We start from the raw sequence: 59,899 nt of genomic DNA on the forward strand, positions 1-59,899 counted from the left end.
TAAATTATCCTCAGCCCTAACCGCACTTCTCAAGCCAGTCCCCTCTGATATTCCTCAGTCCCAAATGCAGATCACAACCCCTATCAGAGAGTCTTCGGTACACTACTCCCTAAAATCCTTTGTCCACACTATAGCCAGCAGTCTATTCCATACTATTATCATCTTTCCACTACAGTCTTAAAAACTGTCTCCCCAATATTGCCCAGTCCCCGGTTTAGACCATAGCCCAGTACTCATAGTCTCCAAACAATAACCCACAATGTCAAGAATTTTTGTTCTTTATTAAAGACCCCTGCAGCCAGCCTAGGGCATACATGCATGCACAAATCTATACCAGGACAAAACATAAGTTACCACATTACAATATGTCCTTTACTTGTAAAGTGTCATGTTACATTATGTTGTGTTCCATTATACCCCAAATAAATTGCTTTGATTGTCACGAACATTGTTTTCCCATCACTCAAGTTTTCCATCACTCATTAAAGCTTCGTAATTATTGATCCTTCGCTACCACATAAGGACTGATTTTCTGCTATGTAGTTTTTAGGAGTGCCATGGTTCTGCTTGTTTTTCTTTTATGTCCCGAACCAATTATATGTCCAGATCCTTCCTTTTCTTAATGTGTTTAAAGAGAGTAGGAGTCTTTTAAAATGTTCACACCCTTTTCATTAATTCCATACGAGAGACCTTTGTCAGCTTTTTCCCTACAATAAAACAAACTTATTACAATACCCAAATACTGCCCCACTTAAGCTCCCTGGGAAAGCTACCAACAGTATAACAATCAATTAGAGAAACAAAGATCGTTCATTTAAAGGAATGAGAGACATAATATATGTCTTAATACCTGAATCATTCTTATCTATAAAATTATCATAACACCTATCACTATATAGTGAGGCACACAGACGGTGGTGCAGCGTAATGCCTATCAATATACATTGAGCCAGACAATAATGCAACATAACCCCTATCACTATATACTAAGCCAAACATTGATGTGGTATAGGCCTACTACTTCAATGTCTTGCTTAGTATATAGTAGGGATGGACTGAGATGAAAATCCTGGCCCGAAACTGAAAATTCAGGATTCACCTGGCCAAAACCAAAAATGACCCCCCCACCTTTGAGAAAAAATCCCACACTTTTATTAACACACCAAAATTGGACAAAAACTTAAATTATATATATATATATATATATATATATATATATATATATATATATACATACATACCATTGTTAACAGCAATCACAATCCTATCATGCCCAGGCAACCAGTACATGCTAGAACCTGGGCATGATAGGAGTGTGATTGCTGTTAACAATCATATATATATATTTAATTTTATATTGATATTGTTATTTAATTGTTATTTAATTTTTCTGTCCAGTTTTGGTGTTTTACTTTTAATAAAAGTGTGGTTAACACACCAAAATTGGACAAAAAAATCTATATTATATATATATATATATATATATATATATATATATATATATATATATATATATAATTGCTAACAGCAATCACACTCCTATCATGCCCAGGCTGCCAGTACATGCTGGAACCTGGGCATGATAGAAGTGAGATTACAGCCTCCCTATGCCATGCTATGCCACCTCACTTACTCATCCATGCTATCACACACACACACTCATTCACAAACATTTGTTCACAAATATTCATTCGCTCATTCATATACTCACTCATACTCATATTCATGTAATGTCTGGCATAGTATATGGTGATGGGAGTTATATTGTACTTTAGAGCATAACTCCCATAATTATATAATGAACAAGACATTGACAATGGTACAGGCTACAGCACAACACCCATCACTCTCACACACTTACTAGTCTGCATTTACTAATCCACTCTCACTGTATGTTTTCCTACCTTTCCTCTGTCACTGTCACTTTTCTCACTACAGCTCCTTTTCCTCCTCCTCTTCATTCTTCCTCTTGGCTCTTCTTCTTCTGTCTCCTTCTGGTGCAGTGAGAGCGGAAGGCGCCGGGATATGACATCAAATCCAGATGCGCAGCATCCGTTGCCGCACCCATCGCATGGGAGCAGGATCGGAGGTCTGCATTAACAGACCTCCCGCTCCCTTGATTGACTTTAAGCCGGTTAGAGGGAGACCCTTGATCTCCCCAACCAAGTCTGCTCCTCTAGCGGTGGACATCACTGCCCGTCTCTGGAAGGGTGGTGGCACCCCCCTGATGAGCGGCACCTGGGGGGGGGGAACGGCCCTCCTCCCTCTAGGTACGATACTGTAGCAAATCCCTATTTGTCAACATAAAAACATTTTTCCACTGTTGTCTGGCTAATGATATATTTAAACCCTTCTCCCTTAATCTACTGTATTCAGGCAGATAACCTGAAGGCTTGATACGAATTTATAGATAATGGAAATTAAGTGTACACGGTTGCTATCTACCACCAATTTTTCAAATGATCTGAGAGGGCTAGCCTTTTTCTGAAGTTGTCAGTGGAAGTGATTTAATTGACGATACACAAACCTATCTGAAGAGGAAAGCCTGGAGTATCTCACCCTAATAGCATCCACCATCTGTCCAGAGCACACTCCTGCATGTAACATAGGATTAACCAAATTTGCAAGGAGAAGGGAACAGGGCAAGACCCATCTATAGTAACATAGTTCAAAAGGTTAAAAAAAGACCAAAGTCCGTCAAGTTCAACCTATATACCTATTGTGTCCCTACTGTGTTGATCCAGAGGAAGGCAAAAAACCCTTATGAAGCAGATGCCATGTAATAAACATGTATATCCCACATTTATTTTTGTGGTCCATCACTCCTACGAGTCCATTTCAGGGTAGACAATGGATAATCTGAATACTCATTCCAATATGCAGGACAGGTGATGTGCCACATGTATGGGTCTGCTATTTTGTGTAGCACAAATACCGTAATCTAGCCGTAATCAATACCGTAATCTAGATTTCTTATAATAAACATGAATCACAATTTTTGGAAAAAAAATATATCTTCTTAAGGAAAAAATATGGATATGTCCTATCCAAATCCAAACAAAGCTGAACGCCTAATTATTTTCTATTTGAAGTGCACCATTTGAAGGTGAAAACTAGACTTCAACACCAATGTCATAACCTGCGAGCAGGAGATGCTCAGAATCTCAGATTTTGTGAGGTTAACTTTAAAATGGGATAATTCTCCAAGTACCTCATGTATACCTCCGGTTAACCCCATGTTTCGAAAGACTTGAAATAAATATGGCCAAGAAACCCTATCAAACAAGAAGCAAGACCTTACCTGACCTCATGGTTACCTCTACTAGAATATGTAAGGTATTTATAGTATTGTATTTGGCTTCTCTACCCCCACAAAGCCCACCTGATCCCCATGAATGAGATGGAACAGGTAAACTTAAAGATGCATGGACAGTATTTTAGAAAACAACATCAAGTCTACATTTAGGAGCAAAATTGGTCTGTAATTACAGTGACTGTGGCTTTCAAAACGACCTAGCCAATTTATCACCCTCCCTAAATGCATTAACAGACTTATAAAACCATGGCAACAGACGGTATTGAAACATTCTGTAATACTTAATGGAGAAACCGCCAGCCTTACCACTTAAGCCGATTGCTTAATAGCCAGAGACTTCCTATATATTAATAGGCATCTTGAGTCCCTCTGCCTCCACCTCATAGAGAGTGCGTGGGATAAGATCTCTAAGGTGCCATACATTTTTTTCCTGCTGGGAAATTTTGGCTTGTCAGCTGAGGTAAATTATATAGCTCCGCATAATAATGATGAAAAACATCAGCGATCTTAGGTGTATATAGGAGTATTTGGGAGATATTTGCCCCTTTGACCATTTAAGCTTGTTTTTATAGGTGCTTGTTTTAGCCTGCCATAATGCTCGCACTAGGGATTGGCTTGTTTCTGTATTCATACTGCAAGAGATAAGGGGAGCATTTTGGACCTGTGAGTGGAGTATCATTATACTTTACTCCACTCATTGTATCATTGTATTTGTTAATCACTTAAATACCTCCTCCGACTGAGAGGTTTCTAGTCTCATTCACAAGAACTAGAAGCCAGCCAGGCCCGGACTGGGACAAAAAATAGGCCCGGGCATTTAAGCCTGAGCAGCCCATATTTATTTATTTATTTATTTATTGTTAAAGCCCACCCGTACCATCTTTGCATTTAATCATTCACACAAATCATTAACACATTCATTAATGCAGTCTCACAAATCATTCAAGCAATTCATCCTCACATGAATTCATTGTCATACGCATTCACACAATTCATCCACACATTTATTCATTCATTCTCATACGCATTCACACTACCCCCTCTCTTCATCTTATATGCCCCTTCTCACTATGTTCCCCCTTTTCACTATGTAACCCCCTTCCCCACTTCTCAATATGTACCGCCTCTATCTATCTCCTATCCCCCTTTCTCACTATCTAACCCCCCTCTGCCCCTTCTCACTGCACCCCCCTCCCTCACCCTACTTACCTTGTTGCCGGAGCAAGCAGCAACTGCGACCGCGCCTGTGCCAGGGCAGGATTGACTTAGGGGCTGATGGAGCTGCAGCTCCAGGCCCCCACCTTAAAATAGGTCCAGTCAGGACTGGACTGACTGGTCCTATATGGCCGCATTAACGCAGAGCCCCTTAAGCCTGCCGCAACTACCCCCTCCTAACTATCTACCCTCTCCCTCTTTAAAGTTCACTTACCTTTCAGGAGTCCTGTGGTGGGGGTGCAAGGCCTCTGTCTCCCAGCTCTGCCACTGTATGGAACAGTATAGAGTGATGGGAGTTATGATGTACTTTTAGAGCATAATTAGATCATGAAAAAGACATTGGAAATGGTACAGCATAACACCCATCACTCTCACACACTTACCAATCCACACGTATACTAATCCACACATATACCAATCCACACGTATACCAATCCACACATATATACCAATCCACACATATATACCAATCAACACATATATACACTAATCCACACATATACACCAATCCACACATATATACCAATCCACACATATATACCAATCCACACATATATACCAATCCACACATATACCAATCCACACATATATACTAATCCACACATATATACTAATCCACACATATATACCAAACCACACATATATACCAAACCACACATATATACCAAACCACACATATATACACCAATCCACTCTCACTGAATGTTTTCCTACCTTTCCTCTTTTCTCCTTACAGCCCCTTTTCCTCCTCTTCGCTCCTCTTCTTTCCTCTTCTTCAGTTCTTCTGTCTTCTCTGTCTTCTTCCGGGTCACTGGGTCGGTGGGCGCGGCTTCAGTGTTGTGCGCCGGGATCTGACAGCAAACCCCGGCGCACAACAGCTGTTGCCGCGCAGATCACAAGGGACTGGTATCGGAGGTCTTTAACAGACCTCCGGCTCCCTTGAGTGATTTTAAGCCGGGTTGAACCCGGCTTAAAATCACTCAAGGGAACCGGAGGTCTGTTAAAGACCTCCGATACAGCTCCCTTGCGAGCCTGCTCCTCCAGCGGCGGACACTACTGTCCGTCTCTGGAGGAGTGCCGGGTGCCGCAAGTTGGCAGCCCCTGATGAGCGGCACCCGGTGCGGACCGCCCCCCGTCGCGCTCCCCGGAGTGTGGCGCCCTGCTCTAAGAGGCCGGGAAGCCCCCACCAGGGCCGGCCTTAGGGGTCTGCGGCCGCACAGGGTTTAAATTAAAACATCGGGGTTTTTTTTTCAACTTTATTTAACATCCTCCATGTTAAATAAAGTTAAAAAAAACCCAGATGTTTAAATTTAAACCCTGTGCGGCCGCAGACCCGCAAGGCCGGCTTTGGTGGGGACTTCCCGGCCCCTTAGAGTGGCGGACCCGGTCGCAGTTGCGGCGGGCTTAAGGGGCAGGTGCCCCTTATGCCCGGCGTTACTGCGGCCGTAGGTAGGTTAGGGGCCTGGAGCTGCAGCTCCATCAGCCCCTAAAGTCAATGCGGCCCTGCCGTGGCCCGGCCCACCGGGCAAATGCCCGGTGTGCCCGATGGCCAGTCCAGGCCTGAAGCCAGCTCTTCTAACTCGATTCACCTCAATTGTTTCCTTCTTGCACCTTGTTTAATTAAGATGGTTCTAAGAATGCACTTACTTACATCCCATAAAGTAATAACTGCCACATTAATATTGTCATTAAAATAGTCCCATATTGCCTTATATGCTTCATCCAGGGGCACTGTGTCTGCCAGCAACGAGTCAGCTTCCAAGTAAAAGCTCTCGGGTATCTGAGGGAAGTGTTAAATAAACAATAACTGGGGAATTATCTGATTAAAGAATTGGCCCCATCTTTACTCTTCCTAGAACATGTTAATTAGAAATAATCCTGGAAAATCTACCATGAGGGTGGGAATAGCAAGTGTAATCTTTATGATGAACCCTCTAGGAGTCCACCTAGGAGGAATGAAAGATTTTTTTATCTCCATGGTACTTATGGACCTGGGGATTACCCTCTGGGTTCATGGCCCTTGTGGGATGTTAGAGACAAGAACCAGACAGAGACAGGAATATAAAGTATGAAAATACTTTATTTAAAAACCCCCAATAATAATAGCAGATTCCTGATCCAAAATTGTGAGCCAGTAAATAAGCCAAGGGCAGGAACCAAAGCGGGTAGTCAGGAATATGGAGATCAGCAAAGTTAGGGTACAAATGCCAGGAATCAGGAGCCAGGAGAGTAGTCACACAAAGCCATGTCATACAAAGGAACTCAGATAAAATAATGCACTTGGTAGCAGGAAGCAAAACACAAGGGCAAACAGGAAGTGCACCTTGCATTTTAACCCCTTGCCGACAATTAAAGTGCCAGACATGCCACGGAAAAAGAGTCACTTAATGACAATTGATGTGCCTGGCACGTCATGAATTTAGACTGGTGTAATGTAATACCCAGATATCAAGGCATTCAGTAACACTGAGATCAGCAGCTGGGGCCCTGTGCACCCCCTCCCCAGATGTCAGCATCAACAAGCCTAAGCCTAAACAGTGTTGTTGAAATGCGACACCAAAACCCACCCTACTCCAGAGAGCCATCACAAGTGCCACTGCAAGATGGCGGCGTCCTTTTAAACAATAAACAAGTTTCCAAGAGGAAAAGTGTAAACAGAATAGGTAGCTTGACAATATAGAGGGTAGGACCAAATGAGAACTGGTATTGAGATAAGGTTGTGTACCCTGTACAACCTAAAGCAAATGAGTATAAAGACTATTACTGTTCTCTAATAAGGTCCCTGAATGGTATGTTAGAATACAGCTTGTGTTGTTGTGTGTGTGGTGATATAGAATGTTTAAAAGTATCCAATCAGTAAAACTGTGTGCAGTGGTTTAGAAACATAAATACATTTATTAAAACAAATACAAAAAATAAATACAAAAAATAGGGTCAGCTGCAGGGCCCTTGCAGCTAGACTCTAAAATAAATTGCATAAAATAACTTTCCTATAAGATAGGGTATCTCGTTATGATAAAAATTGAAAAATAGGTATAAAATGAAAAAAAAACACAAAAAAAAACCTGGTTATTAAAATGACACAATATGCTCAACATATGAAAATGTTTTTAGATACCGTGTGTCTTTATTGTGATTTTTCGGGAGAATTAAATTTGGTGCTGTGCACCTCTCACCGATCTTCTTATGCTGTGTCCCGCGGAGCTCTCACACTTACCCTGTAGGCTTTATCGACCGTACCTATAGCCGCTGGTGAGTTAGCGGATTGCTGGCAGTTGTGAACGCAGGGAGGGAGAGGTCTGCTGAGTAGGTTAATGGAGGTCCTTCATGTCAGCATTGTTATCCTTGTGCATGATGGGTACGATAAAGATTTAAAAAAAAAATGAAAAAAAAATGGGGTAAACTGAACAGGCCAGGTACACAATGTCCCAAATAACACATGAGGCAGAATGACCACATGTCAAATTTCCAATTTGAAAAATGAATACATCCCAAATGTGGCCTTTTAGCCCACAACCCATGCATGGGGCGGTATCACTGGAGATGTTGCTGAACACATATTGGTGTGTTGTTTACAGTGACATATTCATGAAGCTGTAAATTCATACCGGATGTAGAATGTGTGTGGAAAAAAAATACACAAAAAATACTACTGCAAACTTTGATAAAGGTTGGTGGTAAAATGTTTGCATACCAAAACACAAAATAATTGTCACGGACTGGGTCCAAACAGATGACTGAAAGGACCCAGCACGCCCGAAGATTGTATGCAGGAGTCACAGTGCAGTAGTGGAGTTGGACAGAGCCTGGTTGCAGGGTGACCACACTCACCCAGGTGTTGAGCACCTAGGGTTGTGCAGCCAAACACCAGCGCCCAGATATGGCAGCGGATGAAGTCCAGAATGAAGTGAAGTGATATCCTGCAGACACCCTGGAGCAGGCATGAAACATATCGCTAGAATCACGTGCAGGATGCTGCAGGCTGGGAGTATGGAAGCTAAGCAAAGGGTATAGCAGAAACATAACAAGCAAGGGACAGGGAGACCAGGCACGAAACATAACCAGACAAGACATACATGTTACAGGGCACTACAGTGAACATTACTAGATAAGATATACACGATACAGGGCACAACAAAGGACGGGGAAGAAGGCAAGGAACACAGGGGAAGAAGTGAGGAGCCGGAATCCTCGGACGCTTCTCCTTTAAGCAAGGATAGGTCATATTAACTAGGACATGGGGAGAGGAGAGAGGAACCAGAATCCTCAGATGATACAAGGAAGAAGGGCAAAGGTACATAAGAGACAGACAAACATGAATACAGGAACTAGCCTAGAACTATATGATAACAATTGGAGATTCCGTCACATCATATGGCCATAGTATGCTTAGCCCACCACTACGCCCAAGTACTCCAATGACGGTGGGTCCTAACGCTAATCCCTGCTGACAGTGGTACAAAACAAACCAAACATGTAAACCAAACACATAGCACAGAGACATACCTTTAGACTGAAGACTGAGACAAACAGAACACACTGGTGGGGTACACCTTATAAAGGAAACCGAGCTGAAGCAAAGAGCTGAAGCAGAAGCAAGGAATGGAAGATCAGAACAGAGCAAAAGGAAATCCAGGAATGGATCGAAGCAAAACAGAGAAACTAAAGCAAGACAGATATGCAGCTCCGCAGCCTGGACAGAACGTGACAGTATCCCCCTCCGAATGAGCGGCCTCCGGACGCGAACAGAAACCAGAAATCACAATGTCTGAACAGGAATGAGGAAGTTGTCTCTAGCTGACTTTTAGGTCCAGACGAAGGCAAGGCAGATAAGCCACTTGACAGGGCAGACACGACAGGTAACCCACTTGCTGGGCAGACGACAGGTTGCCCACTTGCAGGGCAGACGACAGGTTGCCCACTTGCAGGGCAGACGGCAGGTTGCCCACTTGCAGGGTACTCGACCAGGGTAGCCCGGATGCAGGCACCCATACTGGGAGTCCACTAGTGGGGCGCTGGCCGCAACTCAGGAAACCCCCTTTCAGGGTACACGGCAGGTTGCCCCTTTTGGTGGGGTGCACACGACAGGAAACCCCTTTTGGTGGGGTGCATGATAGGTAGCCCTCTGGCCGGGCTGGAATGCTGCAGACTCCACTCCGCGAACTCCTGGTCGTTTGCCTGCAGCCATATGTCAGGAACTGTGTCTTTGCCTGGGGGAACTTCTCGTAGCCACCTTAAAGAGCGACCGCTGGCGACCAGCACTACCGCTTTGCTGGCTGGGGTCACCACGTACGGATTCCCTGGTCAAGATGCAGGTCCTCTTCATAACAGGGGTAGGAGAACAGGAACACAGTGGATTAGCTGCATGCGCTGCGGACTCCACTCCGCGAACTCCTGGCCTTTTACCTGCGGCCATTGTCAGCAGGGATTAGCGTTAGGACCCACCGTCATTGGAGTACTTTGGCGTAGTGGTGGGCTAAGCATACTATGGCCATATGATGTGACGGAATCTCCAATTGTTATCAAATAGTTCTAGGCTAGTTCCTGTATTCATGTTTGTCTGTCTCTTATGTACCTTTGCCCTTCTTCCTTGTATCATCTGAGGATTCTGGTTCCTCTCTCCTCTCCCCATGTCCTAGTTAATATGACCTATCCTTGCTTAAAGGAGAAGCGTCCGAGGATTCCGGCTCCTCACTCCTTCCCCTGTGTTCCTTGCCTTCTTCCCTGTCCTTTGTTGTGCCCTGTATCATGTATATCTTATCTAGTAATGTTCATTCCTTGTCTGGTTCACTGTAGTGCCCTGTAACATGTATGTCTTGTCTGGTTATGTTTCGTGCCTGGTCTCCCTGTCCCTTGCTTGTTATGTTTCTGCTATACCCTTTGCTTAGCTTCCATACTCCCAGCCTGCAGCATCCTGCACGTGATTCTAGTGATATGTTTCATGCCTGCTCCAGGGTGTCTGCAGGATATCACTTCACTTCATTCTGGACTTCATCCGCTGCCATATCTGGGCGCTGGTGTTTGGCTGCACAACCCTAGGTGCTCAACACCTGGGTGAGTGTGGTCACCCTGCAACCAGGCTCTGTCCAACTCCACTACTGCACTGTGACTCCTGCATACAATCTTCGGGCACGCTGGGTCCTTTCAGTCATCTGTTTGGACCCAGTCCGTGACAATAATTACTACCACAAAGTTTCACAAAGACTGGTGGTAGAATTACTGCATTGAAAAAGAGTTAAAATGCTAGCATTTAAAATACCTTGGGGTGTCTGGTTTTCACAAATGCATGGTTTGGTAGAAATTGCATTGGACAGCTTCAAAGGTGTCCCAAATGGCACATGGGGGTAGAATTACCAGGTTTGGAAAAAAATGGTTTTGAAATAGCAAAATGCTATTTGTAATTATTGCCCTATAACGTGCAGAAATAAAACAACAAAACATAATAGAATCTATTTACCAGGTCTTTCACATTAGCTTTAATAGATGAGTAAATGATTTTTTAAGTAAAAGTGAGTTTTACCATATTTTATACTTTTTTAATAGTAAATTACCGTATTTGCTCGATTATAAGACAACCCCCCAAAATCTGAATATTAACTTAGGAAAAAAAGAAAAAGCCTGAATATAAGACGACCCTAAAGGAAAAAAGTTTTACCAGTAAATGTTAATTCATGTAAACTATTTTTTTTAATAAAAGCTATGATTGAGAAAAATATTTTTTTTGTTTTTATTTCCTTGTATTTTCCAACCTGTCCCCCAGTTACGCACATCTGCCCCCAAGCTTGCCACTCCAATATGGCACTGTGGCCCATGATATGCCTTTTAACCCTCTATATGATACTGTGCCCCATGGTATGCCTTTTGACCCCCTATGTGCCACTCTGCCTCCAGAAATGCCTTATACCCCGATATCCCATTCTGGCATTTAGGGGCTTAAAATGCATTTTATGGGGCAGAGTGGCATATAGGGAGGTATAAGGCATTCCAGGAGGCAGAGTGGCATTAAGGGAGTTAAAGGCATTGTATAGAGCACTCTGCCTCCGGAAATGCCTTATACCCCCATATGCCACTCTGGCATTTAGGGGGTTAAAAGGCATATTATGGGGCAGAGTGGCATATAGGGAGGTATAAGGCATTTCAGGAGGCAGAGTGCTCTATTAAATGCCCCCTTAACGGCACTCTGCCTCCTGAAATGCCTTATATGCCACTCAGCCCCATAATATGCCTTTTAACCCCCTAAGTGCCACACACACACTTACCGGTGCTTCCAATTTCCTGCTGTATTGCCGGGGCAGCGAGTTGACGTCTCCTTCCGCTGCAGCCGGAAGGAGGTGGAGTTGGCAGCGGGGGTTTGTCTGCGTCCGTCGCGCATACCTTCCCCGGCTGTCAGAGATCAGAGTTCCCCGCACCGGTGCGGGGAACTCTGATCTCTGACAGTCGGGGAAGGTATGCGAGACGGACACAGACAACCCCCGCTGCTAGCCACACCTCCTTCCGGCTGCAGCGGACGTTGTCTACGCGGATCGCGTAGAAGTCAACCCACTGCCCCGGCAAAACAGCAGGAAGCACCGGTAAGTGTGTGTGTGTGTGTGTGTGGGGGGGTGTTAAATGGGGGGGGGTGAGACAGGAGGATCCAGGTCCCCTGCAGCGGTGCGGGGGATCTGGATCTTAGTCTCATAATCAGACCTCTATTTGAGGTCTGATTAGAAGACGACCCTGATTAGAAGACGAGAGGTCTTTTTCAGAGCATTTGCTCTGAAAAAAACCTTGTCTTATAATCGAGCAAATACGGTATATGATACAATCAAAATACTGGCATTTAAAGAAAACCCTTCTTCCCCTGTAAAAACAATCTTTAACTTGTATGGGTTCATTAAATGTTAAAACAGCCATTGTCACGAAGGCTACAAAAAATAAAATCAGCCATTGGCACGTAGGGGTTAAATAGCCTGAAATGGCTGGCTGTGGGCTGGAAAATGGGCTGGTCCAAGGAGTAGCCGTGGGAACTAGGGAGAAGATTGTTACCAGACAGCAGGTAGTTTGTTCGCATTTGGGCAGCCAAACAAAGCTTTAAATTGCCCATATTGTGCATTGAAGAGATGCCTCACACACACCAACGATTGGTGATTGGTTCATTGTCTCTGAGCCTTTTTGTATGGGAGATACTGGCTCTTACCTAACGTAAACACTGAAGCCAGTCTTGCATGTTTGTCAGGGGGTTACAGAGAGAAACGGCTCTAGTAATTATGAGTCACTTTGGGGCTGTTCCTGATCTCCTTTTTTGGGAAAAACAGTCATGCTTCTTTATATATATATATATATATATATATATATATTTGACAGTAATGGCATAACAGGATTGACAGTAATGGCATAACAGTTGGAACATACATAAAATAGGAATAGGACATCAGTATGCTGAGCATGTTCCAAAAAATTGTTTTTCTCCAAAAATTAACAAAAGGAAACCAAAAAAGCAAACCGAAACAAAAAGTAAAGGAAAAAGTTAACCAGTCTCACATTCTCCCTCTCATTGTGGAAGTCATGGTAAGAAAATGTCATCCATACTGTCATCCCCAACGGGACCCAGGGATGCTGGAAGTAGGGTATAACCAGAATCTACAGCGCTACCGTGGCAACAGGTATCAGAGGTTGTTGTAGGAGCAGTCTAGAGCAGTACCATGAAGTATATTTGAAAGTATCCCTGATTCTAAGCTTTGTAAGGTCATCCAAATCCCCGGTAAAGTGTCCCCATTGACTAAAAAACTTCCTGACGCGGGTTTCCGTTTCCAAGCTCACCTCCAGCCAGTCCATTCTCATGAGAAACAAGAGTTTGGACTTAAGCAATGCCAGAGTTGGCGGGGATATCTAGATCCACTGCTGTAAGATCAACTTCCTGGCAGCCGCCATCAGAATTTGAAGTTGAGTTCCCTTTTTTATATTTTAACAGGATGAGTAGTAATACCATTTATGTATTCACATACTGCTGGTTTTCCCACAAGGAACAGATATACCACTATGCTGTTGCTGCTTATCAACAGGTGAAGAACCCAGGTAGATTCAGTTGGCCCACAAGGGGTTAAATACTTATATATCTGTCGGTGGCAGACCAGATTTGTCTTGTCTCCATCATTTAATGTTGTTTGTATGCTATATCACAAGTAAAAATATAACATTAACTTATTGTATTCTTCACATCGTTGGAAATGTGGGTTGTGTGACCCCCCAAAAAAACAAACCATAAATATTATTTATCAATTTAGCAATCAATAGTTTTCTAACCTCTCATGACCTAGGTCACTTTCGCTTGGCTTGAGTTTACTCTCTGCCTTGGCTAACAGCAATCACACTTCTATGATGCCCAGGATCCAGCATGTGCTGGCTGCCTGGGCATGATAGGAGTGTGATTGCACAATGGCTGCTTTGAACTTCACAGCCGGGCAGCCGCTTTGAATGTGGTCTGCTGGCCCACGGACCGGCAGTCTTGTGGTCAGACCTCTATTTGATCTTGTCTTGGATATAAGACGAGGGATATTTTTCAGAGCATGGTGTCAGACAACATGCTTTATACCAGGGGTGTAACTAGAAACCCCAGGACCCACGTGTGAAAATTGCCCTGGGGCCCCCAACTTCACTAAGCAATATGTCCCACAGTGTCACCTTAGCCCCCAAACAGCTTGTGAGTACCTCCTTTGTCCCCAAAGAGCCTGCCTGTGCCATCTTTGCTCCAGCTTGTCAGTGCCCCCAAATAGCCATTTCCCCCCCAAACAGCTTGTTTTTGAAATCATTGCCCCTTGTCCCCACTCCAACATACAGTATGGCACACAACACAAAAACAAAAGTTTAAAATTTTGGAAAAGCTGACTTTTCTAAAATGAGAATATGTGTAAATGAGTCACTATCAGACTGGGGCCTTTTAAATGGAGTCCAGGAAAAAATGGGATAACGAGGTATATATCCGAGGTCGGTGCAGGCAGCACAGGATCAAGGTAAAAAACAAGCCAAGGTTTGGTACACGATAGACACCGGTAGAATAGAAGCATAAGCAAACAAACCCAAAGCAAATCACTATGTGACTCTTTGAGCGGGCACTGAACTAGTGGGACAGAAGGTTTAAATAGGAAGAAGGGTGGGAAAATGAACACTAGACCAATAGGATCGTGAATGATCGATGCAAGCAAATAGGCAGGACAGTCCCGATTTTGGGTCTCTGTCCCGCTGTCTCACCTATCCCTTCCTCTGTCCCGCTTTGCAGGGGCAGAGGAAGGTGAGATCCGTACTCACCTCAGGTGCAGCTGTGCAGCCGAGCGCTGGGATATGACGTCATCCCTAAGCTGTGCAGCAATAGCCGGCGCCTAGTGATGAGGGAGTATTAAAGTGAGGTCTGAAGTGACAGAACTTGCGCTCCCGCCACAGGATGCAGGATGCAAGATACAGGATACAGGATGGAGTCAGAAGGTAGAAAGATGGTGGAAGAGGTAAGAGATGGGGAGAAAGGGGTGTAAGGGTATATGTGTATGTACAGTATCTCACAAAAGTGAGTACACCCCTCACATTTTTGTAAATATTTTATTATATCTTTTCATGTGACAACACTGAAATGACACTCTGCTACAATGTAAAGTAGTGAGTGTACAGCCTGTATAACAGTGTAAATTTGCTGTCCCCTGAAAATAACTCAACACACAGCCATCAATGTCTAAACCTTGGCAACGAAAGTAAGTACACCCCTGCTTCAAATAAATACAGTTTTAATAGAAATTTGGTGCTAACAACTTGTAACTCATTCAAAAGGAATAAAAATACATTTACAGTTAGGATTCTGGCTTCATGTATTTTATTTCACCTTTGAGAAATTCAAGAAAGTGCCGAAACAAAATAAACATTTTACTCAGAATGAAAATCTTTGATGTGGTTATCTGTGTAAAAGTAGTACTAAGGCCACATACAGTGGATGCTATGGATATTTCTTCTCAGATGAGCCATTGCAATGTTTTTTCCCATTTAAAGGAAAGAGCTACAATATTTGAGCTTGTTATATTGAACTACATCTACAATGTCTTATTCTCCCAGTACATGGCTAAGGATTTATATGGCTGCAGAAGTTATGATTTAATCTCACTCATTATAATACTAAAACAGTGACATGTGCTGTATTAACCCCTTAAGGACCAGCCTGTTTTTACTTTTTGTACCCTTTGGGACCGAGGCTGTTTAAACACTTTAGCGGTGCTCGAGTTTAGATGTAATTTTCTCCTCACTCATTTAGTGTACCCACACAAGTTATATATTGTTTTTTTTCAGGATACCATTTTTTGATCATATTATCTAATTTCCTATAAAAAAAATAATAGAATACGATGAAAAATTGAAAAAAAACCCTTTTCTGACTTTTATTTGAAAAAAACTGTTAAATAGATTCCACTATTTGTCTTGAGTTTCGAAATACCCAATGTTTTTATGTTTTTTTTTCTGAAAGTTATTGGGCAATAAGTACAAGTTGCATTTTGCTATTACAAAAACCATTTTTTTTCCAAATCTGGTCATTCTGCCCCATGTGCTATTTCGTGTATCTTTGAAGCTGGCCAATGCAATTTACCCCATCAAACCATATATTTTTTAAAACTAGACACCTCAAGGTATTTCAAATGCTGGTATTTTAACCCTTTCCATGCACTAATTCTACCACCAGCCAAAATTTGTGGTAGTCATTTATTTTGTGTTTTTTTTATCACAAAAATTGCGCTTCAGGGATGCATTTACAGCTCCTGGTATACGTCACTTTCAAACAAGAAAGGGCCGCTACTCCAATTTACCCCATCAAACCATTCTTTTTTTTTTTTTTAATTAGACACCCCTTCGGTATTTGAAATGCTTTTACTTTAACTCTTTCCATGTCAAGATTTTTGGGAGGATACAGCGCTGATTTTATCACTTGCTCATAATAATAAACTTTATTATTATTATTTTTTTTAATTTTACTTTTTTTTACATTTTGCTGGAACTGGATGGTTCCTCTGATGCATAATTATTTTTAAATGTTACCACTTTTTTTCCCCATATGTATATTTTAAATTATTTACTAATCACATTGTGATTAGAAAGCTGGGCTCCATTGACTTGCATGGTTGAATGCAGTACCTGTATGCAACCTGCAAGTGGAACCAGAGTTCTCAAAATCGCAGTGGCTCCTAAACTCTTTTAAAACAGGTGTCCGCCGTGGATGTTGACGCCCCGGGGAGGGGCCAGACATTGCCCCTGATGCCGATCTCTGTGTTGCTGAATGCCTCAACGTATGTATATGTAATTATGTAGTGTTAGCGTTTGTGTGATTGTATGGCGTTAGCATGTGTGTGTTACTGTATGGCGTTAGCATGTGTATGTCAGAGTATGGTGTGTCTTAGCTCCGGGAGTCACTGAAAATACTGACGCCATTAACCCTATGGTCACCCCTGAGGTTAAGTTCTATATTAACTTTAAGTTAAGTGTCTAAGCATCTCAATTCCTATAATTACCTTTTGCCCAGTGACTAGTTCCTAGTTATACTCCCTGGATCATGTAGTGTGAGGCACTGTTCATATTGCAAGGTCATGTGATGTGTAAGAGCTTGCTGCTGCAGACTACAGAAGGAAGTGCTGGGCAGCTTCACCGGCTCTGGGCTGAGGTATACTTCAGCTACAATTTTATGGCAATTAGCCACTAAAGATAGGGAACTGTCTGGTAGCATGTGTTTCAAAATTAAGGTAAGGCTTTATTATTGGTATTATTTTTTTCTGGAACCAAAACAAGGGTGATACATGAAATTACATTGTTGTGACATAATATCAGACTTGAGTACATATTACTCTTCCATCTTGTAACATGGACCTCCAATATTCATTTAACTTTATTAACAAGGGAGTGTTCCTTTAAATATTTTAAGAGCATGGTCTTCAGCATAATATTCAGTTATAATATTACCTCAAATGTGACAGTTTCTCTTTAAACTGCCTCTATAGTTTGACCTCTGAAGTAGAACATATGTGATTGGTGTTCTGCACAGCACAGCAGAATCTTAGTATAGTAGGTTATGTTTGCAAATGCTTTACTGTTATTCAGTTAATCAATTTGATATAATTGCAATAGTGCTGTTTTTGGCTAGAACAGAGTATGCAGAAATGGAAATTATCACTTTAAATGGATTTCATAAACATTATGAGCTGTATGCCTTTATCCTGCAGCATCTTAATTTTTAGACAATTTTTAGAGTTTTTTTTCCTCTCTGTGAAACATGTTTGCCAAAGCATAGGGTTCAATGTGTGGCACTATCCTGTTATCCTTAGGCACATCAATAACTACAGAACAGTGCTGATAGTATCAAAGTCTTTGGTTAGCTGGTGACTCGGTAATGACTTAAGATATTCTAAATGCCTCCTGGCATCTTCTTGGTTGTGCCTCACATAATATACCACATAGGTTATAACCATGGCAAACCAACCAAACATAGTGATAAACATAGCAACATCTGTGGTTTTATGGTGGATATTGCAAAAGTTAATGCCTGAATCTAGCACTTGGATTAAAGGCTTGCCAACATATTCCTCCTGCACGGATGTGTAACAGGAAATGTCATTGACAGTCTCTGGGTCCAACTTGAGCTCCCTCAGCACCTCCTGAAGAGTGCAATCACAGTGCCATGGATTGTTAGACAAGCGGATCTTGGCCCTAAGCTTTTCCAGGGCCTCCTTTGGTATGCTGTGAATCTGATTCCCAGACAGATCTAGAAGCCTGAGTCCCTCTGTTACCCCTTTGAAAGCAGCAAGCTCTATTTTCTCAATTGAGTTTCTAGACAAGTCTAGCTCCTGTAGATAACTGAGGTCTTTGAATGCATTATTTGGCACCTGATGGATTTTGTTTGCATCCAGCTTCAGAGACACAGTATCCATAGGGAGGTCTACAGGAATTTCCTCTAGATTTTGGGCACTGCAGTGGACCACCATTGCTCCACTATTATCAGAACAATGGCAACTCTTAGGACATGAGGCAATAGCTTGGACATGGAACAGGAGCAACAAAAGTCCCCGTTTAAGCAGCAGTTTTGAACATCTGTAAATGTGGACACATCCTGGAAAATTATACATGCTTTGTGTTCTATGCTACTTTCTGTCTCTTCATCACTGCATGAGAAGCGTATCTCTGTTTTTAACACAAGTCGACAGTATGTTTAACAGGATGTCACCCTGCTGGAAACAAAAGAAGAAAAACTCTTGAAAACATTGAAGTAAATGAAAACAAGAAATAATTACAAGGCAGGCAAGGTAACTTATTTTTCTATTCAGAATATAATGCAACAAGTTTGGGTAACATTATCTTTATTAAATGAAACGTATCTCCATGTAAGTAAGCCAGAACACAGAACTGCTTTGCCAGAAGATTACAGTTTGAGAAAAATAATTTACCCCTTCAGGATCAGGTTTTTTTTTTACCATATTTCTGCTAAATGACCAGAGCAGTTTTTGTGGTTTTGCTATGTCTTTATTCAACTGTGATTGCCCACTAACTAATTTAGTTACGGGTTAGCACTACACCATCACTCTTAAAGGGGCGATTGGGCAGCAGGGGAGGGTTTGGGCTTGTCTCCACACTCATGTGAAAATTTCATCCCTGTCTCTGAAGCTGGGACACAAACAGCGGTAAACCGGTAATAGCAGGGAGGAGCCTCTATGATTGCTGCAGTAGGGGTGGTCAAAGGGCTCATGGGGGCTCTTTTTTGCCCAGTACAAAACGGTATTAACCCCTAAAATGCCAGGTTAACGCTGCACTGTCGCTCTCATGGAGCGATCAGGCAGCAGGGGAATGTGGCGATCAAAATAAAATGCCCCCACGTCACCACAGTCGTGGTTATTGTGGGGACACTGCTGCTGCTGTCGGCCCAGGTAAACTGGCGATCGCATTACCAGCTGCCACAGGCAGCTTCAGGAAAGGGGGCTGTTTGTAGCTTCACAATTGTATTCATAATATGCTATTTGAGTACATTGCATGTTATTTATATTATAGCAATAGAATGTGCAGAGATCTGAGAGTTTCTTTAACCCCTTCATGAAAATGGCTGATTTTATTTTTTGTACACTTACCTGTAATTTTCTTCTGTCTCATTTAATGTTCCCACACAAGTTATATATTGATTGTTTCAGGACAAGACAGGCTTTCTTAGATTTCATTATTTTGATTGTATCATATAATTCCCTATATAAAAAGTATAAAATATGGTGAAAATTGAGAATTAAAATGAACTTTTCTGACTTTTTTACTCATCTATAAAAGATAATGAAAATACCTGCTAAATATATTCTACTATTTGTCTTGAGTTTAGAAATTCATAATTTTTTTTTTTGCTTTTTTTGTGCAAGTTATGGGGCAAAAATTACATTTAATTTCATTTTTTTAAAATCTGGTAATTCTGCCCCATGTGCTATTTAGGACATATTTGAAGCCAGCCAGTGCAATTTACCCCATCAAACCATATATTTTTGAAAACTAGACAACCCAAATTATTTAAAATGCTAGTATTTTAACTCTTTCTATGCACTAATTCTACCACCAGTCTATGTCAAACTTTGTGGTAGTTATTTTTTTTTTTTTTTTTGCCGTTTTATTCACACACATTGTACTTCAGGTATCAATTTACAGCTCCTGGTTTATGTCACTATCACACAACACCACAATATGTGTTCAGCAACATCTCTTGAGTACAGTGATAGCCATGCTTAGATTTGTTGGGTTATTTGTGCATTTTGTTTTGAATTTTTGAACCCGGCCAATTCGATTTACCCCATCAAATCATACTTTTTTTTAAACCAGACACCCCATGGGCATTAAGCATGCCAATATTTTTTTAAAATTTTTGGAACTTGATGGTTCCCCCTGTTGGTGACATCAGTTGGGGAATTATTTTTACACTGTTTAAGCTTAGGAGGCAATTGTTGATCAAAGATGACTTTCTACACCTATTCCAGGCCCAAGGGGATGCTTTTCAGTGACGCCAATTGTCGTAAAGGGGTTATTCATATGCATTTGCAGTCCTACCAATTTGTATTTGCGCTTACAAAAAAACCTCACTATTTACATACTGTACTGTACATGTGACTGCAAGAGAGTCGACTTGCAAATGCTAGTGGAAACCAATAACAAAGAAAGCAACTTTCAGATTCATTAACCTGTGAGTTGGAAATGCAAGTTGGAACAAAGTTTCCACCCACAAAAAGTTACATAATTATTGTTTTATAAAAACAGTGGTTCTCCAGACATCCTCCCATCCTTCACTTCCTAGAAGGTCTGCCTGAAACTCTTGCTTACTGTTTCCTCCCCCAACTACTACTAGTCTTGTTTCCAATCAGTTATTGGTCAGTGGGCAGTGCATGGTATGGACTAACTGCATAATATTCCGGAATTCTTAAACACCAGGACCAGGTAGGTCCCAACAACATTCCTGGAGGATGAAGAGTAAGATATAAATGAAATGCCCTTTGGGGCTATCAATGCCCCCTGCCCACTGGGGGAGGGGTTAAAATGTCTTAATAACCCTTTCTAAAGGCAGATACCCCATCCTACCCATCCAAGTTCCCTTTTGGTGCCAGACTGGAAACAATAAAAAACACTATCCATCCCCTTGCCACTTAAAGTTTGGGGAAAAATAATTTCCTTTCCTTTTCGGGGCTATTCAGTGTCAAAAATGCTCTCGTCTTCAGTCCTTGGAAAAAATATCCCAGACACAAAAAATATGGCAAAATTAATTAATAAGTAAAAGTACTCCATTTGGCACCCACTGCCAATGAGTTGTTTTGCAAATTTGCTGTCCTGCTGAACATTGGTAGGTTTAGGGAAATTAAACAGAGGAAGTTTAAGCTGATAAGGACAATAAGGGCTGCACTTCCCAAAGGAGAAAAACGACAGTACTTGATAACAGATGCTTTCACCAGGGACATAACTAATGCAATACATATAATAGTCTTGTAACTATAGTAATCGTCAGTTGCGCTGAGCGGGGCTTGAAGAAAGTATTAATGGACACTGGTCCTTCTTCTGCCCGGCATGTCCTGCCCTCTCACTACCCTCTTATGCTCCCAGTCCCTTCCTGCCCCATCTGTTCTTTGCTGTTTATGCAATCTACTGGTTATTGCTTAGTTGCCCAGTAGAATAGTCAGGCAAGTCTATGTTACTTAGTCTCCAGAGTGCCTGAGGTATTACCTGCATGCTCAATAAAGCATTTCATATTTTGATTGTAATATTTATTTTGTGGTTCATGAACAAGACTCAGCCAGCCTGCTAGGCTGGTTGAAAATGCAGTGAGGATAGAAACTGTAGGACATCAGTGTCCTTCTTTATAACAACACTACAGATTCATGTGTCCTCCTCCTTATGCATCAATCCATAGCAAAAATAGGACATCGGTGGCAGGGGTGTAACTAGAAGCCTCAGGGCCCTGGTGCGAGAATCTGGTAACATTTAAAAATAATTATGCATCACAGGAACCATCCGGTTCCAGCAAAATGTAAAAAAAAAATCCAAAAAGTATAAAATAAATAAATAAAAAAAAAGTTTATTATTATGAGCAAGTGCTAAAATTAGCGCTGTATCTTCGTAAAAATCTTGACCTGGAAAGAGTTAAAGTAAAAGCATTTCAAATACCAAAAGGGTGTCTAATTTAAAAAAAATGAATGGTTTGATGGGGTAAATTGGAGTGGCTGGGCTCAAAAATAGCTGACCAAAATGGGGGGGGGCACACTTCCTAAATGTGGTGTTTTACCTCCTAAACAACCCAACAAACCCATGCATGGGGGATATCACTGTACTCAGGAGATATTGCTGAACACATATTGGGGTCTTTTTTGAAAGTGGTGTATACCAGGAGCTGTAAATGCATACCTGAAGCTCAATTTCTGTGATAAAAAAACACAAACTAAATTGCTACCACAAATTTTGGCAAAGGCTGGTGGTAGAATTAGTGTATGGAAATACCAGCATTTGAAATACCTTGAGGTATCTAGTTTTCAAAAATATATGGTTTGATGGGGTAAATTGCATTGGCCAGCTTCAAAGACACCGGAAATAGCACATGGGGCAGAATGACCAGATTTGGGGAAAAAAATGGTTTTGTGATAGCAAAACGCAACTTGTACTTATTGCCCAATAACTTTCAATTTTTTATATATTTTTTTTATAGGAAATATGATAAAAAATGGTATCTGAAGAAAGCCCTTCTTGTCCTGAAAAAAACAATATATAACTTTTGTGGGTACACTAAATGAGGAGAAAATCACATCTAAACACGAGCACCGCTAAACGAGGGTACAAAAAGTAAAAAAAACAGCCTGGTCCTTAAGGGGTTAACTATGGAATCAACAAAGCTCTCTTTGCAACAAAAGATCTCATATCTACTTGCTCTGCATTTACAAATGATGCATAGACCACAAGGTAGTGAAGTTGTCTATGCTAGGGGTTTGCACCACCTCCAGAGGAGGCAAAGTACAACTGCTATGACCCCCTTAGATAAGCCAAATCCCATAGCTGCTTACTCATATACTAATCATATCCAAAATATATTTGCAGAAAAGGAGAGCATAGAAAACCCATAAATTACCACAGACAAGATTCAGTCATGATGTAAATGCTTCATACATTTCCAGAACCCCTGGGCGCTATATGTGGAATTCCAAAACTAGGGGGGGCAGGGTTGCCTACTTGCACCTCTTGCCAGCCTTCTGCTGCTGTCAACAGGGGAGAGAACAGTTAAGGGAAGCACTTAGTAAATTCACTTTTGTTAGGAATAAAAAGGCAATTTTTATTCAGAATGATCTTTAACAGCTCTTGCTGTCTATTACATCTGCTGCTAATTCATCCCATAAAGACCCACTTTGTTTCTGTGATGTACAGCTTCCAAGTGAAATCCCAGGGATGAATGGGACACATGAATTAATGATTTCATGAAACTGTTGTGAGCTGCTATTAAAATAAACTAATTATAATGAACAGCGTAACAGTTGCTGTCTTTACTCTTTTAAGTTTGTGGTGCAACATCCTGCAATAATAAGCTTAGATTAAGTCTGACATCCATTATTTTCTCCTTGAAGAAGGGATAACCTGCAATAAGAATCATAAGATAAATTCATATAATAGCTTTGCAGAAGAATATTGTACTGTACTCTTCAAAATGTGTCTTTCATGTTTAAACATGGAATGATAAGGCATGGTTAGTGTTTCCTGACGTTTAATTAGTTTCTGGTGTGTTTAAAAGACTCCCTTCTGTGAAACAGGTTTAAGACATTTCCAGTTGCCCAACATGTGCCCTGAAGACAGTAATTATGTCTATCTTATTGGTCCTGATGTTGATTTATTATTCATTTTCAAAAGAGCTGTAAAAGCTTAAAAAGTGTATATACACTGTATTTGTGCACATATATAATATATATATATATATATATATATATATATGTGTCATATAAATAATTTTTATAATAATAATAGATTGAATACTGTAGTGTATAATGTATTAACTATCATATTGCTACGATATCGTGGCTACGATATAGAGGTTAAGAACAATTTAGTCCTTATAGAGTCATACAAGTATGCATTACCCAAAAGTTCAAGGGTCATACATCTTTTTGGTGGTCTTCTGAGTCCCAGAAATACAATGGTTATGCAAATAGATTAAACCATGTGTTGCAAGAGTCCATATCATTGATAAAACCAGAGAGTTTTGCATCTTTTTTGCTAAATGACTCAACAGAAGGTGTCGGAAAATAATATAGTATGTGTATCGGACACAAACAAGTAGACGAATTTTGAAAAAATAAATTTGTGTTAATAGTTGATGACATCACTAACATACAAATCAGAAGTAGGGATTTTGCATCCCTCCTCCAGCATAATAATGCAGATGCCAAGTAAGAATGTTTTTTCTAGTCTCATCTGATTCTTTAAGGGAATATATTAAGGCAAAACTGAAGACTTTTTAGGGCAAAGTACACATTTTTGACTCATTACATTAAACACCCCATTGGTTTAGATACTGAAATTTAGCACTTTGCAAAAAAAAATTAATGTATGCAAAGTGAAAAATGCAGTAACACACTAACACCAACAGTTCGTCGACTGTATACACAATCACATGCAGCTGAAGCAATTCATTGTTATATACACATCATGGGAGAGCAACCCAGCATTACAGACACGGACAGCTGTGATCACACGTCAAACGTACTCAGGGGTATTCCACTCACCATGTGGGGTATTCGGTTATTTAACGCTCTCCCTTTTGCTTCTTTGACAAAATTGGTGTCGGATGCGAAGCAAAATGAGAGGACAAAGAAACAGGACATCGGCTGGTATCAGATGAAGCAGTGTTGCCGTCTCCTGGCTGTCTTGAAGTTTCCCTGTGATCAGCAGGAGATGGGGAAGGATCACAGCATCAGCTCTCCACTGGTCAGCACTTGTTGCTATTTTCAGAATACACAGAACCCATTCTCTTTTGCCTGTAACCTTAGTTCTAACACAGACCAATCAGGCTTCCCAGGGGCTGTAACTGGATCGTGTCTCTTCCTTGTCAGTGGAATTTTGGCTAAAAAAGGATTTTCTTTTTTAAAGACAAAGCACCAACGCAGGAAAAGCTAATGCGATTCAAAATGCCATTCATATTAAGGCGATGCACAGCCATAGGCGATCCAATAGTGGCACACATACAATTATACTGCAATATAGGTACAAACAATAATAGTATCATTAGATGACTGATACATTGTCATTTACTGGGAATAAGAGATTTTTGTCATTTCCTGATGAGTAGACGTCCTTTGTTTCTGAGTATAATAGATTGGTAGAACTCATCAGTATACCAGTACTGTAAACATGCCACTTAATGGTTTGTAAGGAATATGTAAACATTGTTGTATTCATTTTTCCTGTATCATGTTTATGTTAAACTGGTAATAAATGCACATTTCTAATCATATTTTGTAAACGGTAAACACAGCCATATATTGTAATTCTGTCTTGGAAATTTAAGTTATAAATTGATTTGCATTTTACTCATCGCAAGATAAATCAAATAAATAGCAATCCGATGGTGCTTACACAGACAATTGGCAGTCAAAAGTGCAAAAGGTACATACCGTATTTCCCCAAGTATAAGACGCACCTTAATTTTGGGGGCCGAAATTTAAAAAAATATATATTACATAAAGTTATTGTACTGGCTGCCTGGGCATAATATGAGTGTGATTGATGTTAGCTGCTAGCAATTGTTAGCAATCGCACTCCTATCATGCTCAGGCAGCCAGTACATGCACATCACTTGCCCTACACACGGATACACACACACATTCATTCACTCCCCCACCTTAACTGAACTGCAGATCTTCTGGTGCCACTCGCAGACCCCAAATTTTTCTAAAAAAGGTGCGTCTTATACATGGGGAAAATACAGTATATGAGCATATTAACAAATGTGGAAAACTGCTTCCAAGAGTGCCACAAAGGCGACAGCAGCAGTTTTACATATTTTTTTTTACATATTTAGAAGAATTTAAAAGAACCTTCAGGCTCCAGGAGGGGTCTGAGGGCCAGCCTCCTCCCTACAGACCTTGGGCCCAGGCCTTAGAGACTGTTCTGGTTTTGGGGAAGTGGATACAGGGGTTCCATTTGGACTACTTCTTCCTTGTGGTACACATTTCCCCAATTGCCAGACTCCAAAGACTATGGAAGTTGGGCACAGATTTGGGGTACCTGCATTTTGGGAGGAGGCTTTATGTGTATTGTTTTAATACAGCACAGAGACTGTTATGGCTAGTATTTGCACCAAGATCTGATATCGCCCAAAACTGTCCATTTTTACCATCTTCCCCACAGACTACAATAGTGACCCCCTACTGGGCTGAAGTGGGCTTCGTGCAAATACTGAGCACTGTGGAAAGGACGGCCTAATTGAGAACTGTGTGTGTTTTGCTGGTACTATTGTTTTTAACTTACCCTCTGGTACTGTTTAAATAATGTTGTGTTTCCCAATAAACTGAGCTCATGATTTTATCCTCAAACATCTAGTCTCGGCTGATGCTTCTTCGGTAGCGTGGTTCAGTGGTCAAGGTAGCGTAGGAAGCTGACTTTAGAGGATATAAACATTCAGGGTAAAAAAAATCCGTTACAGTTAACAAAGGAAGTAACATGTCTTTTGAATTAGCTTAACTGTACTTTCTTTACCCCAAACAAAAATTGATCATTGATATTTTACGAGCTACCAAACTTTGTCCGCTTTATCAGAAATACTTTCAATTCTGGAAAGTCATGGGATCAAGGAAGAGATATCAAACACCCTTAATCATCCTATAAAAAAAAGGCCAAAACTATGTGGATAAGGATCGCATTATATCAATCAAATTTACACATAATTTAAAAATGCTTAGGTAGGACTCTGAATGAAAGTCTTATGCAAATGACTATTAGTAATATTATTGTGTGTATTGTACTTAAGTGCCGATGGTGGTGTCTAACCTGTTACCATTTCGATCTCCTTGGAAACAGTACTTGCTTAGGTCGGAGTCTTGCTGATTAATTTTTTAATATTGCGTTTTGGGCTCTGTTTCTATTTTTTCTATTATATTATATTTTCTATGTAATTATTACCTCCGTTCTGTATCCATACTATATATGCAAGGTTATGCTCCTTATTATCTTCAACAATATTTAAGAAGACTTCATGAAGAATTGAATAACACTTTATCACCAGCCCTGTTCATGGCATTGACTGAAAATCTTGTGTTTTTAAATATCTACTTTATACTACTTCTGTGTATTGCTACGTATTTTATACATAAAAAAAAACACCTTTTCCCTGTTAAAAAAGTGGCCGTTGTGGTTATTGTATCAACTAATGGAATGTTCCATAAAAATAGTGATCAGTAAAACTTTACACTATAATTGCTACGAGACCTTCTCCGTGCCTAGGGGTACACTGGCGCAAGCCATCAGATGCCCTTTCCCAACAGCGAGCTCCCCAACGGGATATGGGTATTGAGGAAGTAAGAAGAATTGTTACCCATTCTACCTCCTCTTGACTCGCACACTTCACTTGCCTAGACTGCTCGGCTGTGGAGGCCCGGAGATGCCCACATTTGTCCTTGGTCGCCATCTTGCCTGCCATGTTTATTTGGTTGGGAGGGATGGGCATCGGTTGTGGCATCTGCCAAACCAGTTGGCCTATCTGGAAGATGAAGTACCCCCTAGTCACTTGGGCCTTAGTCAAGTTGTGGGGGAGTGTTGATGTTTACATTTTCCCCCTCTTCTCCTCCCTGGCTTGCACTCGGGGCTGATATTCCTGGTGGGGTGCTGAGGTAAGAGCAAGGTGCTACAGCACACCATTACATGGAGTTCCTCTGATAGTGATTCCCCTATGTCCTGTATATTGAAAGCTTTATGTATATAGCCATGACTTTTGACCAATTGTTTACCTTGGTTTAACTGTTTACAGACATTTGAAGTGACAATTCTCTTGGACTGTCCAATCTCCCTAATGAGGTGGATTCTCTCCCTGTTATGTTGCCCTTTGGTAATATTGCCCTGTGTGAGGCTGCCATTGCCACAGAAAATGGGGCTGGTTCTTCCCCAATACGTCCATAGGTGCTTTTGTTCGTTTTGCCCCTTAGGGATGGTAGTTCTCCCATGTTCCTTGCCCTTGCCATCCCCCTTGCAAGCACCTCCCTTCCACCCCTTACTTCTCATTTTCTTGCTACCCTTTGTCATAACTAGCTAATAGCCCATAACCGTGCCATGGTCTGTTTCTTCCACTCCACAAATCCCCTTACCACACTACCAGATTGGAACCTCTATGTGGTTTGACCATACCACTCTAATTCTCTCCATATCCTCTTCTTGGATGAGAGGGATTTCCAAGAATTCTTCCTACTTTGTCAAGAATTGGCTACCACCCTAAACCAAAAAGCACATAGAGCCTGTGTCCTGCTATACACAACTACTGTATATATTATTCACGCTCCCACACAGTCCCTTCCCCTTGCTCAACAGAACATCAAAGATCTAACTAGGACGATAGAACTATAAGCTTTTGCTTGAGACCCTGGGACCACACTTTCTTGAATACTTTAATCCTCCTTCCCTTTCCCACTTACCCCAAAGACAATCTGGCCTTCCCCCCAGGACTCAAGGCAGGCACATTCCTGGCCACTTCCTCGGTGAGCTCGGAGAGCTTCAGAGGTCTGACATTTCCTCTCTGTTGATTCTCTCAAACCACTGGGACAGATACTCACAGGTTAACCAACCACACTCTTAGAAAAATACAAGCATTTTCAGTTGGGTAACCAAACCAACACCATATCTCTAAGGATCTTGCCATATTTGAGAATCTCTGTACAACAGATTGTTTGCCTGTCCAGGGTATATCCATCCTATACCGACGGATAATATAATATCGATATGTTTGTTTATTCGTAACTCAATTACATGCACCGTTTTGTATCGTGCAATGTCAATACCTTTGTTTGGGGTTCCATATGTGTTTATTATGTATTCATGGAGTGTTATTTAGATTGTGTGAATGTTGTGTTGTGATCAAGTGCAGTTTACCGCTTGTGCTTCAATGTCGGATTTCCTAAAGACCACTAGATGGTGATGTTATACAAAATATTTTACAGCTTGTGATTTTGGTAATAAAGATGTTTATAACCCTGGCTACTCAGATTCAAGTGACACAGAAAATGAAAGTTATATGGTTTTAGAATAGTATTAATGAATTGCTTTGTAGTTATAAGAAAATATAACTGTGTAGTATAAAATTTAAGTACGTGTTTTTTCCCCAAAAATTAAATTAAACCTGCTTGTGAATATTTATTCGACCTCAAAGTGTTAAGAATTGTGAGGAACTGGTATATACTTCACCGTTGGATATAATCAAGACAAACAGGGAACATATTCTGACATGAGCCAAATAATTTTATTACGAGGGGTTTCTTCTTCTTAGGTCTTAATTGAGAAGAGGTGTTCCATTCTTCCCCGTCGAGATCTTCTTCTTCCTCACAGATCTGTTGTAGTCTATCTGCTGTGCCCTTCCTCCATGCGTATTATGTCCAGAGGCTCCTCAGTGCGAGAACTGGTGCACTTCTTTCTCAGGAGAAGGATGAGGCCTCCAAACAGTGATGCAACAAACGATGAAACTGTGTCACGCTCTACCCAGGCTGCGGAGCTGCATGTCTTTTGTTTCCCTGTCTTGTTCATGTCTGGTCTTGCGTATTCCTTGTCTTGTAACCCCGGTAGAGGGGTGTCCTGTCTTGTAACCCCCGGCAGCGGGGTGTCCTGTCTTGTAACCCCCGGCAGCGGGGTGTCCTGTCTTGTAACCCCCGGCAGCAGGGTGTCCTGTCTTGTAACCCCCGGCAGAGGGGTGTCCTGTCTTGTAACCCCCGGCAGAGGGGTGTCCTGTCTTGTAACCCCCGGTAGAGGGGTGTCCTGTCTTGTAACCCCTGGTAGAGGGGTGTCCTGTCTTGTTCCCTGTTGTGCCCTGTATTATGTATGTCTTGTCTGGTTATGGTTCTTGCTTGGTCTCCCTGTCTCTTTCTTGTTATGTTTCTGCTATATCCTTTGCTTAGCTTCCATACTCCCAGCCTGCAGCATCCTGCACGTGATTCTAGTGATGTTTCATGCCTGCTCCAGGGTGCCTGCAGGATATCACTTCATTCTGGACTTCATCTGCTGCTATGTCAGGGTGCTGGTATGTGGCTGCACAACCCTAGGTGCTCAACGCCCGGGTGAGTGCGGTCGCCCTGCACCGGGCCCTGTCCGACTACTACCTCAACAAGAGGGCATAGTCTTAAACTAGAGGGGAAAGGGTTTAAAAGTAACATCAGGAAATATTGCTTTACTGAAAGGGTAGTGGATGCATGGAATAGCCTTCCAGCAAAAGTTTTAGATGTTTATACAGCGAAGACATTTAAGCAAACATGGGATAGGCATAAGGTAGATATAGGATAAGGCCAGGGACTAAGGAATGTATTCAGAGGTTGGGCAGACTGGATGGGCCGAATGGTTCTTATCTGCCTTCACTTTCTGTGTTTCTATGTAACAATAGCTCAGTCATGCGCACTCAAAGAACAGGACTACCGAATGCTGAAACGTGTATCACAGAAAATTGCATGTTCTATGTAGCGTCACTCACTACAGAGTTCCAAACTGCCTCTGGAAGCAATATCAGCAAAAAGACCACTATGTGCAATGCAAAGTGGTGGCTGGAGTGGTGCAAAGCACACCACCACCACTTGACTCTGGAGCAGTGGAAATATGTGCTCTGGAGTGATGAATTAACGCTTCATTGGAAGTGTATGTACCTACTGTAAAGTTTGGTGAAGAGATAATTGTCTGGGCTGTTTTTCAGGGTTTGGTTTGGGCTGGGCACCTCAGTTCCAGTTTAGGGTAATTACAGTATACAAAGACATTTTAGGCTATTGTATGCTTCCAACTTTGTGGCAGCAGTCTGAGCAAGGCATTTTCTTGTTCCAGCATGACTGTGCCCCCATACAAAGCAAGGTCCATAAAGACATGGTTTGATGACTTCCATGTGTAGCCCGCACAGAACCCTGACCCTAACCCCACTGAACATCTTTGTGATTTAGCGATGCCCACTTTCCATCCTACTCAATACTGTTTGCTAATATACAGCTATCCTATTTTTCAAGGTCTCATGGATGACAATTTTAAGTGAGCTTTGATTTGACTACAAACAAAATGCTGGAATGTAGAAAAAGTAATAACTGTAAAAGCCTATGCAACAATCATGGGTACACAGATGAGCCTCTGTGTATGGTACCCAATATAAAGCATGGCACAGGTAAATATACTTTTTCATTTATTATCTGTGAGGAATAGTTTATATTCCTTATATAGTTTATATATGTTCTTAATATGGAGAGGTTCTCCCATTTCTTAACAACAGTTTATGGGTTATTAAAATGGTCAAACATGAATACCGCGACAATAAGATCTCATGTCATCTTATATTATAACTAATATGGATACGGCCACAATATATCCTTGCACCTTTTTCACAAACAGGTGCCTAAAGAATGTCGCCACAATTGTGCCAATCATATGGACACTGATGCCTTTCAGCCCAGGTGTCTTGGCAGACCAGCACACCCACCGAGAGCCTACCCCCGAGCAATCAAAAGTGATAATTAGGACACCCACTGGATGACAAACAGCCCTGTCCTAGAAAGAGAGAGGGGTAATCTAAGGTAATATAAATTTTAATAAATAATTAAATACATAATTATTACCTGATCACTTGGTAGCTACTTGGTCTCACTGATTAATGTCAGTGGCCTAAACTTGTCACTTATATGTGATCTAGTATTCATGCATTTTTTCCACAATATATATTTAAACTAATAAAATGCTGTTACCAATGATTAATGACCTTTTTGGTCTCACAATCAATAGCCAATGACTCATTAACACTATACAGTACTGTAACCTAACCCTAACATTTCACTGTACCTTTAACTATCCACCAACAGGACCTTGATTTTACCCTCTATGCTATCCACTAAGCCCTAACCTAACTTTAAGTTATTTAAGACACGAAAAAACATTTGCCCCCAAACCTAGCAAAGGAGAGAAAGAAAAAAAGCCATTTAAAAAATGGCCACAAACCCAGAGAAAGGGAAGACACCAAAAACGCCACTACTTGCAGTAGTTGATCCACAGACATGATTTTAAACGTCCGTGACCACCCTCTGGTCCTTACTGTAAGTGGAGGACTCTATCTTCTCCTCCACCTTTTTATGTATTGTTTCTTCATCCTGCACTACTATGCTCCTCCCCTCTTTTCCCTCAGCTCTGTTATTAAGCTACGATATAGTGACCTCGGCTCACAGTGGGCCAAGTTCATGGATGTGAGGTAAACGCAGTCTTTCCAAATAGTGGATCCTGATAGGGTACCATGTAATTATCCTATGTGCCCAACTGTTATACTGGGTTTATATGTTTTGTCTTTTGTGAACCTGCATGATGTGATAGCATTAAACTTTTCCCTAAGCAAAACCCAATAAATACTTTGTCCATATATTGTATAGTTATATATATAGTGCAATACATGTGAAGTAATAAAAACCCATACCACTTAAGGAGTGCCCTTTTTTACTTATATATCATACTAAGGATCCAATTACATGCCACACTAGAAACATAGTACCGTATTGGCTCGGATATAGGCCGCCCCCGTATATAGGCCGCACCCTAAAAGTTTGGTGCTTTTTTAAAGAAAAAGTTTTTTTCTTTAAAAAAGCACCAAAAAACATGCTGCCACTCTGTCCTCTCCCCCTCCCCGAGATATGCTGCCACTCTGTCCTCTCCCCCTCCCCAAGATATGCTGCCACTCTGTCCTCTCCCCCTCCCCGAGATATGCTGCCACTCTGTCCTCTCCCCCTCCCCGAGATACGCTGCCACTCTGTCCCCCCCCCGAAGTACGCTGCCACTCTGTCCTCCCCGCGATATGCTGCCACTCTGTCCCCCCCCCGGACTTACCAGAGCAGACTCCCGGGTGTCTTACGGGGCCGGAGGGGGACATCTATGCACATCGTGTATACAACTCCCGGTACCGGCACTGAGCGGAAGTGCCGGCACCGGAAGTTGTATACGCGTATTGCGTAGATGTCTTCCGCCGGCCCTGCAAGACACCCGGGAGTCTGCCCTGGTAAGTCGGGGGGGTTAGAATGCATCGTGCGCACGTTCACCGGCAACGGCGCATCGCCGCTGCCGGTGAACGTCCGTGCGATGCGCTTAGACAACCTCCCGTGCCGGTACTCCCCCCCGTGGAAAGTGCCGGCAGGGGAGGCTGTCTGAGCGTATCGGGGAGTAGGATGCAGGTCCCCTGCACCGCTGCGGGGGATCTGTATCCTAACCCCGCTGCCTGCCCGGCGCCCGGGACTGCATGTCCCGGGCGTCGGGCGCTAGACCCCGAATATAGGCCGCACCCCCACTTTAAAGACTTAAAGTGGGGGAAAAAAGTGCGGCCTATATTCGGGCCAATACGGTATGTTTACACACTTGCCTGCGTGGATTGCAAGATATGGGCAGGACTAGACCTTCTATACGTGAGACTTGGTGAACATATCCAAAAGGTGATAATGTAAAACACCTTGGTCAGATTAAGATGAAATACGTATATTTAACTAAACCTTTAGCACCAAAGAATATATTGGATCTTATATTTTTAACCATTTCCACTTTATTTGTAGTGGCTCATATTATATTAACTGTTCATCTTTTAGGTACATTTTAAGACTTCCAATAGTTCAAACTTAAGTCATTGCTTCAATGCTTTGAAGAAAACATATATTATAACTTATCAGACGTTCTTATTTTTAATAATGTACTTCTACGCTTAGTACGACAGCAGCGAGCCCACGACATCCATTGAAGGCCTTTATAGTGAAATTATAGACGTGGTTGTTGTGGAAGGAGCAACATTAACCAAGGTGGCTGAAGCGGAGAGACTGTCCGTATTAATGCTCACATCTTCTGTCTGTACATGTAAGTGGATGTATCACAATTTTACTAAATAGAGTTGTTCATATTGTAATGGCTGGGACTTTATTTTCTTACACACACCCACCATGCTCCTCCTTGTACCTTGATTGAACCCAATATTGGGGATTACAAGCTGCAATAGAAAGCCTTTTCCCAATCCCATCATATCTTTGAGCCTGGATACATAAGACACTACTGAAATTGTACTAAAGAAGCCTGTATATGTTATTTTTCACATGCTCTCTGTTCTTCACTTGATTGTTTTTTGGTGTGTTTGGAAGGTGTGCACAATGGAGTGATTTGCTGCATGATGTAAAATATTTTGAGAGTGTCCGTTACTGACTACTGTTGTCACTAAAACTGTAGAATATTAGCTTGCAAGTTCCAAAATACATTTTTTTTTACATTTAACCCCTTAAGGACCTCACCCATTTAGTGTACCCACATAAGTTATATATTGTTTTTTTCAGGACAAGATGGGCTTTCTTCAGATACCATTATTTTGATCGTATCATCTTATTTACTATAAAAAAAAATAAAAAAACATGGTGGAAAATTGAAAAAAAAACACATTTTATGACTTTTATTTGAAAAATCGTTTACTCACCTAAAAAAGCAAGTAAAAAAACTAGCTAAATAGATTCTACTACTTGTCCTGAGTTTAGAAATACCCAATGTTTTTATGTTTTTTTGCTGTTTTTTGTAAGTTATAGGGCAATAAGTACAAGCAGCGTTTTATGATTTCCAAATCTTTTTTAACAAATCTGGTCAGTCTGCCTCCATCTCCTCTTTGGAACATCTTTGAAGCCGGTTAACTCAATTTAACCCCCTCAAACCATATATTTTTGAAAACTAGACACCCCAGGGTATTCCAAATGCTGTTATTTTAACCCTTTCCATGCACCAATTATAGAACTACACTTTGCCAAACTTTGTAATGGTAATTTTTTTTTCTTCTTCACACAAATTGTACTTTAGTTATAGATATACAGGTCTTGGTATATGTCACTGTCAAACAACCCCCCAATATGTGTTCAGGAACATCTCCTGAGTACAGCGATACCCCACATGCATGGGTTTGTCAGATTGTTTGGCTGGTAAAGGGCTACTTTTGGGGCATGCGTAATCCAGGTGGTCATTTGGTCATTCTGCCTCCATCTCCTCTTTGGAACATCTTTGAAGCCGGTTAACTCAATTTAACCCCCTCAAACCATATATTTTTGAAAACTAGACACCCCAGGGTATTCCAAATGCTGTTATTTTAACCCTTTCCATGCACCAATTATAGAACTACACTTTGTCAAACTTTGTAATAGTAATTTTTTTTATTTTTTCACACAAATTGTACTTTAGTTATAGATATACAGGTTTTGGTATATGTCACTGTCAAACAAAACCCCAATATGTGTTCAGGAACATCTCCTGAGTGCAGTGATCCCCAACATGCATGGGTTTGTCGGGTTGTTTGAGATTTAAAATGCCACATTTGGGAAGTGCGCTTTTTTTCTCCATTTTGGTCAGTCTGTACCTATGCCCTATCTTTGAGCTCGGCCACTCCAATTTATCCCATCAGCCATTTTTTTTTTTATATATATTAGACACCCCTTGGGTATTTGAAGTGCTTTTATTTTAACTCTTTGTTGAGATTTTTGAGAAATTTTAGCACTTGCTCAAAATAATAAACTTTATTTTTTTATTTTATTTTATTAATACTTTTTTTATATTTTTTTTACACATTTTGCTGGTACTGGATGGTTCGTCTAGTGACATCACTGCATAATTATTTTTAAATGTTAGCACATTTTTTTTAATTTTTTTTTTTCTTGGAATATTTTACTAATCACAGTGATTAGAAAGCTGGGTTCCATTGACTTGCTTGGTTGAATGCAGTACCTGAATTCAACCTGCAAGTGGAGCCAGAGTTCTCTAGAGGGTCTGGAGACCGTCTAGCGAACTCTTTCATCTTTATTGTTTTTTTCCCGGGCCGCCGCCATCTTGCTGATGGCGAAGAACACCGGCAGCTGCGGCTGTGACCGCTCTCCGGAGCGGTCACAGCCCATCCAAAGGTAAGTGTTTGTCGCTGGATGCCTCCTGATCGAGGCATTCCAGCGACACCATTTAAGTTTAGGAGGCGATCGTTGATCGCCTCCTAAACGCTTTTAAAACGGGCGTCCCGGGGAGGGGCCAGAGATGGCTACCGATGCCGATCTCGGCGTTACTGAATGCCTCGACATCGAGGCATTACAGTAACGCCGTTTAAGCGAAGAAAGTGATCGTTGATCACTTTCTAAGCTTATTTAATTTTATGACGGTTCAGGACCGTCAAAGGTCATTTAGTGACCTTCTTGTCATGACGGTCCTGAACCGGCAAAGGTCGCGAAGGGGTTAACTGATCACTGGTTATGTTAATTGGTACAAGTTTCTTGCAAGCTTCTCCAGTCTCTCCCTGTATTCCACCCTCTTGTAGTTGGCTGGGCTGACTCCTTTGAATCCATACATGGCCCCCCACCAGGCAGCAGCAATCACAGCAGTTGAATCACTGTCACCTCCATGGAAGAAGGCCCGGTGAGCAAGTTCTGTCCAGTTATTGCCTGACCCAAGGAAGGCATCATAAGCGATCATTGGGGCATCATGACCACTGCTGCCACCCCAGCCACTGTAGCTGACTTTACTGTAGAATTCATCTCTTTCCTCCACACCGTATTCTTCTGGGAACCTTGGCTGAGACTTTCCGTCCATTATCCCTCTTTCTTTAAGATAATAATTCCACTGGGTTTCAAAGTAAGCCCTGAAGAAAAAAAAAAAGTTTATAAAAGGTAAAAATACATTAGAGAAGAAGGCTCCATTATTAATATATGTTTCTGTAGTCTTTTATAGTTTTTAAGTTTAAAAATACCAATTTTCTGCCCAAAAAGGAAACTTTTCTCCAGGCAGTCTAACTTCTGATTACGAAATGTTGAAACACACAACACATCCTGCCTTATTTAATATATTGATAAAAATGGAAAAATATTGTGCTTATACTGTATCATATACATCATACTAGGGCTGCAACTAACGATTATTTTAATAATCGATTAGTTGGCCGATTTATTTTTTCGATTAATCGGATAAAAAAATGCAAATTGTTTTTATTTAAAATAATGTAATAAAAAACTTAATTTACACTTTCATCTCTTTATCATAATGGCATTTCACCTTCTTATTTCACTGACATAATAATAAAAGCTACAAGAACCCAAACACAGTGTTTCTCAAACTAGGTTTTAATACAAAGTTATTAGTAAATATTAATTCATGTTAACTATCTTTCATATTTAATAAAAACTATGAGAAAAAAGCCTTGTTTATATTTTCTTTTATTTACCAAACTGCCCCAGTTACGCACATCTGACCCCAAGCTTGCCACTCTGGCCCCAGATATGCCTTATACCTCCTATATGCCAGAGAATCCACTGTGCCCCCGATATGCTGTATACTCCTTATATGCCAGTGATATGCAACTGAGCCCCCTGATATACCTTATACCCCCAGATATGCCTTATATCGATATGCCTTATATCGATATGCCACTGTGCCCCGATATGCCTTATAACTTCCAATATGCCACTCGCCCCCATTTATGCCTTATACCTACCTATATGCCACTGTGCACCCTGATATGCCACTCCGCCCCCCATAAATGCCTTGCACCACCCTGAAATTCATTATACTCCCTGATTCACCACTCTGCCTCCCCCAGATATGCCACTCTGAAATTCATTATACCCCCCATACACCACTATAACTGACCCATACACCACTCTTCCTCCTCCCCCCTCCCCATACACCACTCTTCCTCCTCCCCCCTCCCCATGCACCACTCTGCCTCTCTCCCGACTCCATGGTGTTTTGTGAACCTCCGTTGCTGCCTAGCACTTTCACTGCAGCTTCATAGAAGCCCCAGCGGAAGTGAAGGGGAGTAACGGAGGCTGTCTTTGCACATCGCGCAGACCTCCACCAGCTGACAGAGAGGATGATCCTCTGCAGGAGACCTGCATTCTCTGTCAGCCGGTGGGGGGTCTGCACGATGTGCACAGACAGCCTCCATTACTCCCCTTCACTTCCGCTGGGGCTTCTACATCATGTGATGCTGGCGCTGCATAGTAGAAGCCCCAGCGGAAGTGGAGGGGAGAGGCGGTTTTTCTCCTATAAGGAGAGGAGTTTTTCAGAGCATCGATAAAAATCGATTTGACTAATCGATAATGAAAAACGATTTTCATTATCGATTAGTTGTTGCAGCCCTACATCATACCAGGCAAGCTTAACATTTTCAACCATCCATACTGCAAATTTTACAAGCATGTGTTTTGCTCAAGAAACAATAGGTCAATAATTTTTGTGATAACCAAAGAAAAGCTGTATTGAAATAATAAGCAATATTGGTATTATCGACCAAGGCATAAGCTATACAAGAGTTTAGGCAAGAGGAAACTTTCGGGGTCCTCAAGAGGAGATGCTGGAGACCAATGGCAGGGTGGCAGGAGCGGCAAAAGGATCAGGCAACAGCGTGGTCAATAAACAAGCTGAGGTCTCTCCACTCCTACTATACTAACTGCCTTTTCCCCTACAACCGAAGAAGAAATAGCTCTTCTTTCTTCCTCTCACCCAACAACCTGTCCCCTTGATCCCATCCCTTCACACCTCACAAAATCTCTATGTCCATCCCTTGGTCCATCACTTACCCACCTATTTAATCTCTCTCTATCATCTGGAACTGTACCATCTGCCTTCAAGCATGCGCTAATCACACCCATTCTAAAGAATCCTTCCTCAGGGATGTCCGTTTGACTAACTACCGCCCTATCTCTCTGCTTCCTTTTACCACCAAGCTGCTTGAATGGATTGTGTACAATCGCCTCACTAACTTCCTCTCCTCTAATTCCCTCCTTGACCCTCTACAGTCTGGTTTCAAACCCCTTCACTCTACTGAAACAGCTCTAACAAAAGTCTCCAATGACTTGCTCTCTGCCAAAGCAAAAGGTCACTTCTCTATTCTAATACTACTGGATCTCTCTGTTGCTTTCGATACTGTTGATCACCACCTTCTTCTAGACTCACTTGCTTCTATAGGCATTCAAGATACAGCTCTCTCCTGAAACTCCTCATATCTGTCTAACCGTTCCTTCTCTGTCAACTTCTCTGGCAAGACATCATCGCCCCTTCCACTTTCGGTTGGTGTCCCCCAAGGTTCAGTCCTTGGCCCTCTGCTGTTCTCTCTTTATACTTCCTCTCTTGGCAAACTAATCAACTCATTTGGCCTCCAGTATCATCTATATGCAGATGATACCCAACTCTACCCGTCTTCTCCTGATCTCTCTCCATCTGTCATGTACCGTATTACCAATTGCTTGGTCTGCTATTTCTTCATGGATGTCACAACGCTACCTGAAACTTAATCTTTCTAAAACTGAACTCATTATCTTCCCTCCCTCCATCTCCAATCCCTGAATTCTATCACCATTAACAACACAACTATCTCTCCTACTAACCAGGCCCGATGCCTTGGGGTCATCCTTGACGCAAACCTCTCCTTCATCCCTCACATTCAGTCCCTCGCCAGATCCTGCCGCTTGCACCTAAAAAACATCTCTTGTATCCGCCCATTCCTCACCCAAGAATCCACAAAAACTCTGGTTCATTCACTTATCATTTCCCGTCTTGACTACTGCAACACTCTTCTGGTTGGCACTCCACTGTCTCAACTCTCTCCTCTACAGTCTATCCTAAATGCCGCTGCTAGGCTCATCTTCCTTGCACGTCGCTCCTATTCTGCTTCCCCCCTCTGTGAAACCCCCCACTGGCTCCCAATCACCTTTACAATTAAATTTCAAATCCTGGTACTGACATATAAGGCCATCCATAATACTGTTCCTCCATACATTTCTGACCTCATTAGCAAATACTCTCCTACTCGATCCCTACGTTCTTCCCATGGGCTAAGGCTCTCCTCCTCACTTATCACCTCTTCCTTTTCCCGTCTACAAGATTGCACTCAAGCTGCCCCATATCTCTGGAATCTACTCCCAAGTAGGGCTGCCACAACTAATCGATAAAATCGATAATAATCGAGAATGAAAATCGTTGCCAACGAATTTCATTATCGATTAGTTGAATCGATTTTTATCGATTATAAAATGAGGGTTTTTCAGAGCAAACACTCTGAAAATACCCCTCATTATATAATCCGCTTAGTCTGACTCACACCAGCAGCTCCTACTTACCAGTCCCTCCCTGTAATCACTGTGACAACTGGCCCCGCCCCTTCCTTCTCCCAGAAGGCCAGAACCACATGGCTGTGACACTCATCTAACTGTAAGTATAAAATTAATATTTGGGCTGCTGAAAGTTAGGGGAGGTGGGGGTTAATTTAGGGGCAGTTATGGTTAATGGGGTATTTAGGGACAGCTATGGTTAATGGGGTGTTTAGGGTTAATATAGGAGCAGCTGTGGTCAATGGGGTGTTTGGGGTTAATTTGAGGCAGTTGTGGTTAATTTAATGATGAGGACTGAGGGTTAATTTAATTAATTTAATAAAGTTAACTTAAGGTGCAGTTAGAGGTAAAGGGGGGCAGACTAAGGGGAATCTAAATCCTAGGGGCATTGAAGATTAACCCAGTACTTATTTATAAAAAGTATGGTGTCAGTGTGCTGTGAACAGGTCTGTGACTCTATGAGGGGACTATGTGATATCTGGGGGGTATAAGGCATATCTGGGGAGGATGGAGTGACATATCTGGGGGTATAAGGCATATACGGTATATAAGGCATATGTGGGGAGGGCAGCGTGGCATGTCTGGGAGGCAGTGTGGCATGTCTGGGAGGATGGAGTGGTGTATCAGGGGGTATAAGGCGTATCAGGCACAGTGGCATATGTGGGGGTAGAGTAGAGTGACATATGTGGGAGGCAGCGTGGCATATGTGGGAGGCAGCGTGGAGTGGTATATGTGGGAGGCAGTGTGGAGTGGCATATGTGGGAGGCAGCGTGGCATGTCGGGGAGGCAGCGTGGCAAGCCTGGGCTCAAATGTGCATAAATTGAGGGGGCTGGTTGGGAAATAAAGACAAGAAATGCATTTTATCAAAGTTTTTTTTTATTCTGCCGTTTGTATTTAACATCATTTGTTTATTAAATTATTTTAAATAAATGAAAAATGTACATTTTTTTTATCCGATTAATCGAAAAAATAATCGGCCAACTAATCGATTATGAAAATAATCGTTAGTTGCAGCCCTACTCCCAAGGAACCTTCAGCATTCACCTTCCCTCCCGACATTCAAGAAACACCTAAAAACCCACTTCTTCAGAGAAGCATACCATCTTAGCTGCTAGAACTTCCTTGTCATCGATATAACCACCACACTACATCTCACCCATTCTCTATGCCTTATGTTTGTCACCCCATTTCCCTCTAGATTGTAAGCTTGCGAGCAGGGCTTTCTCCACCAAATGTATCGGTCTGTCAATTCTTGTCTTGCCATATCCCTTGAATTTATGTATTGTATTAAGAGCTGTGTAAACTGTTGGCAACATATAAATAAAAAATAATAATAATAATAATAATGATAATCAGGGCAGGAGAGTTCAGGATAATCCAGGAGATAAACCAAAGTCAAAACACCAGAAAAGCCATAGTACTGCAAAACGGCCACTAGATGGGGTACTAGAGCTGAGGTAGCGAACAGTCATAGGAGCTTAATACAGGACCACCATCTCCTGCCACTGCATGGGTTTTATGGGTTGCTAAACCCAAAACCCCGCCCCTCGCTGACTTCTGGACCTCCTCCACAGCCCCCACCAATGAGACACGCCCAGTGGAGGACCAGACATGCCCCCCCAACACGCCATTACCTGGAGTACCTCGCGTCTCGCAGTACGCGAGGCTGGGGATGCGGCCTAGGACGCCGTATTTGTCCCGTTTTTGGAAATATCTCTGTGACAAAATGACCTGTCATACAGGGTCCCAATGGTGCTGGGAGTGATTTCGGGGACAAGAGGATACATCTGGGTGATCTCTGGGAGTTACTACAGCTCTCTTAGTGAACCCGTTACAATCTCATATGCCTGGTATTTTCATTTATTTTGGCACTTACAGGCCAAATGACGCGCAATACCCCACATGCATGCATAAGTAATTTTTCTGACATTGTGGGGTCTGGAACATGCGCATTTCATGTTTCAAAATTGAAATTTTGACAGATCTCTTTACTGGGCCCATGTCTCATTTGAGACAGTTATGGTTAGATGTTAGGTTACAATACTGTTCAGTGTTAGGGATGATTAGGTCCCCGGGTAATCGTTGATCGCCTCCTAAACTCTTTTAAAATGAGCTTCTGCCGCCATACACTGTATGGCGGATGTTGACGCCCCCTGGGAGGGGCCAGATATGGCCCCCCGATGCCGATCACGGTGTTGCTGAATGCCTCGACATCAAGGAATTACAGCAACACCATTTAAGCGAAGAAAGTGATCGTAGATGAAATGTAACACTGAATGGCGTTTTTTAATTAACACTATATTAGGTATTTATTGTTACATACTTTTTATTTCTAGATGCTTTACATTTATATATAAGAGAGAAAAAAGTAAATTAAGCTTTTGATACTCCCTTGATAATGTTATAACTTGTTTATTTCAATACATTTTATATTCAGGATCCCATTGTGTGCATTAACACTACAAAAGAACTGTCTACAAACTCACCAATTTGTTAGATTTTCCTCCACATCATGACCAGACTCTACAATATAGGCCTTAGCCTTCGGCAAAACATCCAGGAGACCTTTGCCCCATTCATGAGGAGGCTTCCGATTTATAGCATATGAGGTGAAAAGTGCAGAAGCAAGTGATCCCAAATACCCACTTGGATGGTGGTGTGTCATCCTGCCACTGTCTATGCTGACTCTGATCAAATCCGGCAGCTGTTCTGGTCGTGGAAACCTAAGGCCTATGCACATGGCTCTCATTGCTGCACCACAACCTCCAGCTGTTGACTGATATGGAAGTTCCCAACCATTTGGCAACTCAGGTTTCAGGCGTTGTGCATTAGCCATACAGGTGTTGCCTATACAGAAAAAAAAATATAGGGTACAATCCATGAAAAAATAAATATATGGTATACAACAGAGTAACATAAAACTTACTCAATCTCCCTGGGTCATCATTAAATGTGATAATGATGTGTGAACAGTTTGCTAAGATCTTAAGTACTTTTCCTAAGGACCTTTAGTAACTCCAGCAGAAATTAAAACGCTAAATGTCCTATTATTTACCAAAATTAGCTAAATTAGGGATTTGAACCCTAGTAAAACTAGGTACACATGCTGACTGTGTTACCTATGGGTTGCTATGGAACAAAAATTTAACTGTAACAATGTCATTCTAGCCTGTGGTCATGCTAGAGAATAGATCACTCACAATGGCTTAATAAGATAGACAAGGTCATTATTAGGGGAGGTGTCTATAGTAAGGGCAGGAATGCCTACTGAACATGCACTCTGCAAAATATTTTGTGCAATTATATTACAGAGCCATTTGGCAGGGTCTGCTGCTCTGCCAAGATATAAATAATGAGTGGAAGAACCCGAATAACACCAAAGAAAGGCAAGTTGCTTATTAGCTACATCCCTTGAGTGATCAATGTTCTGCTCAGTGGGATCTCCCATAAAAATCATTATTCAAGATGATCATCCTGGATACAGTCTTATGTTATCTGGAATGAACAATAAATGGTATTTGTTATGTTACCTGGTTCTCTGCCTTCCATATCAAACATACACTCCTTGTATTTTTTTGCCAACAAAGGATAAAGCATGGCAGGTTCGATATATTTGCCTGCTTCCACCAGCGCTTCAGCTGTGGCGATGTGCATTACAGTATCATCACTCACTATCATTTTCTCCACATCAAGATGTTCCAATCCACCTAGCTTGGCCAGCTCATTATGAATCATCGGTCCATCTCTGCAAAATTCCCATTTAGCATTATTATAGCCAAGGGCATCTCCAGCTGCGCTAAGAACCATTGCAGCTACATAATTCTCCACCAACCCTGAGCACATGCTGGTGCAGAAGAAGAATTTATTGAAGAGACCTGTGAATAACAACTGAACAAGGAAAATAAACAATCAATACCATCTTTTCATACACAACATACTTAAGATTGCAGGCTCGCAAGAGCAGAAACCTCTTCTTCTGTAATAGTATATTAAGGTTATTCCCAGTTTTAAATTATCTTTGTACCCTTCTCTTAATTAGTTGATCTTTATTCTAAGGATAAGCCACTCAAATTCAAGACTACTGACATGTATGGGTAGCCGAATATGAAACACGATTTCGAGAAGCATAAATTATTATTATAAGACTATTCTTCTTTAATTGATGACAAGTAGGTTTGCATTAACCCTCCAAGAACAAGAAACAACCAAAATACTAATACACTACTTTGTGATATCCCACTTGGATTATGAAAACTACCCACTAACTGCCCTTCCCTTCACATGCTTTTCAAAACTCCAGCCCATCCAGAAAACTGCGGCCAGACTGATTTTCTTATCTTAACACATGTTGCCCTACTGAATCAGTCACTCCATTGGCTCTGTATCCCCTTCAAAATCTAATTTAAACTTCTGATCTACAGGTTCCTTATTTCTCAGCTGTCATATCGAAATACTCTAACCGTCGTCTTCCTTCCTATCAAAGACTTAAGACCTCCTTCTACCATTATCACCCTGTTTTGCCTTAATCTAATTTTAAATGTTCACTAAAAAACCCACAGCAATCAAATCACCCTCATCCAAGAAGTCCTCTTTGTGCTGTCTCACGTCTCCCTCAACCACTGTTCCTTAACACAATATAAATACATTTTTGGAAGTCTATTCGCATTTTTAACTCTTTCAGATGATAAGCAATAGCATACTAAAAAGCAAACTTTTAAAGGTTTTATCTAGTCTAAAACTGTAACACATTTCAATCTTGAATGATTCTGTTTTCCAAAATTAAACAGGCAAGCTTTTTTGTCTTTGTGGTAAAAGGAATCCATAATTTCTGGAATTATGTGGGCTATTAGCACTACACAGAACATTTACTGTTATCAGGACAAGACATGATGTAACCACTTTATATAGCAGCGCCTAAATAAAATGTATTTACATTTTAAGAATACCGCTATATTCCATTTATAGTGGGGTTGATCTATGAGAAAATATTTTCTGTTATAATCAAGATTAGCTGAGTCACTAGGGAAAAAGTGTCAGCTCTTTGGTTGTTTTCTCTGGGACAAGCAGCCATGGCATTTATACATGAATTGTCCTATACCCGAACATGTTACCATGTTTTACTTACCATCTGAAATATCACTGGCTGGTGTTAAGTATAGATATTTAGCTGGAAGTTCTATTCAGTTCTAAGGCTGTAAAATGTCTTCCTTGTGGGCTGAATCCTTGCCCGTGGCCTTGAAATCCCTCTCTACAGCATGAGCGTGCATATCACTCCAATACAGTAATACGTCTTACTATTACTATATAAAGATTGCGCGTCCCCTTGCATTCCCCCTCTGGGAGGGGGAGCCGAGGTACGAGGGCCTTTGCTTCGGCCAGCATTGCACACACTTCCCACACGTCTCTGTTGCCCCTCTTCATGTCCCTTTTTTCCTAGGGGCTGAAGCTGCTTGCTGGGTGGAAGTGTACGACAGTGTTCTATATCTCTAAATGCCACAAAAGCAAATTATCCCTATTTAGCCACTCCAAAGGCTCAGAGTGAAACTACAGATAACAACTAATGACAACCTTTGGTTCTTGATAAGCCACATAATTGCATTGTCATACGGGCGGTGTATGGCAGAAACGGGCTCCCTTCCAAAATAAATACAGAGCTGTAGAGAATCTTAGAAGTGCCTTTTAATCTAGAGAGTCTAAAACCTGTTAGTCGCCTTGGTAATCATAAGAAGTGCATACATTACACAATTGTTATGCGGTAAAAAAAAACTGACTGGAGTCACCACTAACTGCCACATTCAAACAGACATTTCCTCACCAGGAGCAGTCCAGTTATTCTGCGTGGACGGGGGTCATCTCGTCTCATGCAGAAAGTGAAAGTAAACCTACTGCGCTCAATAAACGGGTTCATCGTCCTCTACCTAGCGGTGTCATTGCAGTTTTCGCAGCTCCATCTAGTGATTACAGATGTTAGTTACCCAACATGGCACTACAACGGGGAAGTTAGGCGAGTCATTGCATCCAGCTTGTCCGACTAGCTGACGCTCACTCTCGAGCAGGGCTGCCTACAATTTCCGTCCGACTCCTAACCCACCCAGGATCTCAGGAAACGTTTCATGACAACTCCCGTACTTAACACCCCACCCTGTAACCCTGGGCGCATTAACGGGAATAGCTCCCTCACCGTCCATATGGTGATCTGCCTTGCCGTGAATGATTTAGTAATTCCACAGACTGCGCCCCCCCTGCCCCCGCCAAACGCTCATAATCTGACCCGACCGCTAACGCGATGCTTTGACGCAGGTCCAAACTGAACTCTCTGGTCTCGTTCTACCCCCAGAGAATGCTAACTACATAGGGGGCTCCTGTGGCGACCACCTTTATTTTGTTGCAGGTTCTTCGCTAGCGCCCGCCCGCCAACATAAGACTTACCATCCTGGAGCGTGCGAGTGCCAGCTGTAGAGCCTCTTGTATAACTTAAACATGAACTCTTGCCAGCAGAGTTTAAGCGTAAATTGAATTATTTATTAACACTGCCTGTAGCGTGTGTAGTTTTGACAACTTCGTGACCAGGGCCATTTTGTACCCTTTATTGGCACTTTTTAGGCATCTTAATCTTTCCAAGCTGTAAAAAAACCTGATACACTGACAGGAGTGCAGACAGTATAAAACAGATCAAATAAAAAGGGACACAAGTCATTGGATAGAAAATGTCGTGGTTCTATATGCGGAAACACGCATTTAATATTAAACATGAATAACAGATAATTATTCACACTTTACCGCGATCTGCCCCATAAAACAGAACCCACCAACATAGAAAAATCCCCCCAGTTACTGGTTTGCCGGGTAACCCTTACCCGATAGAAAAGGAACCACGACAAATAAGTATTAGGGTGAAGGAGGAAACCGCTACAAAAACAAACTGTAACCACTTCCCTTCTCGCGTAAACAACAAGTGCCCTCGCGACTAACGGCTACCTGGCATCCAATCCAGTAACTCCTAAGCGGAACGGTTCATGCGCTGGGCACCCTAACGGATAAATAAAAACGACTCTCGAACTTAACTGTTTGATCTTCGTGGAGCTGTATAAACCTCGGAGTAATCTCAAACCAATTTATTCTCACATAAGGAAGCAGCTTGTCTATATACTCGCCTCCAGTCATATGTTATGTTTAATACTCAGTTGCGCTTGTGATTGGAGGCTTCCGGTTGGAAGTCAGTGACAGAATTTACTCCCATTGATGTCATTGAAAGTACTGACAGCAAATAATTGACAGCTTAAACAGCCAAGCAGTAGCAAGAAATTTCAGCCCATGGAGAAAGGAGGAAGATTTTTGGTAGGCAGAGAAATCCAGCCAAATTTATTCAACTGCATGTCCAGATTACAGAAATATCCAACATACATAGTTTTTTTTTTGGTTTTGTGGACATTACAGGTCAAAAGTTGAAACACGCCAGTATATCGGATCGGGGTATTTTTCTAGACGTATGCTATACGTGAAGCAGCTTAGCAGTCCCCAAGGACAACATGTTCCTATAACCCTATACATTTTTGTAAAGCAGACGACTTCTTAACCCGTGAAAATCTAATCAAAAGTCGGGGGTCTTCTCCGATACGCTCAGACAGCCTCCCCTGCCAGCACTTTCCACGTGGGGAGTGCCGGCATGGGGGGTTGTCTAAGCGCATCGCGCAGACGCTTACCAGCAGCGGCGATGCGCGTTAACCCCCACTGCCAGTGTGCTTTAACAATCTCCCTTGCCGGGAATTCCCACGGGGGGAGTACCGGCAAGGGAGATTGTTAAAGCACATCGTGCAGACGTGGCGACAGTGGAGGTTGTTTACGCTCGCCGGTGAACGTCTGCACGGTAAGCCAGGGCTTGACAAATTTGTTGTGAATCTAGGCGCCAGGTAAAAAAGTTAGGAGCCAGGATTTTTTTAAACTAACAGTTGGTCAGGAGTGATCTGATCATTATCAGCCTACTTACTAAACTCACAGCATTTGACCTGGAAGCACCCTGGACTTTCAGGTCAGTGCTGTTTTTTTTTTTTTAATTATTAATTTTTTTTAACCCTTTCAATGCTGATGTTCCATTGGAGCACATCATTGACTGATATTTAGTCCCCACAAGCTTGTGGGGACAAATGTTAACCCCTGCAATGCCACGAATGTGTCATACACAATTGTGGCATTGAAGGGGTTAACGCTGCACTGTCGCTCTCAGGGGGCGATCAGGCAGCAAGGGGGCGTTGGGGCTGGTCTCCACACTCATGGGGAGACCAAAGAACCCTCTCCCCTGTCCCTGAAGCTGCCTCTGGCTGGGACTCAATTGCTAGTCTATAGACCAGCCATTGCAGGGGGAGTCTCTGATGACTGCTGTAGGCTTCCATGCCTACAGGAATCATCAAAGGGCTTGTGGGGGCTCGTTTTTGCTGTTGCTGGTCAGCCTGGGCTTCCAGGCAGACCACCAGCAGCAGAGCCCCTTAGAAAACAGGAATTAACCCCTAAATGCCGCGATCGCGGCATTGAAGGGGTTAACGCTGCTCTGTCGCTCTCATGGAGCGATCAGGCAGCAGGGGGGTGTTGGGTCAGGTCCCCACACTTGTGTGGGGACCCAATCAACACTCAACCCCCTTTCCTGAAGCTGCTGGAGGCAGCTGAAAACACTATTGCAGGTTTTCCTGCAATCGCGGTTTCAGCCTTCAGGATCTCTCCGTGGGAGTGATCTCAGGCTCGGGGGCGGGCTCTGAGTGGCTGTGCTGTCTGCCCAGACTCCTGGGCAGACAGCAGCAGCAGCGCCCCCGTGTGGTGACTCAGTCTCTTACATCCGCAATTTTTTCTGGATGTAAGAGGCTGACAAAACCTAGGCGCCAGGACAAAATTCTCTGTCGCCATGGCGACCTGGCGCCTGGGATTTGTCGAGCCCTGCGGTAAGCTTTAACAATCCTCCTTACCAGTGCAGAACAGTATACAAGTTGTATACAGTATACAAGTTGTATACAGTATACAAGTTGTATACCGTTCTGCGTAGAATAGATGTCCCCTGCCGGCCCCACTAGACACCCGGGAGTCTGCACTGGTAAGTCTAGTGGGGCACATCTCGGGGGGGTAACAGAGTGGCAGCATATCTCGGGGGACACACACAGAGTGGCAGGGGTGTGTGTGGTGAGGGCAGTGTATAAATGTGTATGTATGGACAGGCGTATGTTGGTATGTGTAGATATATATATGTGTGTGTGTGTGTGTGTAAGGGCAGTGTATATATATATGTCTGTGTATGGGCAGTGTATGTGTATATGTCTGTAAGCTGGCGTGTACGTGTATATGTGTGTAAAGGAAGGGGTGTGTGAGGGCAGTGTATGTCTATACATGTGTGTGTGTGGACAGGCATATGTTAGGGAGAGCTGACCCACCCAATCCAAGCAGGCTTTGTATACAACAACCAGCCAATCACCAGTAAGGTACATCGCTTGCCGTGATTGGCTGGTTGTTGTATACTGGGTAGAGGGGTAGTCTTATATGGCGAGTATAGCCCAAACCCTACATTTTAACTGGAAAAGTTGGGGGTCGTCTTATACGCCCAGTCGTCTTATACGCTGGAAAATACGGTATTTCATCTGTAGAATTTGGACACTTTTTATGAAGGCATTTGGCCACCAGTCAGACTCCGCCCCTGCTCCCTTGCGATGCGCAACTGCTGCTGTGCGTCTAGATTCTGTAGCGCTTTTACATTCAGTCAAATTAAAAATCACATAAAGCAACACAAAAGGAGAAGAGGGCCCTGCTCTTGCAAGCTTACAATCTATTTGACAGTGGTACAGCATAACTCCTATCACTATATACAACTGTAAATGTCTGTCTCCGGGTGACCACATCGGCCATGTTTTCCAGGACATGTATACGTTTTTCATATTGATGACGAGCATATATAAAATGCTGCCCTGCAGTATGTGGGATGTATAGACTCATGGAAGGGAACCATACTGCAAGGCAGCACTTTATATGGTCTGGTCAGCAATATGTAAAAATTATATGTGTCCTTGAAAACATGGCTGATGTGGTCACCCGGAGACAGACATTTACAGTTGTATAGAATGATAGCAGTTATGCTGTACCACCGTCAACGTCTGGCTCGGTGTATAGTGATAGTAGTTATGCTGTTCCACTGTGATGTCTGCCTCGGTATATAATGATAGTAGTTGCTGTTTTTAAGTGTGTTGTGTGTGGGGTGCCACATACAGGATATGCCCCGGGTGCCAAATACTCTAGGTACGCCCCTGTGTCTGCGGACCTAATGCAATCTGCGTTGCAGGGAGCGTCTTCTCCGTGATTGGAGGTCAGCTCTTGCGTGGCAACATGGGCGTGAGTTCCCCAGAGAGCGCGGTGATGCCGCGCATGACGTCACGTCAGCGCTTGCTCAGAGTGAATCCTGGAGCTGACACGAATAACAGCGGTGGCCAGCGGTGACAGACATTTGAAAAAAAATACTATAATATTATTTCTATACATTTTAGTTGTGTTAATTCCAGGCTGAGCCTGGACATAATATAGTTTAATTTCACCTTTCTTTTCACCCCTTAATGGTATTTCATATAAGTTTGCATATAGACAAAGTGCTGTTGTCTATATTCTCACTTCATGATAAGTTTAATTTTAGTTTTAACTATCATTATAGAACATAATGAATGTGGGCTGGTTTTTGCAGCACTTTGTTTGTACACTTTGCCCCAGGCAGCACAATGTATTGGGGGAAAAAAAATGTTGGTGCGCTAAGCTGGTCTCAGGGTCAAATAATACAAATGTGTAAAATGAGGCCTACCAAACAGTGTATTGGCTGTACAGTGTATACAAAAACCAAAAACTGTCTGCTCTTCTCACCCCAATAAAGTTGGCAACAAATATATATACATAATATAAATGAGAAGTTTTGGTTATTATGAATTGGCCAAAGCATAATTAAGCTCACCCGCCATGTCAAGGCACATAGGGTGAGAACCTACTCTCACCTCCTACATAGTGGGCACACAAGGTAGTTTATACCGCTAGGTGTCTTTAACCCCTTCGTGACAAAGGCTGATTTTACTTTTTCTACCCTTCGTGACAATGGCCGTTTTAACATTTCTGCGCTACTCGTATTTAGCTGTAATTTTCTTCTTTCCCGTTTACTGAACCCACACACATTAGATATTGTTTTTTTCAGGACAAGAAGGGCTTTCTTTAGATGTCATTGTTGTTGTTTCTAACTTTTACTTGAAAAATCTTTTACTCATCTATAAAAGGTAATGAAAAAACCTGCTAAATAGATTCTACTATTGGTCCTGAGTTTAGAAATACCCAATGTTTTTATGTTTTTTTTTGCTTTTTTCTACACATTATGATATGTACAGGTGGCGTTTTGCTATTTCAAAGCCATTTTTTCCAAATCTGGTAATTCTTCCCCCCATGTGCCATTTCGGGTATCTTTGAAGCCGGCCAATGCAATTTACCCTATCAAGTCATATATTTTTGAAAACTAGACAGCCCAGGGTATTCCAAATGCTAGTATTTTAACTCTTTCCATGCACCATATCTACCACCAGTCTTTGTCAAACTTTGTGGTAGTCATTTTTTTGCATTTGTTTTGCCACACACATTTTACTTCAGGTATGAATTAAAAGGTTCTGATATATGCCACTATCACAAAACGTGTTCAGCAACATCTCCTGAGTACAGCGATACCTCACATGAATGATTTTGCCTGACTGTTTGGGGGCAAAAGGGCCACATTTGGGGCATGCACATTTTTCTATGTTGAACTTTGGCATTTGGGGATCCACTGCCCATGCCCTATTTGGTACATCTTTGAGCCGGGCCATTTCAGTGTGCCCAACAAAACCATATATTTTTGAAAACTAGACACCCCAGGGTATTTTAAATGCTGGTATTTTAACTCTTTGCATGCACACATTTTACCACCAGAATTTTTTCAAAGTCTGCAGTAGTATTCTTTTGTGTGTATTTTTCCCCCCACACACCTATGTTATGTATGAATTTACAGCTCCTGGTATATGCCGCTGTCACACGACACCCCAATATGTGTTCAGCAACATCTCCTGAGTACAGTGATACCCCACATGCATGGGTTTGTCATTTTTTGGGGGAACTAAAAGGCCACATTTGGTACGTGTGCATTTTTCTAATTGGAAATTAGATGTGTGGCCATCCTTCCCCCCGTGTTAATTGGGACATTGTTGAATCCGACCAATTCAATTTACCCCATCAAATTATACATTTTTTAAAAGTAGACACCCCATGGGCATTTAATATGCCAGTATTTTAACTCTTTCCAAGCGAGAATTGTTTTAAGCTAATATGCTAATTTTAGGACTTGCTCACAAAAATATATTTTTCATATATATATTTTATTTTTTTTTGCCTTTTTTTACATTTTTTTTTTACATTTTTTTCAACTTGAAGGTTCCCCTGATAGTGACATCAGTGGGAAATTATTTTTACATTTTACTGTTTTTTTTACTATTTTTTTCTAATTATTATTAATTTTATTTTATTTTTTAATTTATTTTTACTAATCACACTGTGATTAGAAAGCTGGGCTCCATTGACTTGCATGGTTGAATGCAGTACCTGTATTCAACCTGCAAGTGGAGCCAGAGTTCTCTAGAGGGTCTGGCGACCATCTAGCAAACTTTTTCATCTTTATTGTTTTTTTTACTGGGCTGAAGATCACCGGCAGTGGCGGCTGTGACGGCTCTCCGGAGCGGTCACAGTCCATCCCGAGATAAGTGTTTGGTGTCGCTGGATGCCTCCTGATCGAGACGACCCCCCAAAATATTAATTTAGGAAAAAAAGAAAAAGCCTGAAAATAAGACTACCCTATAGGAAAAATGTTTTACTAGCAAATATTGATTCACATGTAAACTATTTTTCATATTTAATAAAAACTATGTTGAGAAAAATTATTTTTTTTTTTATTTTCTTTTATTTGCCAACCTGCCCCCCCCAGTTATGCACATGTGCCCTACGAGTTGCTACTCTGCCCTCCCAGAAATGCCTTTTATGCCTAAATGCCACTCTGCCTCCCTAGTAAGCCACTCTGCCCCCAGATATGCCACTCTGCCTCTCTGACATGTATTTTAACCCCCTATTTGCCACTTTCTCCTAGGGTATTCCTTTACTCCCCCCTATATGCCACCCTACCTCCCTGATATGCCTTTTATCCCCCTATATGCCACTCTGCCTCCAGAAAACCATTGAACACTGCCCCGTGCCACTCTTAACCCCTCAATGCCACTCTTAACCCCCCAACTTACCAGTGCATCCCTTTACTTTACTTATGACCCGTGTTCAGACTCCCTGGTGTCTAATGGGGCAGTCGGTGGAGGTCTGTGCGATGCAGACCTCCGCTGCTGGTGGCCAGTACTTCTGCCGGGGCTTCTATGACTGAGCGTCGGCATCACATGACCTTCCAGGGCTCCACCATAGAAGCCCCGGTGGAAGTGCCGGCAGCAGCCGAGGTTGTCTGTGCACATCTCGCAAACGTTCACGGGCTTCTATGGTGAAGCACCGGAAGGTCATGTGATGCCGGTGCACCGTCATTGAAACCCCCAGAGGAGGTGCCGGCAGCAGCAGAGGCTGTCAGAGAGGAGGATCCGGGTCCCCTGCAGCGCTGCGGAGGATCTTTATCTTAGTCGTGTAAGCAGACCTCTATTTGAGGTCTACTGGCATATTAAAATGCCCATGGGGTGTCTACTTTAAAAAAATGCATGATTTGATGGGGTAAAATGAATTGGCTGTGTTCAACAATGTCCCAAATAACACGGGGGGGAAGGATGGCCACACATCTAATTTCCAATGAGAAAAATGCACACATACCAAATGTGGCCTTTTAGTTCCCCCCAAAAATGACAAACCCATGCATGTGGGGTATCACTGTACTCAGGAGATGTTGCTGAACACATATTGGGGTGTTGTGTGACAGCGGCATAAACCAGGAGCTGTAAATTCATACATAAAGTAGGTGTGTGGGGGAAAAATAGACACAAAAAAATACTACTGCAAACTTAGAAAAAATTCTGGTGGTAAAATGTGTGGATGCAAAGAGTTAAAATACCAGCATTTAAAATACCCTGGGGTGTCTAGTTTTCAAAAATATATGGTTTTGTTGGGCACACTGAAATGGCCCGGCTCAAAGATGTACCAAATAGGGCATGGGCAGTGGATCCCCAAATGCCAAAGTTCAACATTGAAAAATGTGCATGCCCCAAATGTGGCCCTTTTGCCCCCAAACAGCCTGGCAAAATCATTCATGTGAGGTATCGCTGTACTCAGGAGATCTTGCTGAACACATATTGGGGTGTTTTGTGATAGTGACATATACGAGAACCTTTTAATTAATACCTGAAGTAAAATGTGTGTGACAAAACAAATGCAAAAAAATGACTACCACAAAGTTTGACAAAGACTGGTGGTAGATATGGTGCATGGAAAGAGATAAAATACTAGCATTTGAAATACCCTGGGGTGTCTAGTTTTCAAAAATATATGGCTTTATTGGGCATACTGAAATGGCTGGGCTCAAAGATGTACCAAATAGGACTGGGGCAGTTGATCGCCAAAATTCAACCTTGAAAATGCGCATGCCCCAAATGTGGCCCTTTTGCCCCCAAATAGCCAGGCAAAATCATTCATGTGAGGTATCGCTGTACTCAGGAGATGCTGCTAAACACATATTGAGGTGTTTTATGATTGTGACATATACCAGAACCTGTTTATTCATACCTGAAGTAAAATGTGTGTGAAAAACAAATTGTCAGGACCGGGGTCCGTTACCTACCTCGCGGCGGGAGTCGTCGTCGCGGGGAGCGGATCCCGGGCGTCAGATGACGCGCGGCGCGATCGCCCGTCCGCGGGGCAGGCCGTATCCCCGGCCTCGATTCCGCCGTGTACCGCGGTTAGCCAAAGCGCGCGCTTTCCTCGTGGCGGGGGGGCGTGGTTACACCCCGGAGGCGAGAGATGGACAGAGGGAAGATGCTAATCAGGAAGGGAGGGGGAGGAGCTTGCCTCCCGCTCCCATACCAATTGCCATGCCCATGAGAGATGATCAGGTGTGCAGGGGAGGAGACCGGGTATACTCTGAAGGGAATCAGGTGTGCAGAGGAGGAGACCAGGTATGCTTTGAAGGGGATCAGGTGTGCAGGGGAGGAGACCAGGTCTACTCTGAAGGGGATCAGGTGTGCAAGGGAGGAGACCAGGTCTACTCTGAAGGGGATCAGGTGTGCAGGGGAGGAGACCAGGTTTGCTCTGAGGGGGATCAGGTGCGCAAGGGAGGGATCTCCAATCAGAAACACTATAAAGACCCTGCAAATCCTACACTAGTTGCTTGCTAGTTGAGCCGTGTTCCTTGTGGATACCCTACGACCTTCTGCTTGAAGATTTTGATGTTCCCTGCTTGACTTTCTGGTGATTGAACTTTGGCTACCCTTTATTGGATTCCTCTACCTGCCTTTGCCCCTTTAATTGGAACTGCGCCTCCGGCTTTGAGAACTGTGCTGCTTACCTGTTGAACCTGGAATTGTTTGCTAGACTACGGTACTGTGCTTGGTGTCTTTTGAACTGTGTGTTTGAATCTACCTTATTCATTAAAGCCTTTTGGTTACCTGATCCTGCGCTACGCTCCGTCTCTGGTTCTGACACAAATGCAAAAAAAATTACTACCATACAGTTTGACAAAGGCTGATGGTAGAATTAGTGCTAGGAAAGGGTTAAAATACTAGCATTTGGAATACCCTGGGCTGTCTAGTTTTCAAAAATATATGATTTGATGGGGTAAATTGCGTGGGCCGGCTTCAAATATACCCGAAATGGCACATGGGGGGAAGAATTACCAGATTTGGAAAAAATGGCTTTGAAATAGCAAAACGCTACCTGTACTTATTGCCCCATAATGTGTAGAAAAAAGCAAAAAAACATAAAAACATTGGGTATTTCTAAGCTCAGGACAAATTGTAGAATCTATTTAGCAGTTTTTTTCATTACCTTTTATAGATGAGTAAAAGATTTTTCAACTAAAAGTTAGAAACAGTCATTTTTTTCTAAAATTTTCACCATATTTTATACTTTTTTTAATAGTAAATATTATGATACAATCAAAACAATGTCATCTAAAGAAAGCCCTTCTTGTCCTGAAAAAAACAATATCTAATGTGTGTGGGTTCAGTAAACGGGAAAGCAGAAAATTACAGCTAAACACCAGCAGCCCAGAAATGTTAAAACGGCCATTGTCACGAAGGGTACAAAAAGTAAAATCAGCCTTTGTCACGAAGGGGTTAAAGTATCCGCTCTTTTATAAATTATCTGTGGTTTATCTGGTAGTATTTTTCCTAAGATACCATTATTTTTCAATATGTGCCAGTGATTCCCTATTATTCTTTTTATTTTGTGTGCTTGTGAGTTGTATCTAGTGAAAAAGGAGAAACTGAAATCTTTCTTTTCTTTTTCATTTATGTCTTGTTTCCTTCCCTCTAATAGTTGATTTCTATCCATCTGTTGGACCTGCTGAAGGCTGCTGTGTAACCTCTCGGCGGGATAATTTTTTTCTAAAAATCTCTGTGTTATATCGTTGGCTTTATGGTTAAAGTCCTCCTGTTTTGAACAATTGCGCTTAACCCTCATCAATTGTCCCTTGGGTATGTTGTTAAGCCATAATGGATGGCGGCAGCTTGTATATTCTATGTACCCATTTTTATCTGTAGGTTTTGTAAAATTTCTAGAACAGATAATGTTGTTCTCTGTAAATAGTTAAACGTCCAGAAATTGTGTTTCTTATATATTGGAGGTGAATTTAAGATTACAGTCGTTGTTGTTAACGTATTGTATAAATGTATTCAGTTCCTCCAAACTCCCTCCCCATATGATGAGAATGTCGTCTTTTCCATATTACCAGGTTTGCACTGTGGGGGTTGTTAAAATTTATTTTCCCACTCAACTACGAACAAACTGGCGTAGCTGGGTGCAAACCTGGTGCCCATGGCTGTGCCGCACATTTGGAGATAAAAATCGTTCTCAAACCAAAAATAGTTGAATTTGAGTATAAAATTAATACAATCTAAAATGAAATCTTTTTGGATTGGGTTCATATTTTCATCACGTGATAAAACACTATCTATTGCTTGTATACCTTGTTGGTGTTCTATCACTGTGTACAGTGAGGACACGTCCAGTGTTGCCCATATCTAACCATGAGACCACTGGATACCTTTCAAGATGTTGAGTAGGTGTGGAGTGTCTTTTAGGAAAGCAGGAGTTTGAGGTACATATTTTTGTAAAAAGTAATCTACATACTCTGAGGTGTTACAGGTGAGAGAGTCTAATCCACTAATAATGGGTCTTCCTGGGGGTTCTTTCAAGTTATTATGCACCTTGGGAAGGAAATAAAACACTGCTAAATTCTTGTTTGGTCAGGACACCTTCTGCTAGGCCCTTATCGAGTATTTGTTGTAGTTGCGTGCTGAAATCCTTAGTGGGATCCCCTTTTAACTTTTTGTACATGTTTGTGTCTCCTAAAATTCTGTTTGCTTCTTTTATGTAGTAAGTTCGGTCCATAATGACTGTTGCGCCCCCTTTGTCCGCTTGTTTCACTACTAATTCATGTTTAATTTTTAGAACTTTCAATGCTTGTCTTTCTTTTTGGTTTAAATTTGAGGATCCGTTGTTCCCCTTCAGGTTCTCCAAGTCCCTCAGGACTAAGTCAGTGAATACTTCTAGATGTTTTCTCACTCTTGGGGTAGAATTTCGATTTTGGTTTAAGTGAGGTGTGCATAAATAATTTTGGGGGGGGGGTGGGATCTTTCCCATTAGTTTCATCTTGTTTATGGGTCTCGATTTTATTGAAAAACCTTTTGACCATTAGTTTTCTGAGGTATCTTTGGGTGTCCATAAAGAGGTCGAAGTGGTTTGGACCTTTTGTAGGTGCAAATTCCCTCCTCCTCTTTGTCCCCTGGTTGTCTTTGGAAGCTTCCCCTTTTCTATGGGTTCTGTTCTAATGGAATGAGACGATTTCTTAACTCCCGTGTTTCCTTCCTGGGTGGTGTCTCTTTTCTTTTTGTACCCCCTTTTCGGGATGGCTCCTGTCTAAAAAATCTTCCTTATTGAGATCTGTATGAATGGATTTGGGGGGTTCTCTTGTTTCATTCTTATGTGTCGAATCATATTGAAGCCAAGCAGGGGAGCGTGTTCTATAGTCTCCATTTCCAAATAGCACGCCTGCTTCAACGCATGCACGGAACACGAAGAAACACGCGTTGACGCTACACCATTGAAATACGAGCAGACGCACGGAACTAAAAAGACGCGAACGATACGTCCGAGGGAACATAAAAGGAAGAACACCACAGACTCGGAAATACACCTCCTGAGGAAGCCACGTACTGGCGAAATGCATAGAGGATTATTTGCTTTGGATTACACTTGACTTTTACCATTTTTTATCTTACTATTTGTAAATTTTTTAACCTTTTTTAACTTTATATTGGATTATTTTTTAACACATGTTAAGTGTGACTTCCGATTTGCTTTGTGAGGGCTGAGTCCCAGAATAAATTATTTATTTATTTATTTACTCCTTGTATTAGATCATGGCACATATAATAGTTTCTTGATGAATTCTGGACACATACCATTTATTGCATTTTTTAACAATACACATCCGATAATTAATTGATATTTGATTCACATGAGCATTTGCACTTTAAAACACTGACATTGGAACATAGAGGAACCATCCTTCCAGGACACATAGGAACTTGGGATCCACGAGATTCACATCAAGAACTTCACCAAAGACCACTACAACTCCAAGATATACATCAGATATGCTTGATATATCCATCTAAATGTGAGTGCATCCAATTACTGCGTATACACTGGTTTAGAAAGATATCATTCTTTGGTAGATTTCTTCTTTTCTATGTCTGTGGGATTGATGAATTGACACACACACCAAGGAGTTGGCTTTTGGAGGCTTAAAAGGTTCATACACATTGTGAGTGCAACCATTGAAGTTTTGTCCTGAAGTTCCAGAGTGTCTTACCTTATCACACTATATTTTTTTCGTATTTGTTATTTTGCTTCATCCGAGCGATTGAGATCGTGAGTTACAAGCGCCCCTAGACAGAAGTCGTGTTTGTTCCTATTTGTCTTCAAGCCCAGATCATCAGCCAGGAAACGTTTAGCATTTTCCGGGGAATCGAAGAGGAAAGACGTACCAGCATAGTGAACTCTCAACTTCGCAGGATACAGCAAGGCAAACTTTATCTTCTTGGCAAATAATTCCGTGTAGACCTGGGACTTAACAGTTATTTTAATGTTTTTATTTATTGAGATAAAATATAACCAAGCTTTTATTTTGTCTAACTTGTCGACCCGCAGCTGAAATTCAAAAGCATCAGAAACAGTAGTTATCTCTAAAAGCACTTGAAAAAGGGCATGCAAATCTTCCACACTTGGATGTATTCCAAAACAATATTTAAATGTAGAAACAAGCCAGTGCAC

At 42.0% G+C, this 59,899-nt stretch overlaps 2 protein-coding genes across 6 annotated transcripts; both read right to left on the bottom strand.

Annotated features, from left to right (window-relative positions):
* Positions 1-17,802: 17,802 nt before the first annotated feature.
* LRRC3 (leucine rich repeat containing 3) lies at positions 17,803-18,721 on the bottom strand. The gene has a single exon (XM_053470733.1). It carries the CDS (start codon positions 18,649-18,651, stop codon positions 17,866-17,868), a length of 786 nt encoding a protein of 261 aa, XP_053326708.1. The 5' UTR covers positions 18,652-18,721; the 3' UTR covers positions 17,803-17,865.
* A 17,760-nt stretch (positions 18,722-36,481) lies between these two features.
* On the bottom strand, positions 36,482-47,497 carry ADPRH (ADP-ribosylarginine hydrolase). Of its 5 annotated transcripts, none has more exons than XM_053470730.1 (4): positions 47,417-47,497; positions 43,882-44,239; positions 42,838-43,198; positions 36,482-36,884 (listed from the first exon to the last, which is right to left on the bottom strand). In XM_053470730.1, exons 2-4 carry the CDS (start codon positions 44,192-44,194, stop codon positions 36,497-36,499), a joined length of 1,062 nt encoding a protein of 353 aa, XP_053326705.1. In that variant the 5' UTR covers positions 44,195-44,239; positions 47,417-47,497; the 3' UTR covers positions 36,482-36,496. The 5 variants fall into 5 exon arrangements, with proteins under 5 accessions (XP_053326705.1, XP_053326706.1, XP_053326703.1 ...); XM_053470731.1 differs by having other exon boundaries at positions 43,882-44,096; positions 47,417-47,466; XM_053470728.1 differs by lacking the exon at positions 47,417-47,497 and adding an exon at positions 46,167-46,289.
* Positions 47,498-59,899: the final 12,402 nt, after the last annotated feature.

Source organism: Spea bombifrons, chromosome 7, assembly GCF_027358695.1.
Source record: "Spea bombifrons isolate aSpeBom1 chromosome 7, aSpeBom1.2.pri, whole genome shotgun sequence".
Classification (NCBI taxonomy): Eukaryota; Metazoa; Chordata; class Amphibia; order Anura; family Pelobatidae; genus Spea; species Spea bombifrons.

Coding starts and splice junctions, on each gene's coding strand:
- LRRC3 (XM_053470733.1), bottom strand. CDS start 18,651: ATGTATAATTTTCCAGGATGTGTCCACATTTACAGATGTTCAAAACTG.
- ADPRH (XM_053470728.1), bottom strand. CDS start 46,259: ATGAACCCGTTTATTGAGCGCAGTAGGTTTACTTTCACTTTCTGCATG. Junction 43,199..43,881: donor TATGGAAGGCAGAGAACCAG/GTAACATAACAA, acceptor TTTTCTGTATAG/GCAACACCTGTATGGCTAAT. Junction 36,885..42,837: donor GAGGAAAATCTAACAAATTG/GTGAGTTTGTAG, acceptor TTTTTTCTTCAG/GGCTTACTTTGAAACCCAGT.